Here is a 72,089-nt window from a genome sequence, read left to right on the forward strand (position 1 = left end):
TGGAGGGCTTTGGGGAAGAGGCCAAGATAGTCAGATAGGCAGCTCCAGACGGCCATGGCACAGGAGAGGGTTTGACACTTGCTGAGTTTTGTGTCCTTTAACAATAATATTTGTGTTTGAATCACTCAAGCTTGACAAATTTAGATCTGGAGTGAAAGCAAAACATAGTTTTGCTTCATTCTTGAAGGATGTGTGCACCTTCAAAAATACAAGAAATGGAAAACTTCCAAAACAGAAGGAATTATTTTTCCCCTCAGTTTTATCCTCCACACAGAGCAGGAAAACTAACATTCTCATAGCTTTTCCTCTGACTCTGAGGACCTCAATTCAAAAATCAGTGTGCTCTATTCAGTCATCTATTCTTCATGCTGATAGTAATCACTTACAATACCTGTTGTGATTTATGTTTCTGTCGAGCGATATACAAGAAGGATTTTTGTCAAATTGTTCAGGAAAAAAACAGATCTAGAATATTTACTATGAATTTTCTTTTTGAAAAATGTAGATATGTTTTTATCTGGACCTTTAAGCTTTCAGAAGATAAAGAGTGATACACTAACAAGCTAAAAAGCTACATGGTATCAGTTCTTCCAAATGAATATGAATCAGGATTTGTTTGTACTTCATTTGTGGCATACATTTCACAACAACAACACATGGTACTATAGACGTAGTGTGAGGTTAACCCAAGTTTGGACCCAAAAAGCAGGACTCAGACACACTCCTTGCAACAGTTCAAATGCAATTTTATTGGGAAGTTGCAGAAATTGAGGTTTGGTGAGCTGGCAGCTGGAAGGCAGGCTGGCTAGACACTGGGTGGGGAAGACAGACAAAGACCTCAAATGGGTAACTAACCTGAGGCAGGAAAACACAGGGTCAAGAAGAATTAAAGCAAAGACTGACTTTCAGACATACACTGACTAATAATTTCACCTTGGACATAATGTTAGCACCACACTGGCAAACTGAGCAATTTGGCAGAGACTAGAGTGAAGAGCCAAGGTACATACACTGCAGGAGCTTGATGAGGAGATGGGTCGCAGGTCTGCTGGTTGATTGGCAGCATGAGGGCAACAGAGTACCACACCCAAAGAGAGAGACAACAAACAGGGAACCAACAAGAAACACAGGGGAGGGGTATGAATGAGGGTGAGGTGCAGCCAGACCATGACTCATAAACCTTTTTTATTTTTCTAAAAGGGAGAAAATATTACTCCAGAAAACAAATGTGCAGTTTGTAATGCTTTGGGCAGATTCCAATTCATGGCCTTGGAGTATAGTTCAGGCTTTTTAAAATGGATGCTGAGGTAGTGAGTGACCAACAGAAAAATAAAATTATATTCACATATTTTTGCATTTTCAGTGACACTTTTGTCTGCTTTTTTGGAACTGAACAAACTCTGTTGTAGAGCAGAGTGACTCATTGTAGCAAAACTCTCAAGTCAGAAAGTGCTTTACTACATCAGCATCTTCATGTCATGAGACACTTTGCTAGAAGCTGTATTACAGTACTTGAGCGAAAAGGGTTGTGGTTGTTACCTCACTGCAGCGTTATTTGGATACAATTCACACCTTGCAGGAAATCAGAATCAATGACTTCTCATTGTCCCTTTTTTGTCCACATTAAAGGTCTAAGGATTGATTATGTATGGAAAGTCAAAATGAAACTGAAACTTTTAGGTTCCCGACCCAGAACAATAGGTAAGAGAACAAAAATCAAAATCACACTGACATTTGTAAGGATGCAAATGGTGGGGAAACAATCCATTATTGCAACATAACCTTATTCAACAGTATTTCTTTTAATATTGTTATATATAGTATTGTTACAAATAAGTCTGTTATAAGCCATCGCAAGTTAAATGTCACAGTAGAAGAGATGACACCATGGGCAAACTGAGTGACAACAGTGAGTTCAGACATGGCTGTAACAACAGAGAGGATCAAATGTAGGTATTTTTAGACAGTGGAGGTTACAGCTAAACAGCTGGAAAAATAACATTAGAAGAGAGTATTGGTGGAATATGCTCAATTTGTGGTTTGAGGCTATACAATGAACTAAATTAGAATGAATTATGTTCCAATGTAATATGAAGGCAATTTTCCTTTTACTTTGTCCAGTCTGCTAGGGGTGAACACTAAGCAGGTTTCACTGAAGAATAACTACATTTTATTATTTTTTCTCGTGGAGAGTGGAAGAAAAAAACGTAGAGAATGAAAAGAATATTGTTGGACATTCACAGCCGGTGAGGTAAATGATTTATTCTCTATGTATCCATTTATTTATTTGTTTGGTACAACCCCCCCATCTCCATTTCACCCCAAGCAGCACCTGAATTGAATGTCTTGGTGGTTTAAAGTCTTGAGTGTAGCTACTTACATCTACCAATTACTTTCTGGGAAACAACTTATTATCAGGTGTTTGGGTTCTTATAAACATTATTGAACAAAAAAAATGGTTTTGATACGACATTTCAAAACAGCTTATGACATGAGGTTAGTGGCACAGCACCTGAAGGAAAGGGTTTTATTTCATGTTGCTTATTATCATTCGATTGAGTTATTCTGTTATCTCCTTTCTTTTAAGATGAGAGACAAATTACTGACAGGATGAAAGTCCTTTGATCTTTCTGCATCTGATGTAGGAAGACAAGCTAAACTTAATATTCTCTAAGTGAATATGATTATTCAAAAAAAGCAGATCCATGGTAGATGTCTCTAAAGCTACATGAAGCCTTATGTAAATCAGGAAAAAACATGAACTTCTAAAGCAATAACAAAACAAGAAACAAAAAGAAACATACTTTAGCATTGATTATATAATCACTTCATCACTGTATATGATCATGATGATCATATACAGTAAATGCTGTTGGCATCACATGAACATATACAGTATGGCCAGTGATGGGGTCGTGCTGTCTGAGGGGGAAGGGGGGAAAAAGAGACAGGACGAGATGAGGGCTGGGTGAGGAGAAACTGAGGGCAGGCAGGTAGCAGGGCTGAAAAAAAGTTAGATGAAGCTTCAGAGCAAAACAGGGTACCACGTAACAGCTACTAATATTGGCCCTTCTGTTAATGGTTGATGACAAACTGGCAGCGAGTCAAGTGTGAAGCCAGTCTTTATACTGCAGCAGGAGAGGTAAGTGGCAATCAGGACAGATTACTGGCAGGTGTGAAGGTAAGAGAATGCAGGAGTCCAGGAGCCCCACCCAGCCCTGGGGAATGACAGGGAGACCAGACCATACACAGAACAAGAGGGAGGGGAAAACAAAATAAAAAACAGAGGGGAAGACAGGTGGCGGACCAGATCCTGACAAAACCTTTAAATATTTGTAGCCGTCTTTTACTTCAACAGCAAAAATATCACTAAACTTACATTTGATTAAAAGTTCCACAAAACTCCAAATATGAAACCACCTCCTGCGGTAAATGATATTACTCAGCAAGCCCATTTAGCACCGAGGTTTTGAACTGAGTCCTTGCTGAAATGTGCACTGCTTGTTGTTGTTGATGTTATAAAAGAATTGCATTTTCTAGTACTGCCAGCACTTGTATTACTTAAGCTATAGGCAAGTTTCAATTACTATAAGTCTAAACTAGCATGATAATGATAATGAATTCACTTGACAATCAAGCTTTAAAGGCAGAAGCACCCAGGAGAAACCATGGGCAAAAAAGAAAAACCTTCCTGCATAGTGATGCAGAGCTGACAGACAGCCCATTCCCTCAGTTATAGGAACATAAAATGAAAACCTGAGACTGAAAAGTATGCCAGGGAGTTGAAATTTCCATGAATGGCTTGCAAGGCCACAAACACAGCAAGCACCAGTTTCATGAAAAATACATGACTGCTATTAAACAGCATTTTCACATTTCTATTCACAAAACATATTTGCCATACAGTTTATAATGCCAAAAACTGCTCATGTTGGCAGAAAGGCTCCATCTAAAGCAGTTTTCTATTATAATTAAACTGGGAAGGGCAGATATCCACCCTGCAATGGGAATAAATTAGAATCAAACTGATTCACAACAGAGCGCTGATAACAGAGTAAGAGATTCAGCTACATTGATTTGGAACCAACCACAGAAATGCCTATTTTTTAAGTAACTCTCTCTTTGGCTCTCTCTCTCTCTCTCTCTCTCTCTCTCTCTCTTCTCTCTCTCTCTCTCTCTCTCTATCTCTCTCTCTCTCTCTCTCTCTCTCTCTCTCTCTCTCTCTCTCTCTCTCTCTCTCTCTCTCTCTCTCTCTCTCTCTCTCATTCTCTTTGTCTTTGTCTTTATCTTTCTCTTTCTCCCTCTGTGTGGTCCTGTTGGTCTATGTTGGTGTTAATGTTTGTGGCACCTTAAACTTCATTGCTCATTTAAGAAACTGTGCCCTGACAGTGAAATTAATGTACAAAGAGAATCACAATGCAAGCAAAGCTAGCATTAGCAGCCAGTGCCTCTGTCTAGCCTTCAAGTCACCACAGTATGCATAGATAAATAAAACAGCATGGGCTGTTTTATTTATCTATGCCTTTCAGAGTTACATAAAATGCTAAAATCAGAGGGATGATACTGCAGAAGAAACATTAAAACAAGTTGACAGAACATCCACAGCACCAGCCTATTTTATTATGTCCAATGAGTAACAAACAGTTATAGTATGTGGTCATCTGGAGGGTGCTGGATGGATGTGGGATTTTAATGGTAGTGTTATGTTTTTATGTGTGGACCCCAGGAAGAATAGTTTCTACCCTGGTAGCACTTAATGGGGATCCAAATAAATAAATAAACATTGAAAAATCTCAATGAGACTTTCCACTCATATGGACCTGTGCTAGGTAATAAAACAAAACCCCAAAGAATTGCAATCAAATAGTGTGTGTACTATGTCATGAACCTCTTTTTAAATACATTTGTGGATGAACATAGAAATAGTAAAAGAAAATGGATAGATGGTATTCAAATTGTAACTACACTGCTTGCCGTCCAATGTGTAATTCATCCAGATTACCTGATAGTTCAGTGCTAAATATAGATGTGGCTGCTGCTTCCTTGTCAGTAATGACTGTGATTTCTCCAAGACCTCCAAACTGCAATTATGGATGATGGTTTAACTCTTGAAACAAGCTGTGCCAGCAACATCTAAGCAAACTGTGAATTACGTCAAAAGCCCATTGCCAATAATCACACAATAGCATTGCCTTATTTCACATTTCCTCAGCAGATGATGGAGTTAGCATGTGACTGCAACCCCTTTAATCTCTGACCTCTCCAGGATCATGTGCAAGGATCCTGTTTGTGTAGCTCAGTGCATAGTTCAACATAATAATAACCAGAAATCCTGAACTTATCGAGCTCACTGTGCCTTCAACCACCTGTCACAGGAAAGCAGCAGATGAGGCTGTATAAAAGATACTCACATCCAGCACCCAGACTACCAACACGCCTGCCTCCTATGTGTTTGGGCTCTACTCGCTGCATTTTTCCCTTTACACCAATGACTGCACCTGAGGAGGATCCATCTGTCAAGCTCCTGTTTGAAGATGAAACACTAGTCACTGGCCTCATCTGCACATCAGCAGCCACCGAACAGGGCAGGAACACACTACAACAGAAAGACATGACTGCAGAGAGCATCATAATATTCTGTTCTGCCATCCTCTTTTTATTTTTCTATTTATACACATCAGTAATCACCTTTGACCAGGTATAATGAGATTGATCAATACAATTTTGAGAATATATACACTTTATCTATCAAGAATAAATCACATTGTCACAATCATTTCATGGAAAGAGGTAAAAAATATTTTATTCCAACTTTATTGGCGAAGGAGAAGAGCTGCTTGCAAAGATGGACACAGAGGTCAAGTGATGATGATGATGATGATGATGATGATGATGATGATGATGATGATGATGATGATGATGATGATGATGATGATGATGATGATGATGATGATGATTAGAGAGCAAAGAGTGGACTGTCTTTCCTTTGAGTTTTTGCAGTCATCACATGATTGTGATCTTAAAGCAAGCAGTAAAGACGTTTTTCTTTTGGGGACTTTGGGGACTACAATTTTTTCAGAATCCCTGAAGAAATTATTACATTAAAACCATTGCAGATGTGTTTATTATCACAGTGGATTTTAGCTTCTTCTTTTTCTTCTTCTGTTTTTTCATTCTTTTTTTTTTTTTACAATCATTTCTGCAGCTATACGGCTTACCTTTTCACCTCTCAAAACAAATGGTTTAAAAGAAAAATGATTATTGTGTAATTAAGCTACATGGTGCAGAATTTTGACAACGGCATCCTTCGAACCAGGTGATTCCACTGCGGTGTCATTGTGGTCCCTTTTTTTGTGTGTGCAGAATACAGCTACAATGACACAATAAATTAAACAGAGTGAGTGGTGAGGCACTAAGAAATGATGGCTATGCTGGGAGATAGTTTATTTCATCCCACTATCAAATAATGTAGAGGGAGACCGATAGAGAGCCCATATCTTATAACGTGCACTGCCAACTTAATGAGATTTTTCCAATTTCTTTCTTTTGTCATATGAAGTACAGCGAATAGTCTGAATTAAAAATATTACAGTGTATTACTTTCTCCAGTCACCATATCAGAGCTGACTTGTTAGAAATATGTTAAAATGTAATTATTTCAAACATGTTCAGCAAATAAAAAATGATGTTCTTGTGGTTCACAAGCCATTTTAGTGTCATGCACTCATTTTTTCATGAGTAAAACATTACCTGTTACCATTTGTGCAGTCACCAACATGTTCACATTCATTATCACCAATCTTGCCTCTACTTGCGCTCAGTCATTCACATATGGCAGGTCACACATTTGTGGGAATAACTGTTGACCTTGTGATTAAATAATTTATGGTTTGGTAATAGTACTGTGAGTATGGATCCACTGAGCTTTACAGATTGTGTGTGATGTCTTGATAAAGCAAGATTTGGCTTCAGAAAAAAGAAAGAAAATACACTTTGGCAAAGATGATAATTCAAGAGATGATGAATCATTTGAAAATAATACCAAAAGGGACAAAGCACAAAAACACCAAATTACATCTGTTAATTTAGAGTGCATCCTATCTCTAAAGAGCTTTGCATGTCTACAATGCCAGCACACTCATAAAAAAAGATACAATCAGAACCCATCATAAGGTTTGAGACAAAACAGTCCTAATTAATATGATGCCTAAAGAGTCTTACTGTGGTTCGTTATCATGGGGGAGTCCCTGTCAGTCAAAAATCCAACAACACTCATACAGTTAGCTATGTTCAATATAACGAGTTCCTCCTGTCCATATTGGTGGTGAGGTAATCTCCCCCTAACAAGACTCCACAGCTGAATAACAAGAAGGGAGCCTTCAAGGACCAACTCATGATTGTGCAGAGAGAACTGAGAGTGAGGCTGAGGGAGAGAAAGGATGTTTACAAGCTCCAGCAGAATGATTCTATCTTACTGTAATGTATAATTGTTGTTTTGTTGTGTATGGTGTGATGTCGCATATGCCAGTGCAAAAGACGAATTTCCATATTATGTCAATTTAATAGACAATTAAATAATATGAATCGGAATCTGAACGAGATGAATGTGCTCTTAAACAGCTCCACCATGGCACCATGGTCTCTGCCCTCCTCCTACCACTATCCTGGACTACATCACAGCCTTGCCAATGCCAACACCCCACCCCCCGTTTTCCAACCCTGCAAACAATACAGATGCCCCCTCCACTCAGACTTTGGTGCCTGGAACCTCTCAGTCCTCTGTCAGACATCCTCCCTTGTTCTAGTGCCAAAGGTGCCTGCATCTGGCTTCAATGATTTTTGCCCGATTTTCCTGACATTGAACATTTTGACGACCAAGAGAGGTCGTTCTTTCCCAAAGCCACCTCCGTGCTACAGCAAGTGTAATTTCATCTGGACAAAGCAGACATCACTGTGTGGATCATGTTCTTTGATTTCCCCAGTGCCTTTAACACAATTGAGCTCCTGCTGCTGAGAGAGAAGCTCCAAAGGATGCAGGTGTACGCTTCCTCTAACTTTCCAACAGACAGATCTCAGTTTGTGTTGCTGCAGGGCAGTGTGTCTGAACAAGTGCTGACCAGCACAGGAGCACCACAAGGGACCATCCGCTCACCTCTCCTCTTTACCTGTTCACATTTAACTTTCAGAACAATTCTGATCCTGGCAGCTGCAGAAATTATTGTATGATTGAAAATGCATTAAGGCTGTCTACAGCAGGAGACAAAGCAGACAGTTTCTTGAGAAAACTTTAATGCATGCAGCAAGCTGTTAGACATATTTTACCAGTCTGTTGTAGCATGTGCAATATTCTTTGCTGCAAGTTGCAGGTGCAGCAGACATAAACAAACTGATCAGAAAGGATTGCTCTCTTTCACAATGTGCTGATCAAACAGTAGATCACCTTCAGCAAGACAGTCATTCAGCTTCACTGTGACAAAGAGTGCTATAGGAAGTCATTCCTACCAGCTTCCTACCATCCCCCTATTTAACACATCTCCTCTGTGTTGGAAGAGTGGACTCTTCTCAATTCTTATTATAACACGGACATGGCTCACATGGACTTACACATTTATTCATTACATTTTGTCCCTTCTGCTTCATCTGCTGTTTCAATCTCAAGATATCCATCTGTAGTGTATATTATTTACTTTTTTATAGCCATTATGATGGAGGAGGAACCAGTAATCATTTTTAGTACATATGGCTTGTGAATACAGTGTACGATGGGCTTGAAACAGAATTAATTAATTTGAATTAATTGATACCTTTAATCTGTTCAACTCTCCACTAATTTGCAATAGTAAATACATTTTTAAGGTGATATAATGGATTACTGGATTTTATTTTGTATGAACATATTGAGGAAATATTTTTAATGAATGCAAAATGTTCAGTGAATGATAAACGTTATGGCAACTCAAGACATTTGGTTATTGTTAAAGAAAGATCATGGTCATGGTTAAATATTGAAAAACACATTATAAAATGGAACAATACATGTTTACTTTTTCAATTTCATTACCAAAACCACAATCTTTCCACAAAGTACTTTTGTTGCCTAAAACATGCACACATAATGCAAACCCACATTTCTCTGTATCTATTTCCTGCACTTGGTATTCCCACTCTTCACCCTTACCACCTCCATACGATTTATATGCAATACAAGAATATTGTACACCTTGTGGATTAGAAAAAAACATTGCCATTAAAAAATAATCAATGCATCAATATGTTTCATTCAAAACTTAATAGTCAAAACCCTTCACATTGACAACACTCATCTACTCCCAGACTCTCACATTCTCATACACACTATCTGTGCAGCATTAAGACAAAGCACTGCAGCCTCAGCACATTGATATGCAGCTCTTCTTACTCTTTCCCATTGAAACCCTTCTAGGATTCACAGACAAGATAAAAGAATTTGCCTTAAATCAACCACCCACTTGGTTTCTTGTGCTATTCTTTTTTTACACTTCTTATGCCTCACACAGCTCAACACCTCGTCCAACAACTCACCACACGTTCTTGCCTCCTTGTCTCCCCTCCCGGCTCACCCCTGGGCCCTGCCATGTCGTCAACCTCCTTCCTGACCTTCACCAGCTATGTCAAGCACAATCTGCACCACCGGCCCTGCTAAAAATGAAGATGGCAGAGAGTGAGAACAGCTCTCTTTTGCCTCGGTAGGGGAGACTGATGAGGTCAGCAAGCTCACCCAAAGGTTTTCTTTGCCCAGAAACAATGTAGACACAAGCACAGTTAAACATACTGACCAAACTGACAAGGTTGGAGCAAAAAACTAAGAAAACCCCACATCCCCCAACTTGAATTTTATGAATGAGCTTAGAGTAAATGAAAAGAACAGGTGGAGAAGCTGCTCTTGTTCTTTTACTTATATCATGCTGCATCTCATCTGTCTACAGGACATAAAAATATTGCGCTGACTTTTTTTGATGACTTTGCAGAACATCTATCATTTGGGTTGATTTTTACTCTCTTAAATTGTCATATTGATAACCCCACAAGACAACATAAAATGTCAATCATTCTGAATTGAACTCACTGACCCATGAATTAAATATTATCCAAGATTTTAATATCTCTGTAACTGAGATGATGGCTATCACTTGTTCATATTGTTCCTCTGTTTTCTTTGGGACACCTATACTCACAAAACAGGGAACACTTAATATTTATTCATGCTTTTTCTAACACATTTACACATCTACTCAAGGCTTATTCATACTGCTGCACCTGGAATGATTCCACAGGGAAAAGCCATGCTGGAAAAATTCTTCAAAGGAGGCAAAACAAAACAAAAACCTCTGGGAGCTTTATCATATTTACAAGACAACATCTAAAATTTAAAACTGGGAGGAGTCACACTTAAACATTTCTGATATGAACTAAAATAACTATAGATAATACACCACAGTTGACAGGCTGATAAACCCTATTGTATCAGCAGCCCTTGAACTCTTTTCCAGTGAGGCATGTAATGACTTTAGCTGCTTCTTCTGACAAAATTCATAAGATTAGTCATGCAATCAGCTCCTCCATATCTGTAAAAAACCTGCATTGCTCACACCTCCACATAAAACTACACATGATCCCATTAACCTTTAGCGACTTCTAAAATCCTCTACCTGCTGCATGTTTTTCATTGCGTGGCATCACCTTTAGAGAAGATTGCTAACAGTTTGATTCCCCAAAAGGTCTTGAAAACACCTGTTATTAAGCATCTTCAAACAGCAATTTAGATTCTGATCAACTCAATTAAAACCTACAAGTTCCAATAAAATCACTCAAAAAGCTATTTAACAGTCAAGTGTGTTTTCCCATCTGATCCATCAATCAATTCACCAATCATTGACTGGGGACCCTAATTTACTCCAGCTAAACATTAAACATTAACATACTAAATATTTTAGCTGCCAAGGAAAAAGGGATAATATCGACATGTATTTTTATTTTTATTTTTTTTAGTCAAACCTTTTACAGCATAAAACTGTTATCTTGAGTCAATCTGACCTGGTTCAACATTAAGATTTTTTTGATCAATAAGGAATTATTTTTTAAGATTTAAAAAAAATATTTAAAAATATTTACTTTTATTACTCTCACATCCCTCCCCTTAATTAATGCACAAGTTTAGAGTTGCATCAAACTAATATCATTCATCCATAATAGCCCGGAGGTAAAAGTTCTTTTAATTTTTCCTGTACATAATGTTACATGACTTACAGTTTGAGCACCTCTACGGCTTGGGTACTCTTACATTTTTTGGATTCATTCAGCAATGATAGTGCTCTCTTTTGCTCTCCAATTCAACAATGAAGCAATATGAATTTGCTACTGTTTGTGCCTTTGACTACATAAAAAAAAGCAGGGACCTCTCCTCTAGGGACCAACAGTGTCCCTAGAGAAGATGTCCTTCAGTTGCACTTGTGTACAATTATATCTCAGCAGTGTGTGCTGTGTTAGATTAGCACTATCTGAGCCACTGGGGTTTCTTCTGAATCAACACTGTGGGATTTCCACGAGGGCAATCTAAATTGGCAGCCCTGAGGCTTGAAATAATGGATGACATACTAGCATATAAATACATGGATTTTAAAGCTCTGTTTGATAAAGTTCTTAGTAGTAAAATTTAAATAGTATGTGTAAATATATATCTAACTGCTTAATGTTTTATTTTTGCTTGTGTTATAGTGTTGCATGGAAGTTGATGTGTTTTTTCCAGTTCATTAACTAAAAAACTGTCATCAAGCTGTTAAAGTAATGAGTTTTTGCCATTCAGATAATTTAATTCTATGTAAATGGTACTTACAGCTTCATTCAGAGATGATTTCATGGAAAGGGCACTTTGCCGCATGATATTGGCACCTGGTGAGCAGGCTGAGCAGGAAAACAGTGGTGAGATAAAATACTTACTGATGTAAAGGAAGAATGTTGTGTCAGTGATTGATTTATTTTGCTGCTGAACCCTTATCAATAAGCAGGAGACACTCACTCCGGCTTCTATTATGAATCTTCTCTTTCTACACCAGTGATTCCAGTACTTGAATGTTTGAGATGGATTGATTTTACTGCAGGAATCATATACTCAGATGGATTAGATCCAGGTTTTGCATGTTGCATTTTCAACATTGCCAAATTATCATAAGCGCATGACATACAAAAGTCGCTGTACATTATCTGCACTCCAACATTTATGGGTGAACTCATTGTTTAGATTGTAAATGCCATTGAGATGAATTTACAGCTCATTGTTACCTCCATTTAATTAAACTTGTTCCAACTTGATTAATTTACACTATAGAGGATTTTATAAATTAATATATAAGTCTGTATGCCACATATGATAAAGTTAATAAAGTTTTCACTGCCTGGTTTACATACATTTATTAACCATTGCATGAGGATCCCTCACAATCTCTCAAACACCCAGCATTGTGTTCATGTAGTTTAATAATAATAATATGTCAGGCATGACAATGGATAAATTGCAGATGCAAATGTAAAATGTCAAATCTGGCACAGACTAGGTTATGCCGTGAGTCATTGAGAACTTGCACTTTAAAACTAATTTAAAAAGGTGAAAAGGTTGTGAGGCGAGATGAGGAAATAGCACTTGGCTGCTCTACATGTTGTAATTTTCTATGCTGGTTATACTTTATTACATATGTTAAACAGCTTTCTTGTCTTTGTCAATTTTTTTAGCAAGGGAAGACTGAATGAGATATCAACAATCTTTTTGTGTTGACTATAAATTGTAAAATTGCGTTGTTTCATGTTTCATGTAATTGTTTTTATGTCAGTTCCAATTTGAATGAGTACAATTTTAAAAATGCAAGAACTGGGATTTTAATTATACATTACCATGTTGCAATTGTAAGTTTAAGCTGACCACCATTGATTTCGTCGTTGTAGTTATTGATTATGTGAGTTGACTGGTTGAATTATTTTTATATCACTAATTGAAATTGACAACATTTTAGATATAAAGTTTGCATTCAGGTACATACCTACTTTTAAACTATGTGTTTCACGACCAAACAGTATCTAAGATGAGCCAAGCTTATATTGTTTGATTGCTTTAACATTACAGAAGATTAACATATTCTGTGAAATATTTACCACCTGATGTACTGTACTACTGATGCTCATATGTAAAATCACATGAATGTGAACTTCTTTTTGGGCCTCGTAGTCATTATGCCAATGTATGTTAGAATATACAACTGAAACCTTTGACATATGGTGTCTTAGGGGGATGGGTGGTTAAGGAAAGAGCTAACATGTCAAACCTGTGTCCGTGTGGATGTCTTCCACAAATGTATATTTTCTTTGCGCAGTCCGGTCAGTTGCACTAGACACTCAAAATAGTATGAATGTCAGGAATTGGCAGAATCCACTTGTCTGCTCTACACACTTGCAGACTGAGCCTTCTGGTTATGCATAACATTATGTATTCACTGTCATGGCAAAGCTAAGAGGGCTGGGCTGTGAAGAGATCAACTATACTGAGGTGGGATTTAAAGTAGAGTAGGCTTAAAAGTTTCCTTTTTGATAAAGCTTATAATTAAGGACGGCCAGGCTTGTCCTGGACCAGCTCCTAGTTTATGCTGCTATAGGCTTAGACTGCCGGGGGACTCCTACTCCCATGATGCACTGAGCTCCTCTCTCCTCCTCGCTCTCTCTCTCTGTCCATCCATGTATATCCATTAACATTCATGTACCACTAATACATTTAATAACCTAAACTTCTTCCCCGGAGTTGTCTTTGCTTTCTCGTCTCACAGGTAATCTGGGCCTGTAGACGTACGGATGACAGATTCCAGTCCCCGACCTACTAGCTTCAATGTTTATTTTCTATGTGCTTCTCTCTCTCTCCTATTCTTGCTCTCTCTCCTCTCTACCCCAACCGGTCGAGGCAGATGGCCGCCCACTTTGAGCCTGGTTCTGCCTGAGGTTTCTTCCTGTTAAAAGGTTTTTTTTTCTTGCCACTGTCGCCAAGTGCTTGCTCATGTGGGAATGTTGGGTCTCTTTAAAATTAAAACCTGAAGAGTTCGGTTTAGAACCTCCTCTATGTGTAAAGTGCCTTGAGATGACTTTGTTGTGATTTGGCGCTATACAAATAAAGATTGATTGATTGATTGATTGATTGATTGATTAAAAAATATTCTCTGTGAATATGGAGTTCCTAACCTATAACCCATCTTATTGTATTCATCCAAAACGTTCTTAAAGACTCCCTCCAGTCATGGTTTAAGGACAGATCAAAATCCTCTGCTTGGAATAATGATCTGTGGCTGCAGTTTTTCCACAAAAGACATTCAAGTGCCCTGCTAAAAATACTTAAATTACGTCTTCTCCTTCTTCCTCATTGAAAAATCTCTAATGCAAATATTCTTCATTTCAACAGTTTAACTGCTGAATATTTCTCTTACTTCACTGCAAAGGCTATTATCAGTGTTTGTGCACTAGAGGATTCAAGTTTCTACATCACACTTGTGTAAGTTGAATATTGGACTATGAGGACTCCTAGCTAGATATGATGTCACAAATCCTGCTCATAAATACATGTATTTAAGTCAGATTTAAGGTGAGTGCACAGACACTTTTCCGTCTATCAGATGAATGTGAAAACATCTTCTAGTGTAAAACTCTGAATGAATGAGAAGAAAACACATTTTTGACCAGAGTATTGACATATCCGGTTAATGCCAAGCACATTCTTTTCATAGCAGAGAATGAGTATATGATAACAAAATCTTACTTTTTTTTTTTTTTTTTTTTTTTAAACCTGAGCATTAGTACTTTGAATACTATATTGTACTATATGAAAACCTAAGTTTGTGTAAGTCTGAATATTATTACATTTTAATCCAAATTATTGGGCCTATGGCTATTCTGTATGAATGTAATCAAACTTCATTACGCCAATAAGTGGCATTTACAGTGTTGCTTGAAAGTTGGTGAATCTTTTTGATCAGACTGCATATAAGTCCTAAAACTATATAAAGAGATATCAGTTAGGAGTGCACTGTTGGTCGAGTGTTTTTTTTTTTTTTTTTTTTTTTACATATTTGTATGTGGCAAAAGTATGTGAACCTTTAGGGTTATCAGTTCATTTGAAGGGGAAATTATAGTCCGGTATTTCAGTCAGTGCGATGGAAATCAGATGACTCTGGGAGGCCCTGCCTTATTTAAAAGAGAAAAATCAGGGTCTTCACTGTGAGAGTCTGAGCTTCACATCACAGGTTTGTGCAAGTGTGTTATGTCTGGAACCAAGGATATTTCTGAGGACCTTAGTTCATGTTTACTAGGCTGGAAAGTGTTACAAAAACCATTTTAACAAAACAATACAAGAGTTCAGTCACTGATAGAAATATGAATTCTGAGCTGTACCAGGAATTCTACAGAACAATGTCGAGGTATCTATCCGTGAACTGGTACAGCAAGATGACGACCTTAAACACACAAGTAATTCTACCAAAGAATGGTTAAAGAAGAAGAAAGTTAATTTTGTGGAACGGCTGAGTCAAAATCCTGACTTAATTCTATAGAAATGCTGTGAAAGGAGCTGAAGCAGGCAGTTCATGCAAGGAAGCTCACCAACATTCTTCTGTAAGCAGGAATGGGCTGAAACTCCTCCAAGCTGATGTTCAGGGCTTATCAACACTGACTGGAAACATTTAGTTGAAATCATTGCTGCAAAAGGGGCTCACACCAGTTACTGAAAGCAAGGGTTCACACATATGTTTGCCTCACATAAATATGTAATAAAGTAATAAGTTTAAAGTTTTTAACTTGTTTGATCGAGTTGGTTCCCTTTATCTAGTTTTAGGACTTGTGTGGAAATCTGATGATGTTTTAGGTAATTTATGCAGAAAATGTTCAAGGATTCACAAACTTTCAAGCACCACTGTATGTATTTCAACTTTTTTTACATCACTATGCTATCCATCCATTCCATCCATTTATCTTGCATAAGGTATTGGTCGTGTTTTTGCACAATCCTTGGCACTCGCCATGGAAATTTGAATTCAGCTTGTGTGGCTGTTTAGCTCTGCAGTTGATTGATGACATTTCCAGTGTTTAGAGGATCTCTATTTTTATGTGTTCGGTGACTCTTTTGTGATGCATTAATCTCAGCATTCATTAATTTTGATAGATATTGATTAAACATGTTTTTATAAACCACTTGCTCAACCATATACAGGATAAACTATAGATAAGATTTTACACAAAATGTCCTCTAAGTATACACAGGACTGTATCTGTTTTAAAGAGCCATTCCAGCTGATAATTAAAATTGGCAAATAGATGAGGAATACTGTGGGTCCTCCTGCATTGGCAGTAATTGTGGGAAGTCCACAGTGTTAGGCGTTGGATTTCAAATGTTCAATAAACAAGAATATACCAAATGTATGTAATAAAAAATAATAATATACATTTATGAATATCTCTTCAGTCTACTTGTTACAACTAAATAGTTTTTTTTAAATCAGGAAATAAACGAAAAATATTATTCGGCTTGTGCACTTACTATAGCTCTATAACAAACTCAAACTTCCTGGAATTACCACTCGTCATACTTAAACAACACTAAATCAATTTTTTATGCTCCTACACTCAAATGAAGTGTTCACTAATCTCCTCAAGAGGATGCAGGTTAAACATTCGTTTTAGGGCAATATCTGAGATCCTTAAGTACAAACAATGTTTTGCAGACAGTCAGGCACCAGTTTAACTCCAGCTTTTCATTACTCACTCTTTTTGTCACACAGGCACAGACACAAACATGTATACACACTTTATGTATGTAAAATATTATATATATATATTAATAGACCCTTTAAATTCATTTAGTATTGTCATAGCAGGAAAAGCACAGGTGTAAGTAATGACGTTAAGAACGAGTACTGTTAGTCTAGGCATGCCAGTAAGTCATGTTATTTTGTCCCTGCTACTGGATGACCAATATGGAATGAATGGATTATTTATATTATAAATTACACCTGTGTTTTGACAAGTCAAAATGTCTGGTGCAAGTCTAATATGTCCAGACACTCACACAACACACACTCCTCAAACTGGCCCATCCACTCAGCTCGGTTTTACTTGGAAAGTCCCAAAATTTTAAACATCTCAAGTCACACACATTTATCATGTTAATTCTTTCATTGGCCAGAGTTACAGGATGATGCAAGACCTACATATTGCTGTAAACATGTCCGATGTCCTGGACTTACTTACTGTAGCAAAAGATGATATTGCGTATGGTCCTGGTGTTCATTGAAATCCACTACATTAAAGTGTAAAAGTTTGTTAAAAGAAACAAATACCTGTCACAGTGAGCTCATCGCTTCATCCTTCACATCCCGATGATGACTGCACAATTAAAAATTGAGGCAGACATGATATGACATCATACCTCTGCCTTGACAGCAAGATCATGGTTTTGCAGCATGATTTTGAATATTGAAGTTTTTTTTTTAAACCTGGCAACCCAGTTCATACTGGAAGTGTTTTAAGAGTAGAAAATATTTCTCCTAGTATGTTAGCATATAGGTGTGTGTGTATTTAGATTTTAGGATAGATCTGATTCAGTGCGGCACCTCAAGTGTGACATTTTATATTAAATGGTTTTATCATGTACGTATAATTCATTCATTCATTTTACCACTTATCCCCTAGAGGTTTGTGGGGGAGCTGGAGCCAATCTCAGCTGACACTGGGCAAGGGACAGGGTACACCCTGGTTAAGTTGGCAGTCAATCACAAGGCTAACAAATATAGAGACAGACAACCATTCACACTCATATTCACACCTACAGGCAAGTTCGAGTCAGCAATTAACCTAAGCTAAATGTTTTTTGCCTGTGGGAGGAAGTTGGAGTATCTGGAGAGAATGTAATGCCCAACAAACACTGAAAGACTTTGAAACCGTAAAAGATTAAAGTCTGACACCCTGTCACATATATGGACTATGTGTCTTCAGATGTGAGCCACTGAGTTTTTAGTCACATACTATAAGATTTTGCAAAGCCTGGCGATCTTGCAAGGTCATTCTCCTGGTGAACAGTTACAAGAGGAAAAACTGTTGAACAATGGAGCAGAAACAGAAGCAGCTTTTGGCCACAGCTGTCCTTGTGTATGCAGTGGTATGCACTGAAAACCAGCCAAAAAGAAAAAGAGGTGCAGCAAATTCTGTCCACTCTTTTTCCTTCACTACTCTATCATGGTACCAATAGGAGGACGCGTCAAAGGGACACTCTTGTTAACTTCACAAGCCCACCAGTTTCTTCTCCTTTTCGACAGTCCAAGAACTGAGACTTGTTCATGTTCTTGCATCTCCCTGCCATGTTTACTATCTACTCGGTTTGCTGCTTCCTGTTTGGTGGTGGAGAGTGTTCATCTATTGGTTGTTAAAAATGTTCACATCATTGTTATTCACTATCCAGGACAAGGAAAAGACTGCCTTAAGATAGTTTGGACTGAGTTTTATGACCACCTTGAACCCAAAGACCCACAGCTGTCCTATTTCTCAGACCTGATAATGTGTGTCACCTCTCAGACAGGATGTTACCTTATGTGGGTATACTTGGGCTGTTTTTATGTATAGCATTTATTGATTATCTTTTATTTTATTTATTATTTTTTATTTATTTTATTTATGAATGATGCACTGACTGGTGAGCACTTTAAAAATGTTGCTGTACTGGTGACAATGACATTAAAGGATCTATTCTATTCTATTCAGAAGCGGCTTTGAGTGCTTTCCGCCTGATGAATTATTTGTGTTTTACAGGCAAAGACTGACATAAAATGACAAAGCTGTTGTCTGTTGCACTTGAGTCAATTGATACATGCAATGAGCTTTACAGTTGTATTATTTAAGTAGATACCAGCTGTCTTTTCTTAATAGTTGATGGTGAATCAGCATAACTGCTTACTGTATCTATATTTAATAAGAAGCTGACCCGGAAAACCACTTTACACTCCCATGCATACACTTACATAATATAATAATAAAAAATAATAATGAAACTTAATTCATACAGCACTTAACTTAATTCTTTTCATGTAAAAAGATGTAATAATGTGTCTTGACAAAACATTCAAAACATCAGAGTACTATTAAAAAAGAGACCCATGAAAAAGAAATAAAAATACAGTAAATAAGAAAAAATGAACAGTACATGCAATGACGATACTGTACATGATGTCAAAATATAGCAACATTTTACAGGTGAATGCAATAGATGTTGTAAGGCAGGTGCACACAGTCTGGTTGAGTATAAACTGAACGCAGCATCACTGTAGTCCTTACAGTCCAGAGAGAGGAACAGTTACCTGTTAGGGACATATACTGTGAGTTGGCCACTGATGTAGTCTGGAGCAACGTTAAGTGATTTGAAAACAATGAGAAGCACCTTAAAATCAGATTCTCGTATGGTTGTTGTATGTAAATGCATCCACGTTTTCCTAGAAATTACGTATATTTACTAAATTGTTTCCAGGAGACAGGATTGGTATATGCTCAATTTAATTAACTACTTTGTATCACACCATTATGTATGATATAATTTTACTCAATGTTAATGTGCAGTGGACCCTGGCTACATTCACAAAACATGATAATAAGTTTGAAGAAAAGAAAAAGATTGCTTTTAGTGGTGGTTTAGTGGTCTGTGCAGATTGGTGCTAAGAGGTAAGAAGAGAGCCAGGAGTGGCAGGACTATTATGTGGATTCACAGAAAGAGAACTTCACAATGACCACCTCTGTCAGTGGCAAAAGTCACAAGATAAATGTCACATGTCATGTACATTATGAATATAAGTCAAATGGGAAAATGTCAAATTCAGTTCAATTATCCAAGACTTAATACACCGGTGCTCACTCAGACAGGCATTGAATTAACTTCTCACTTTTTTTCAGTGACAATTAATAATTTCATGTGAAGCTAAGTGTTGTAGACCTCTAACACATTACTATTAAGTTTGCTTTATTGAATCTGACATGATATGCAAATTTAAACGTTTACAGGTTTTAATAAAAAGAATATGGTGATCACAGTGAATTACTTTGCTCTTTGAGTTTTGTTCAGTGTGTGGAAGATATACAAAAAGCAGATCTTGACAGGTCTTTCTCGTAATAGAAGAATTGTAAGTTTTTAGAGAGAACCAATATTAAGGGTGTCTCAGCACATTTTGTCTCCTCAGATTGAAGACGTGAAGAGGGTATATAGTGGCGAATCCTTTCAAAGTGGATAATGGTTTGAATTATTGGAAAGCTATGTGCAGATATGCGGAAGAGTGTAAATAAAATCATAATGTTCTTTCACTGGTAGCAGATAATAAGATGTAAATCGTTACAAATGGCTATGAGGACAATTGAAGAAATAGGACTGTTTTATCCACTGTTAGTGAATGTGTGAAGAAGCTGAAACAAAAAGGTTTTGATTAGTCTTTGCTGCCATTATGGGAATTTTCTAACAATACTTGCAATCACTGACACAGATCCATTCAGTGTAAAAATGTTTTAAAGGTCCTATATGTAATATCTGTGAAATAATTTTACATGTAATAATCATTTGTTATTACCAAAAATGAGACCTTCCCCAACTTCCACAGTTGTCTCTAACAGCCTGTGGTCTGATTTCTATGTGAAGGAGCCGGGCTGGATTCTCCGTAAAAATCAAAAGGATGTGACATTTTTGAACGTTTCATAGTGCTTTGCCTCTCTCCTGCTAATGTCAACGGACAACCAGTATAACACACAACAACATAACAAACTGTGCAATCCAAGTAGAAACACCCTGCAGATAATAGCCCTCCAGCTAATGAGACAGCTAGGCTGCTTCTGTTAACCACAACACATTTCACAACAAAACACCCCCGAAATGACAAGTTACTATCTCCTGAGAACACAAAGTTAAAACAACATTATTTCTTTAGCAAAGGAGCAGAAAACAAGCTTCAGCGCGATAGCAAAACATACCTTATCCGTTTTACTGTTCCTGTTGATTGTCCAGACGTGGTAATAAGCACACATATCACAACAAAACCACAGCCTGGTGCACCCCTACCACAGCACACAGAGCCGACTGGTGCTTATTAAACACGGATGGTAAAAAAACAGTTGCAGGTGTGTTGGTTGGCTCGGGTTTAAGATAGAGATTGTTGGAGATTCTTTATGTAATTATGAGAAATAGATTTCACCTGCATACGTACTTTGAAAAGAGCATGCAAGCTTGAGAAAAAAGACATCGACTGCAGCTACAACTCCCCTGCTGTAGTTCTGCTTCTAAAGTATTTGTTTCATACTTTACATAAAACAGAATCCTGTCAGTTTCTCCAGTTTTAGAGTTACTGTCATCAAACCTTTCTCTGTAGTGTACCTGACACCTTGTATTGTTAAAAGAATAGTTTGAGGAATAGCAGGGAGCTGAGGACTTAATTGTATATAGTGAATAAATTAATATGCTCTGGTCACTGAAGACCTGGGTGTTTAAGGGTTAATGTGAGAATATTTGAAACAGTAAATGAACCATCAGACATAGAGTGTGTATTTTGGTAGTGCTAAAGGAAATTGACAGCTTCATGCTATTTTCCTTCTCCGCCACTGTGTTGGATACTGTAAGAGGTTGTTCTAAAAATGACTGGCCTGCCAGGTGGTCCGACGCAGAACAGTAATGATTGCCTTATTTAGTGTTGTAGAGGCATGCGTGGTTAGAGAGTAAAATAACGCTTCATCTTTATAACCATGGCTATTTTGCAGGACATGTGCGTGGATTTATCAACAGGTAGATTGTGCATTTAACACACTGATTCAACCACTAACTACACTACATATTTCTTCATTTGCAATATCACTGCACTACAGGTAAACAGAAGATATGTTAGTGAAAACTGATTCATCTTTATACTGGTGATATAGAGTACCAGTCAAAAGTTTGGACACACATTCTCTTTCATTTGAATGGAAAAGTGTGTCCAAACTTTTGACTGGTACTGTACATTTGCATATATTAATGTTTATGTTTTCTTATTCTTCACATGCACACATATATATTTTAGTATTTGTAACATACTAATAACATGCCTGATATATGCAATGTCACAGACCAGCACACGGCACTCTAAAGCCATCTGTAGCTGAGATACGCTTCTGCATACATACTGCCTTATTTAGAGGAGCTCTCTGTAGAGTGAAAAAAAGTCTTTAATACAACCACAATGAATAATTGAACAACCTTTAGTTATATGTACTTGTGAAATTAATTCTCTAGCTCTATATGCTGAAGTATGCTATTAGTTTAACAAGTAGAAAGTGAAAATGTGAGGTCTGAACATTCACTCTTTCTCTGATTGATGATTTTACATTTACAATAGAAATGTAATGTTAGTTAGTAAGTTTTATTTCAGAACACTAAAAGATATAGCAGAATATATTTGTGTTGGCCCTTCATTTCATATTACTGTATTCTTAAAAAGTAAAAATACACCCTCAGATATTTACATGTGATGTCACAATCAGTCACTGATATTAAATATATTAAATTAATATTAAATGCATTCCAGTGTGTAAAGTGTACCTGCACCTACAACTGATTTGTTCATAGAAGCAACATCGCATTTCCGAAAACAAGCTTGACTGATGAGTGTAAGATCATAGCAGCATTTCTGCCTAGCAGAAATACTTAAATAAGAAAGAGGCAATCAAGTAAAGTAATCTCAAAGACTGTAGTTTGATGATAGCTGCCTGGTGAAATGCAAATCTCTTCATTTTGCATTTCTTCGCTATGAAGAAAAGGAGTCTAACAACTATTGCTAAGCAAACAATCTCCAAAGCAATTCTCATATTTGGCAAGTAATGCTCTCAAAATGTTTTGAGGAAGTTATGTGAGATGAAACATTATTGCAGTGTACCTAGTAATTTCAAAAGGGAGACATTTTGCCTACTCATATTACCCAATATTTAGTTTGTTTATTCTCAGAACAGGGGCAAAGACATGCCTGTAACTACCATTAAGGACAACAAGGTCATGTCCTCACTATTTTTCTTTGTCTTTTTTAATCTTCTAAAATATATATTTCTTAAAATGTTAAATTAAAGTGATGGATACATGCAACATTTACTATAAGATCAGCCAACACTATGTTTGAATACAAGTTACACCTTCATAGTACACATTACTGCAATGTGGTATTGGTAATAATGATGATCCCCAAAATCATCTTTGGCAATTTAAAAGCATTATAGAATGGCAATAAGAATGGCCGCTCTGGTTAAATAGCCTACCTCTCAAAGCATGACTGGCCAATGGCATGAATGATCGGCCTGGCTACAGCCATAGTCTGTATTCCACCTGACCTGCACACTCAAAATAAGTAACTACGAGTCACACCTATAGGAACAGAAGCAGCAAATGCATTCAAGATCTGAGCTCACAGACTATTAACCTATATGCTTTCAAATGTAATATGTCCAAACATACATGCACAGAATCAATTTTTGAATGGCAAAAATATTCATGGTGGTGTTGGGCCTTAATGCCATGGTGGACTGAACACATGGCTTTTTCTTTGTCTGCTGAAAGGCAAAGCATGAACTGTGGCCTAGAAGAAAGATCAAGGCCTGATTTGAGTGACCTGTGCCCCCCCCCCCCCCCCCTTAAGAAAGGGGACAAGCAACACCCTTTCCCCGATCCCTAACTGGTCTGGGGTCAAATCAAGCTGAACTCAGGATCCCACAATCCCTTTGGGGATTCTCTTCCCTGATTGGCTGTGTGACACCCGACTTCATTTCCAGCCGCCGATGCCCCCTGAGTTTACAAAAGTCAGCTGCACAGAGAAAACACCGCCTTTCATAGATTATCCCGCTAGAAGAGACTTTCGTCCCTCTGTCAAATCTGACCCACACACCCCTCTTTTGTTTTCTCCGGAGCATATCCACCCTCGCTGGCGAGACGAGATTTCAGCTGTTTTACCGAAAGGTAACAGTAAACGGATTCACAAGAGCCGCTGACTACTGACCAGCGCCTCACCTTATTCCTGCAGAAGAAACGCTGGGAGACATCCCTCGTTTCAACCCGTGGATGACCCGATGAATACCCACGGAGGATTGGCTGATTCTTCCACCCTGGAGAGCCGACATCAGTGCCGTTAGCCCGAAGGATCGAGGTGCTAAAGCGATGGTTCGGCGTAATTTCGACCTAGGGTCATATGCACCATGACGTCTATCTAACCACCCGCTCCGTTTTTTTTTCTTCCATTTTGTCGCTAACTGGTGGAGTTAAAGCCATCAGCCGAATGGTTTAGTACAGGCGCTAACGGACCCACCAGAGTATCTCGTAAATTACTCCACTAATAATGCTCTCTACATTTGCTGTGCCTGGATTTCGACGATGTATACAGCTTTAGCAGTAGCAGCAGAGTAAAAGCCATCAGGTAAGTGTTTATTTTAATAAACTCCTGGTGTACTTTCCAACTTTCCAATGCATCGATTTATGATTAAAGACCCTATTTGTACTACTGTAGAAGTTTGACAACAATCCAGGCATTATTAGTGGGGTAATTTATGAGATACTCTGGTGGGTCCGTTAGCGCCTGTACTAAACCATTCGGCTGATGGCTCTAACTCCACCAGTTTGCGACAAAATGGAAAAAAAACGGAGCTGGTGGTTAGATAGACGTCATGGTGCATATGATGCTAGGTCGAAATTACGCCGAACCGTCGCTTTAAGGACAGTGTTGGATTTCCACTCTGAGACCTTAAAACACACCGCTCGCCGTCTGGGCAGAGTTATTAGTGTGTGTGTATAATACTAGTTTAGTATTATTTTGCAACCTTTTTGGGACCTCTTGGCCCTCACTTGCTGGGGACTCCGATGGAGTCTTTGTTTACAGTTGTTGCCATAGTGATATGCTGAACTGTTTCTGTTAGCCTGCCAGGGCTTGTGTTAATGTGTTTGTAGAGGAATTAAGTCTCCCTGTTGAGTTGAGAGATCAGATAAAGCACCCATAGACCCCTCTGCGGCTCACGAATATCTGTGGACAGACCAACCGCTTAATTTCCTGTACAATCATGTCTCTATCTTTGTTGGCAATTTAACTTGTTTTTGGGTCAATGCCATCTTGAGCGAGAGAAACAACAGCATAGTTGGCCAGTATCAGGTAACACGTGTCCACTGCTTCCACGCTGTGTGCATGTTTATCTGTGTGCAAAAGCCACTCTCTCTCTTGATCGCTATCTTCTTTCCCCCTCTCTCTCTCTCTCTCTCTCTCTCTCTCCTACTAATCACGTACACACACCTACACATATCCACATCCCTTATCACACAGTCATGCGGTCCCCGTATCCGCATCCTGTTCTTGTGTAATGAGACCTGAGTCCGCCATCTAGAACCCCACGCTCTTGATTGAGGCTAATTTGACAGTTTTCCCGGTGGTGAATTTATTATTCTTAAATTTATTGATGATTATTAGTCATTATTAATAACCAAACGCATTCCCTTCTACTCTTACATGTATGGTTGCCTTGTAGTGAGGCTACCCACCAACAGTGGGAAATGGGAAATACATTACAATGAATTTATACAGCATGGCAGCTGCTTTCAATAAGCAATTAATCTACCTTGCTGCAGTCATGAGGTCTATAACTGCCTACTCTACCTTGCTGGGCCTTGCGTGAAGTTCATGGTGATGAAGGATTGCATCAGGGCATATAGCTGTCCAAAATGAAAATAACTGCATGTATGAGTGAGAAGTCAGAGTGAGAGATCAATATCATGTGATAAATCATAATTGCAATACAAAGACTATTTCTGGTGGTAAATGCCTGAACAAACCCCAGCACTGACAAAATATCCCAACAAAGACATTAGGTCGATCATTTCTGTTTATTTTTAAACTATATCTTCACTAAAAAGAACTTGAAGCACCATGTCAAGAAATCTATCCCAATCAGTGTGACCAAACCTGACCTGAACTTAGACACTGTTTCTATTTTTATTTTTTTGAGGACTAGGAACAGGACTCATGACCTCAGTATTTTTAAATATCCTGGCACTGGCCCTGTGCATTAGTGTTAATCTTGATATCCTCACTCAATATAACCTCGACTTTTTGTACTGTAAGTAAGGTGAAGCTGCTGCCTGTTACTTTTCCCCTTTGTTCATGCTCATACGGCCTTTAACCCACTGTCCACCGATTTAATCTGATGTGATCCCTTGTGTGATTGTGCAATAAAGACATGTTTAAATGCTTGCAGTTTTGGCATTTTTGAAAGATGACTTCCAACAGGCTTGTTCATCTTGCGCCTCTGCTGCTATAAGTTTATAGGCTAGGTAGGAGAAGAAAGTTATATTTGTTTAGTGTGGCTCTAAAACTTAAGACGACTCCCTTAAAATGCTAATAAAATAAATGACTCACTTGATGTCATGGGCAACAACACATAATCATCTGGTACTGTTCACACTCAGTGTTACAGTATTAATGGTTTATTAATCAATGTTATATAGCAAGACAAAGATAACAACAAATATTGACACTTTGATAAAGGTCAACTTAATGTTATAATCTGCAACTTTTGTTTTGACAAGAGGTCATTGCACTGCATTTTTCCAGCAATTTTGGTTCTGACAGTAGCTCCCAAACCACAAAGTAAATAAGTGTGAATGACTGTTTTACTGAATTGTGATATCTACAGAGGCAGTAACATATAAGATTATTATATCTCTATATCTATCTTTTGGTCTGTTTTTAAACTCTGAAATGCATTAGTAGATATAGATTCTAGTTTTGGCTCACGTCAGAGACATATCTTTTGTTTTTGTAACCCTAAAATCAATTATTTTCCTTAACTTGATCATAATCATGATAATGCTGATATAAATCCTGCAAGGAAGCAACATGATGTAAATGACCCGCAGCCAACTGTTAGATTGTCCTAAATGAACTTGTATTAAATCTAGAATAGATATAAAACAACACAGACTGTTTATAGTGTTGCCATTCACTGGTTTATCTGGGAAGTTGGGCAAATGCAGCCATGTGACTTCACAAACATCAAACATACTGAAGATCCCTTTTTGGTCTATTAATTTTAATAAGACTGGTTTGTCAAAAATGTATTTAGAGATAGAGTATATAAATCACTTATGTTGTGGTCGCCATTTACTGAAGCATCCGACTCTATAAAGGAATTGATGCAAAGTTTTGTAAATGGGTAACATCTGTTTTGTGGCTGTGACGGTCAAGGTGCTGGTCCCGCTATCAGTATGTTCAAAGTTCAGCCTGGGACCTCTTTGTATGTGGCTATCAGTGCTCATAGCAGTCATTCAGCCCTCAATATTGTTAGATATCCACCTGTTTGGCTTTCTGATTGCAACACATTGTATGTAGATTGTTTGCATTCCTGGAAAATGTCAGAGATCCTTACAACAATTACATTTGTACTTATTACAAAATCAAAATGCTCAGATGTAATTATGATATGTCATAATTACATATTTGAATGTACAGTGCTTCTTTAGGTTTAATCATTGCCATGAAGTTGAGATGTTGAAAAGTTGCAGATTATTACAAAAGCCTGCATTGTTTCTACAACTAACACAAAAATAAAACACTATTGCTCAGTTGTTTTACTTGTTTTTTTCTTCCTCATTAAAATGTAACTGCATTTGCAACAAGTCACAGATACATTTCATCATTGCAATGAAGCTACATCAAGCAAATACATCAGAACTGACCAATGGAGGGCAATAGAAAGATTTTTGGAGGTCTCACTGTAGGAATATTATAAATAATTGTAAAATCACTTAATACCTACTTCAACAAAGTATTTCTATCATTTCTAAATTCTCAGATGACCAAAATAATTGTCAATGCCATCAGTAATCATTCTATAATAATTTGTTTAAAAGATAAAACTGGTTATTTTCAACCTGATTCCTGCTTTTTTAATAAGAGTGTTGAAAGCTGAGCAAAGGGAGAAAAATATGTAGTGAAGTGATGACAACATTACAATTTTGAAAGATGGTAAGAACAAATAAATGAGGCTCAGGTTGAAATTAACAAATTATCCTTTACAGAAACAACAAAGAATAAAGTCACCACTTGACTGACAGAGGCACACATTGTACTGTACATTCATACAAAACATGTATATTAATACAGAGAGCACGGAAAATAGCTTAATTACTGCATACAAATATTAACCAAACTACATGTGGAAATAAAATGATTTGACAACATCTTAAAAATACAGAAAACATTAAACGCACTACATGTTTTTCTTCACATTCTTGAGTAAATACTTTCATGAAGTCATCTAACATTCAGAACTGTTGGTAAAAAAATATTTAAGCACTTTCACAATGTGTTTTTGAATGGTTGCTAATTCTAATCAATCTAGAAAATGTAAGCTTTCATTTTGTTTTTGAACCTTTTAACATTTGTTTGCAAATATGTAACAATGATGTGGAATCTGTAGAGGTTTTACTGCAACTACCAAGACACTCAATACATTATTTTAAAAGATATTTTGCAGTATCTTAAAATTTCCCAGTCCCCCTCCCCCACAAAATATGAACACAGCTAGAGTTATACTTAATTCCCAGTAGTGACAAATAGCACATATAGTAAAGGGTTTCCTCGCCCTCATTAGTTGACATGTTAGTGTGTTGCCAAAGGGGACACACTGTTCTTATATGGTTTATTTAAGCATATCTGACACTGTATGGTTCCAATTACTATGTTGTAAACCCGATGTGACGCAAGCTAGGGTTGCTCGATGCAGTCTCAACACTCATTGTGCACACAAGCAGAGAGTTAAATTTGGGTGCAACACATAATAACAGCATGCTGGAGGAAAGAGACACCAACAGTGGCATCACCCCAATCTGTTCTGCCTTCTGATTACACAGCATACAAAGGCATGTCATATAACATAAAGAAAATGTCTCACTTGCTGAAAAGTTTGAAAATGAAAAACACTGTCTCGCTAGCCTTAACCTGGAAAGCTCACATTGAATTTTAAGATTCACCAGCAGCCTGTTTGACTTGCTAGAAATGTATACTGATTTAGTCTGTGGCTCGTTACCATTTACCAGAACACATGTTCCTGGCCACAGTTACATAACCGAAAGCCAAACTCAAATTCAATTCTATTTAGAGCCAAACGTGTAGCATTGTGTATAGACAAACAGAGTTCAATCAACGGCTATTCCATTGGAAAACTCTAAGTGACATTACAGCCGTTCACTCATGCCTTCAGGGAAAAACAGATGTCAGTCCTCTGTGCCACATAAAGTCCACAGTTACATATTGAAACTTGACATACTTACATAATGACAATCACTCTGACACATTTTTCAGATTATCTCCTTGGTAACAGTAACGCCATTCTAATAGAGTATCTCCAAGCAGAATTGATTAATTTCATTATCAATCATTTGAACTATGGGAGTGTGACCTCACCAAAACATCAGTGCACTGACTGTGTTTACATGCTAATCTCAATCAGAGTTGAACGTTTGGTTGAAGTGGAAAGAATAGTTACTTAATTTATTAATATGGAGGAAACTTGATTTGATTAGGGGAAAACCTGACTGTATCACTCCGAGGGAAAGTGCCAGGAATATAGAGCTATCATACAAGATAAGAATTGTTCACCATTATGTGATTAGGGCTGCTCCCAAGTATTTTTTTCAATCAGTATTACCCGTAAAGGTAATGTATAGAATAATTTCCATAGCCATGCAGTTGATTTCTGCATGTTCAACTTTGATACAATGCTTCTGTGTTTAAATTCAGCAAACAACCCATGCACTGTTTGTGTGTACAGTGTATTATGCACGTGTTTAAAATTTCCTTGCATGCATATGTCTGCGTGTGTATTTCTGTATGTATGTCTGTGAAAAAGCCCTTCAAGAGAAATCCTCAGGTTGATCATTCGGGGTGTCTCCATTTTGCATTTTCACATTGCCACCGTTGCATCCAGTGATCTCTGTGTGGCGAGACGTGATGTAGCTTTTCTTTCTGGCAGACAGGGAGGGCTTCCTTCCAGAGCCACCACTGGCACCGCCATCGCCCTCAGCCGGGTCGTAAACCGCAACCACGGTGGTATCCATTCGTGACAGCGTGTACATGCTGCTCTGACGTGTTGGGTGCAGCCGCGTGGAACGGAGTTCTAACTCGTCATAGCTTGACACCTTGATAAATGGGCACCAACGAAATGCTCGTTTGAAGCCAGCACGAAACCTGGTGGCGTTTGGGTAGTGAAGAAAGAATTATATATAGAAGATAAATACAAGTACATCTGTGGGTATTTTATTAGTTGGCGGTCCTTAAAGGTGATGTATCATGCACATTTCCAGGTCTATAATTATATTCTTGGGTTCTACTGGAATATCTTTGCATGATTCACAGTTCAAAAAACTCCCCTTTTATCTTACACTAGCCGTTTATGTGGCCCCTCAGTTCCGCCTCTGTCTGAAACAGGCAGTTTTAGCTACTGTTCCATTGTGTTTAAATGCATTTGTTAAATGCAAACAGTGGTAGAATTCACTTCTTTTTCTTATTCTTTACTCAAAATGGAAACTTCTTAAATATATCATAACATGTTTGAGATCAAATCTGATCTGAAATATGTGACAAAATGAAGACCCCCATGGAACAACCATAGCAACAACCATAGTAACAACGACAACAGAATGGGCAATACAAACAATCTGACGTCATCACAAGGAAGAAGTACAGGTAACATTGCAAGTGGTGCTTCGTTTGAGCAGGCAGAGTTTCTGACCTTTTTGAATGTGTTTAACATGGAACATTATAACTGTAAAAATAGCAGGAAATCATAAAAATCACATGTCTCTTTTAAATAATTATGCATGTTGTGGTAAATGATTACTGAGTGATTCCTTCGTGTTTACAAGAAGTAGCATTGTATACACTGTTGTACCAACAGTTGGCTCTTTGGCAACTATAAGGACACCTTGTATCCAGGTGTCCCTGAAGCTTTTAAAAAAGCAGCCAGTTATGTATGTCTAAATGTTTGTGCAGTGATGAAAAAGAGGTCAATTGGTGTGTAATTGCAATATTTACAGTGGGAGCACTGAACAGTAAACAGACAGCACTTATCATACTGGCTGTGGACTATTTTTTAAATGGATGGAGGTCATTTTCATTGATGAACCAAATAGCTTAAGGTACGTGATAGATGCTATATCCTTTTTAAGAACCAAATCAATTTAACTGAGTGGACTGGGTGACGTCAGAGATGCACTACTAAGGATGTCTCTTTCTCAATAAACTGAAAAAAACCCCACATCATACCTACAAATTGTTCTCATCGTTTGAAATTCTACATTAAACAAAATTAGACCAAAATAGCCTGGACTACACACATAAAATATGAATTTATTCTAACAGTGAAACTTAGGGAAATTCAGAGAAAATGAAACACTAGAATGTGACAAAACATGCAACACATCCTGATAAACAGATCAGTTTTCCTTTGCCATGTCAAAAAACATTTTAATTATGTTTGGATTGAATGTCACTGGCCAAATATGATTAGCTAATTAATTTTTTTCTCTACCATCTGGAGATAATGCCTGAAACAATTTTTCATCCAGAGTCCATAACTAATGAAGCCATGCTTAACTTTCATCGTCCATTAAAACAACAAAACTATTGGTGTATATAATGGAGAGATATTTTCAGTTGTAACATTTTGTTTTATTTAGATTATCAACAGCACAGTGATTTTACCCACCTGCTGTTGAGGCAGCAGTAGATGATGGGGTTGTACATGGTGGAGCTCATGGCCAGCCACAGCACCGACAGGTAGACCTGCTGGATGTACTTCCACTTGCTCAGACGCTTGTTAAGGCCCGTCACAATGAAATAGATATGATAGGGCAGCCAGCAGAGGGCAAAGGTCACCACTACAATGATCATCATCTTCACCACCTGCAAAAAACCAAGTGTGTGACAAAAAGCATTCACAAGCTGTTACTGTATGATCATGTAAGCCGGAGATAATTATAGGCAAGAAAAACCCATTGTCTGTCTCTCTGAATCTGATTAATATTTGACAGGGAAACGTGGTTCATGTAATTTCAAGTCATTTTTGAATTACAGCATTTGGTAGCACCTGGCACTGCAGGTGACAGATGGTAGAGTGGGGAAAATTCTGAGTTTATGAAAAGTCTTCAATATTTTATTATTTTATATTTATGAATAATTGCCAAAATATAAAAAGTCATATTTTCTTTCTCATTTCATGACATTAGAATTAAAATAAGTCTATCAATCTATCTATCTGTCTTGCTTTCTTGCTTTTTCTCTTTCAAATTAATGAACTGCTGTGGATTGTCTCTAGGTGGTAACTGGAAACACAATCCATACTACTGTGTGGCTCCTTAGAGGCAGGATGGAGAGGAATTCTACCAGAGCCAAAACAGACATCATTGAGTTCCCCCTAAATCTAAACAGAAATCCTGGCACCCCTTTTTTTGAGTGTATGTTTCAAGACGTTTATTTCATAAAACACGCTGTGTAAACTAACTAGACGGCTGTTAAATAGGGCTGAAGAAGTTAGTATTTTGATGGCAGTGTGGATGTTAAGAAACAATGAAGAATCTCTGAAGATGACATGTCGGGCCTGAAAAAGATGCGAGAAGATTAAATGAAAGAGGAAGAATAGAAAGGGAATAGTACAATGTTGTGCTTGGCTTTATCTGGACTGTCAGTCAAATCTGTCTAAAATTTTGTAATAGTGAAACAAAATTTAATGTGCATAGGTATTAAAAGGTCAAATCTTTCCCACAACTAATTGCAGAAGACCTGTTCACTTGCATATTATTTAGGACACATCCACTAATTTATTTAATTTGAACTGAGCAAGCTTGGGTTATTGCTCATCATATGCTTCTTTTAGTTCACAATCCCCATGAAAGGAACAAATAACAATGTGTTATTGCCCATTTTCATTGTGATTATGGAGCATGTCACCCATTGCAACTGTGTGGCTCACTGAGGAGTTTTATGACAACAACGAAGGGCAATGGCACAAATTAATAAGTCAGGATTTATTGATAACAAGAAAAATATAGTATTTTAGTATCCATACTGGAATATTGTCAGTGCTATCCTAAAATAAGTATTATCCAAAATTTACCAATTGAGTGTTGGAAGTCTTCTTGCACAGTGTGCTTTGTCACTCTTATGTCATTAAAATATGAGTAAGCAGATCTAGTTTCTTTTAAAGATTTATTTGGGGCTTTTTTTGCCTTTATTCAGACAGCAATTGATAGAGAGGCTGACAGGAAACAGAGAGAGAGGGAGAGGGGAATGACCTGCAGTATAGGTCCCTGTCCGGATTTGAACCAGGGACACTGCAATTATGTGGTATGTGCTCCTACCATTTGACCACCAGGGCACCCTCTCTCTTGCTTAGTACTGTCAGCCAAACTCATAAATCAAATAAACTGGAGAAACAAACTTGCTCACTGCTCTTCAGTCTTGTTTAAATGGTCCATATATGGACTGCCAGAGAACACAATTCATATGACTTATACTTACATGTGTATACACACTGGATATTTTATGAGGTTGGCTTCTGAAACATTTAAAGTATACCTGCTTTAACACAGACTCTTCTGGAAACACATTGTGGCTTACAGATTTAGAACTATACATGCTGTAGAAGAAAATATGACATAGGCAAAATACTGTGGGGAAATAAACTCCCATAAACATGTAATTTCTCACTAAAGATGTTGGTGTCCCGGGGGGTATTCCAGAAAGCAGGGGCCTGTTTCAAAAAGCAGGTTTAGTGAAAACTCTGAGTAAGTTGACTCAGAGTTCAAGGAAACTACAATGATCATCATCTTCACCACCTGCAAAAAACCAAGTGTGTGACAAAAAGCGTTCACAAGCTGTCACTGTATGATCATGTAAGCCGGAGATAATTATAGGCAAGAAAAACCCACTGTCTGTCTCTCTGAATCAAGATTAATATTTGACAGGGAAACGTGGTTCATGTAATTTCAAGTAATTTTTGAATTACAGCATGGCAGGCAGGTTTTCTTCAACTAACCCAGAGTTTCTCTTCCTTTTTAGTTGAACCCTTCAGACTTGAGCTGTCAGACTTGGTGTGTCCTTTTCTCAAAGAGTCAGTTAATATTGAAGCACAAATAAGAAGCAGAAATCTTTGTCAGAGGATGATAAGGCCCCGCTGGGATGTTTTATCATTCTCTGATGATTTTCTGAGTGTTTACGTTTTTCTGTACAATCAATCATTTATCTGAACAATATACTCAGCCCTCGTATCGTCTGTACCTGTTGGGGTCTGCATGAATATTAAATGCGCCGCGCGCACACACACATACACAGAATATAAATGTTGAATAAGTGGAACACTCGAGACAAAACATTTCTTTTTTTTCCCCTTAATACTCACACATTGACTCGGTTGGTAATTTTCTGCCACACCAGCTCATGTTCTTTTGCTGCTGCTACTGCTTTTTTGCTTAAATATACATTCATTATCTGCATGTAGCTATTCATTAATATAACTAATCTAACTTCACTAGGGAGAAGTAGGAGGACTGAGCCCTTTGTTTCACCTGCTGCCATGGTCAATCACTTTATCTGTGTTCCATTGATGAGGGCTTGGTATTTCTTCATGCACAAGCTTCACTCAGGGTTACTTTAACTCAGAGTTGATTGAACTAACTGTTATCAGCTGTTCTGAAACCCAAAACTCAGAGTTTGACAGCTCAGAGTTTATCAACCTAGAGTTAAGGTGTTAAATCAGAGTTAGTTAAACCTGCTTCCTGAAACAGGCCCCTGAGCAATGAATTAAGTTGCTACCTCTGTATGTGTTTTTATCCAAGCTTCTATGTTCTTTGCCTCAGTGTCTTCCACATCCGTTTAAGATAGTGGCCATGTCACAAATTTCTCAAATTTCAGCTAAACAGTACGCTAAAATGTGCTTCTGAAAACTGAGGTGAAAATTAGGCAATGCAGTAACAGAATCTTGATCCATAATTGATCCATATTTGATTAGCACTGCCTGGTTTGACAGTTTCAGATCTGAGTTTCGGTTCAGGGTCCGCTTTCTTTTGGTCCGAAATGCTGGTGCTATAATGCAACATCTAGTGGCTGAATGTCATGTTTTGCAGCTTTAAAAAGTCTAAAATGTAGTATTAAGTAAATAAGTATTATTTCTTTATGACTTTTAAATGAACATTCAGTTGCAATGAAGATATTTTGAATGGGGCAACTACAATATTAGTGTTTCCCCAAAGTTTCTTGATAATTCAGTCAATGGGGGCCAATATTTTGTATGTGATACAGACAGAGTGGAAAAATCCACAGTCTGTTTCTGTTCCAGAAATAATATTGAGGAAGGTACCGGGGGTTTATGTGAGCTTATGTGGTGGTTCATATAAGCATTACTGGCTCTCTTCAGGGCTTTGAACAGAAGAAAACACTGAGCCTCACAACAAAGGCTACAGGGAATGCAAAGGGTTTGTTTTCCAGCTGTATTATTTGAGATAATGTAAGTCAGCGACATAGTGTTAACAACGATGAAAAAGAGAATGGGAGTAGGACCAAACTTTCAGACAACAGGTAAATACTAGTTGTAATGAGTAATTTAAAAGATAATACTGATTATGTGAGTCTGAAAGTTTACCAAGCTTGATATTTGCATGCTTAGTATGCTCATGCTGCACTGTAGCTCACATGGGGACTCATACATCTTAAAATCTTAAAAATCAATTATAAATCTGGGAGGACAAAACATTTAAGTAGTATGAGTTTGTTTGCCAAGGGTGGCAGACAAAAATAACTTACAAACAAGTGATAATCAGATAAATGAAGAACATTTTCACCACCCTTGTCACTTGGGTTTGAAATTAAAAGTTGCTGTCAAATATCATTGCTTTACTTTATAGCAGATGATTAACAATCAGTTAAAGTAGTCACTGAAGATCAGTGTTAGAGGAAGGGGGTGGGGGGCTATCATTAAGCTTATTGAGTTATCATTAAGACAGATGTGCATCACCATCAAATTAATGTTGTATTTAGGAGATATGTGGCCCAATGGAACCCTATTAATGTCAAATAAAAGTGGACCTAATATTATTCCGTAGGGAATACCAGAAGTAAAGTGGGTAGGCTTGGTTGACAATACTGAAGGCAGAGCTTGAATCAAATGAAACAGAAAATTGAGTCAGTTGTAAGAAGTAGATCATTTGGTCACCTTGATAAGAGAAGGATGAGTACTGCTACTAACCATAACGTCAAAAACAGCAGATGGCAGAAACATTTTTCCTGAAATCTCTCTCAAAAACAGACACGTTTAAATAGACCTTAAGTTAAAAGGGTAAGAGAAATTAAATGAAATTAAATGAAAATATGCAAGTGGACAAACATCTGAATATAGTGTGAAAGACTAGACTGTGTTTTTACATAAAGGTGAGAACACTGACTAATGAGTGGAAACCCTTTCATGGTTGACAGATTGATTTGATCATGCATAGACTGAGCATAGGTTTAGGAGATATGCACAGTTCTGCAGATGGAGGAGATATTTGAAACCTAATGTTCTCAGTTACCAGTGAAATGTTAATGGAATTATTAAGAAACTTATAATAGTACCACCTGGTAAAATATGTCTATTTCATAGTTTTTCAGTGACAAAACTACATACAAAAACCTGCACAAAGAACCAGTGAGATATTTAAATTGCAAAGGCAACCACACTTTCAGAACACAGTAGTTTGAAGAAAAAGAAACACACAACTAATGTTTATTGAATTGCATCTCTGGTGCAAGTGAAATTTAAGATTCATTATTACGTTGTTCCTTCTCAAATACAAACCTCTGAACGTTTTGGTACAATGAACTGTATTTATGACTAAGCATTCATTATGATCTGTTATGATTGACTTATCACTCAGGTCATCTGGTGCTGGCCTTTTAAAAATATCAAGAGTCTGCAAAACTTGCAAACTGCAAAACTTAGAAAAGCAGATTTTTCTTTTTTCTATGATCCCATGAGCTGGAACCACCTTCCAGAGAACAACAACTTTTGCTATTGGGTATGACATATGTCTATTCATAACAGGGTTGGTCAACTGTGGTAATTTCTGACTGTGTTGATTTAAAGTATTTTCTGTTTTAATCTTTTCACACATGTATTTATATATTTGACTGAAAAGGTGAAGGCCGAAGCCTTAGCTTATTACACCTACCCTTTTTACATTCATCAATTGTACAAATCCCTTTAGTTTTATATGAAAGAAAGAAGAAAGAGCGAAGAAGAAAAAGACTATTTTTATATATATGTATTTTATATGAACATTTTATATACCCAAAAGTCTGGTTCTGCCTGAGGTTTCTTCCTGTTAAAAGGGAGTTTTTTTCTTGCCATTGTCGCTAAGTGCTTGCTCATGTGGGAATGTTGGGTCTCTTTAAAATGAAAACCTGAAGAGTACGGTTTAGAACCTGCTCTATGTGTAAAGTGCCTTGAGATGACTTTGCTGTAATTTGGCGCTATACAAATAAAGATTGATTGAGATTGATTGATTGATTCCGACATAAAGCTCAAAGATTTCCTGATTTCCTTTATTTCTTCTTCCACCGTGGTGCTATTTTGTTGCTTCATCTTTGGTGGAATTTTTTCTTTTTTGCACTCTGTTCTTGTTCGTCATAATCTGTTCTCACACATTGAACTGCCTCAGTTTGTCCTGTACCAATAAAATTCACTATGAGGTCAAGGAAACTATCTTGATTGTAGATTACAGTATGAGCCAACAGTGAATAGAACCTCAATATTGTTAGTTTAATAAAAGGAGTAGAAGCACACCTAAATTATTCATGGGGTAAAGTCAACTGAAGGTCTTTGGGATAATACAACAATATGCGTGAGAACGCAGTGGTGTTTTCAGTCTGAATCTGTGTTTATGCATGAGCAGTGTGAAAATATGACTATTAAGATCACACTTGGCGTATGAATGGGAAGTGCAGAAATAGATTTTATAACAAGTTTTTGTGGCTTTTTCATAATGTTTTGGAAACTTGTCATTATTGGTATCCATTCGTAAGATGAATTTAACAAGACATGAATTTAAACTGAACACAGCATCTGTTTAGAGTATCAAGCCACTTTTACAACCACCTTTCAAGCCTGCAGAAGAGCGCTGTTTTATACTCAAAAGACAAAAACAATCCTGGGGGAGTAAATCTCAAGCATGACAAACCTTTGAGGCAAAACAGCAACAGTATTTGCAACCTCTGCTCGTTCTGTCAAAAATTAAAGAATTGGGGTTTTAAGTTTTTTAGTCTTCTACTATATCTACCAATGCTTTGACAGAATGGTTAATTTGTTTTGTGCTGTGGTCAAAATTTAGACTGGAGACGGTAAACAACTCCCTGTATGAATGTTTATGTTCCTAATAGGGAGGTCGCACTCCAGATAGCAAGGAAGAAAAGGTCCAGCTACTGAGGGAATGATTGCACATCACTTATCTCCAACATCCAGGAATGGTCTGCCTGTGAGAAGGAATGCAAGGGTGAACATTTTATTAAGGTTACCGTTAAATTACAAAATATTTTTTCTTAGGGATAAGGTCACTTTCTTGGTTGCTGGAGGAGAGAAATTGCATTGATTGCAAAGTTGGTGACTGCAAGATATAGGACTTCTGATTTTTCTCTTATTGTGTAGTACAGTTTATCCTTGGAAACATTTAAAAAGAGGCATTCATTCCAACATTTTATAAAAATCAGGCACAATGTAATCCCTGAAAGTTTCATTTAAAAAATATAAACACACATATAAACAGAGTCTGTGATGGTGGTCCTGTTGAGTTTGAATTTGAAAATTCAACACAAATGCGCTCAGACAGAGCGGAAAGAATAAGAGATGAGTGAAGAACAAGTATCAGACATTTGCATACAGTAGAGCAAACCTCAAAGAGAGCATGTCTTATCTCTTTTTGCCACTTTGATGTTTCATGATTGCTACACTACTGAGACCAGCAGGACAAAAATGCACAAAGAGAAAAAAGGTTGTATAATAAGAATAATATTGGTAATAGCAATACTGTACCAGAAAGTCCTGTAAAGCAGGATGACTGGTGTTATTGTGCTGAGACACGAGCTGTAACAGAACATGTCAAAGAACCATGATTATTTTTTAGTGTTTATTCTGAAACATGTGGAGACTGGTGGTGACATTACATATGTTCTTATAATGGCAGGTGATCCCGTAAAGGAAAGTCCCATAAAGGAACAGTGATATGTAGGCAATTCTGGACAACCTCATGCTGTATGCATTTAACTTGTCACAAACCTGTCTCCTAGAAATTAAGTTCAAATACTACTAAATTACAACAGCAAAAATGTTTTATAAGAAAATTAATGATAATAATTAATATATTTAAAACATGTTTATACTGAATGCATGACCAAAACATTCAGAGACAATATTGCGGTACAATATTGGCTGGTAAAAACATGTGTACTGTATGTTCATGCACAAACAGTCCTTGTTTAACCCTTATATGCATAAGTTGTGTCAAAAATGACCCCAGCGGTTGTTTTTTTGCAATATCTTTGTAATTTTAAATTTGTATCGTTTAATCTTCCATGTATTCCTCAAATAGGTTGTCTTTGACACAAGGCCATTTGGATTTGTATCTAATTGTTATATTTTTTAAGTAATTGCATTTTTTGTATCAGTACCACACTCTTCCATACGTGGGGTCAAAAATGACCCCAATCATTTTCTATGGAATTTCAAGGGTTAACCCTAGGAACCTTTGATTTGTATCAACTGTGACTGTCAGGTATATATTTACTGTCGATCCACACATCTAATGCCAGCAGTCTCACCACCCCTAAAGATTATTTTTTCACAGCAACATACATGTATTATTAGTACAAGTATTATCATCATTTTTATACCTCAGAATATATATGCTGTTATAAAATATGAACTTAATTTCCACATACATGATTTTTGTGTGATATAGTGGTGTGTTATCATCATCTAATTGTAAAGTGTCCTTGGATATGTGAAAGGTGCTATATAAATCACACCTATTTTTATTATTATTCTTATTATCAAATTACTTTCTAGTTAGCTAACACTAGCTAACTAAGAAAGCTAACATTACTGTACTTGTTGTGTAGAGAAGCAGACTCTCACTATGATGGTTAGGGTTATGACAGGGCCAACAGAAGAGAAAGAGGTGTAAGATGTGTGCAAAGCCACCAATAGTTGCTGGAAATGCAGTGACTCTGTGTACAGTGCTCACAGCCAGAAACAAGTAGTTTGTAACAGCTGCTCACAGTGAAAAGACGCGTGTGTGTACATGCATAGACAGATAGACGGATACACAAACAATGAATGTTGAAGTTGTGTTAGCATGGAAAACATGAAATCATTCTTGTGTTATAATATTGCATTAAATGCATTGATTCTAATTGGGATACTTTTTGGATGTTAACCGTTTTTGACCTTTTTGAAAGCTGGGATAAAAAGTGATAAATGAGCTTGTCAAACATGAAATCATTCTTTTGTTGACCAAAATATAATACAAATCATCATCTTTAACCAAAATGAAATACATTTCTTAAGTTTACAGCATAAAACGCATTCATTCTAATTGGGGTCATTTTTGACCCCACTCATGGAAGAGTGTAGGTATCAGTAGGTCATGCATCTAAGGGTTAAGGACACACTCTTTTGGGACCCAGAAAGTGAGCCAAAGTCTCTGATGTCCTGCTCCTCCTGGGTAATCCCAAGGCATTCCCAGATCAGGAATCTGGGTCTGCCCCGGGGTTTTCTCCCAGTTGGACATGCCCATTGGATTATAGGTGATAGCAAAAGCCTCATTCAAGAACTAGTACATCCATTACATTTTTCTAATGTAATGCACATCACCATCACAGCAGGTAAGGCATATGGGCAACTTTAATGCTATGTGACCTGGACTAGTTAGCTGGTCTGTCGCTGTGTTCAGGAAATGGTACTTTCCTCTTGCTAACTAAGTGTTTTACTTTTTGCTCTTGCAGGAAAACATATGTAAGGTTATGCTTCTCATGAAACACTTGCATTCATGCTAATGGTTCACAGCAATCTACTCACTAATGATAAATGCAAAGAAGAGCTTCTCAACAGCTAACAGCTGCTCCTTGCAGTGAATCCACAGCATGCTAAATGTGAATGATTAATGGTGTGGACAGACGAAAGTAAATTACTCTCCAATTCCATCACTTTTAACAAGATGACTTTTATGAAGACGTAACTTTTATCATAATCTATCAGGAAGGCAGCAGGTGCTGGCTAGGGTAGAATACCTCTCTGGAAAACTATAAAATAATTCAATCTATGTCTTATTATAGAACATGACATACATGCACAGGTGTTTCTTTCCTGTTAGAAGATGCAACCAAATGTTCCCTTACCAGGAGACATTATTGCAAGCAATTGGCCTGCTGCTACTATATAAGTCCTGTGATCAGAGCTGAGTGGGATCTCAAGTGTTTATATTCAGTCCCACTTCTCAGATAGAGATGGTCAGTCTACAGGAAACTGCCAGAAACATAATCTAAATGCTATTTCATATCAGTGGACAAGGAGGACAAGTAGGAACATGGTATTTTCTTACTAAATTTCAAGGTGCAGATGTGATTTCAATGATTCACCTGTTCCCTCATTGGTAGAAGTCTTGCTACAGGCAGAAAATGCTTTACTGACACATTTGGAGGCCAATCTGTAAGCAGAATATCACACATGAGGAGCATAGGTGGATATTAGTTTAGATTTTTAGTTTAGTTTAGTGTAGCTTATTTCGGTCACTGAACTCAAACACACATGTACAAACAAAGCAAATGATTATAGCCTATGCCCTTGTTCATTTTTTTCATTTCCACTGGAACTAATCACAAGCCAAAAGGGAAAAACAAAGATATAAATAAATAAATAAAATCAGATGATGTATCAAAGTCCATGAGCACTCAGTCTCAGCTGACAATGTGTTCATAACAAGACAATTCAACCCTTTCTGATATAAATTATGTGTATATTTTACAACAATAAAGTTTCAAGGGAAACATACATCCTGAGTTGATTATGTTCAGTGACGTGGTTGTTTTGTAAGTGATACATTTTTCAGGATTACACCATTTTAAAGTGTAGCTAATATTCTTTCAAAATAACATAATTACAAAGCCATATGGCCAGAGTGAAAACAGCTATTTAAAAACAGCTACAGTGGTGAGGACTTTATACCAGCTCACTGTACTGTTATCACAGTATTCCACATCTAAATTCAGATGAACAGTGGGAAATAAATGTCTGTCTGAGTAAAACATATTAGTTTGATGCTGATTTGCATTTGAGAAAAAAAAAGTAATGAAACTAAAATGTAAATGAGCTTTTTAATGCATAAAATTGATATTCTGAGTTAGACTGTAACCAACCAAAACAGTCTCAGGGTTTACGCCGCCACCAGATTTATATTCCTTCATTAATCCAGTAAATGACTATACACATTAGATAGCTTGAAGCCAGAGTGAGTCCCACCAACAATTTAGAGCATGATACAATAAGGATGAAAATCAGCAAGTTGCATTGCTGAATGTCACTGAGTTATTAAACAGGAGAGAAACTGGTCTGCTCCTTAAAATAATTTACTCAGTGCAACCCAACTTTCAAATGACCTTTATACACTCCTGATATTCAACAGAAAATATGTTTTGAAATAATTTTAAATCTGTTCATGTTTATCAAAACGATAAGGATTCTTACATTTAATTTCTTTTCAAAGTTAATATACAACCGTCCAACAATTCTTGGCAGTGGGACAGAGTCAACAATTTACAAACAAAATTAAAATCATAGTCCATGTCAGTTTACTTAAACATTTATAGCCTTGGGTACAATATCACAAATCCATCTTTGTTGTAACTACAATTATGCTGCCAAATGTTTCCACTGTGTAGAAGAAAGCATTTTTACTTGATGTATTTGCAAAGTTGTAAAATATAAAAAAATATGTGTTTTATCTGTTTTCCCTACAATATCCGCTTCTGGCAACTAAAGCATAATCAGATCTGACAAGGATCACAAGAAAGACTATATCTACTTTCTCAATATTTAACCAAAACCCCAATCACATTCATACATTTTTCCTGAACTTAACCAAAGTGCTTTTGTTACCTTGACCCATATCCACACGCGGGAAACATGATGTGTAACCTAGACTGTTGTCAAAGTGCTTACCCGACCAACACCAAGAATGTAACGCCTCCTCGACTGGAAAAAATGTTGCTGTAGAAATAATGTTTCCTTGAAGACATATCTGGGAAAAATATTAGTAGTACATTTATTTTTTTATAGACTTTATTTTGAGGTGACAGGATTGCCTATTGAGCAAAGATGGTCTTTGGGGTCAGAGGTTACAAGCTATTTAAGGTTACTAAAAAGTCTTTAAGGCCTGAATGTTTCAGGAGCCTTTGTCAAGATGTGAAAAAGATAGAGATTCAATTTTCATCTTAGACTCACTGGTGAGAAGAAAGAGTACAAGAGGTTACCAGGCTATAGCCTCAGTCGTTCAGACCTGCACTCTCAAGAGAAAGCAGCCAACTCCTATTATGTTAAAGCATGGCTTGGTGAGTGAGTGTGAATTTCATTATGTGACAAGCTGAGGCACTTTCCTGTGAACACCTACGCGTTATCTCTCTCAGGACAGACGGGCCTATATGCACCTGTCCAGTCGGGATTAGAATAGTCCCATTATCGCTGGAGGTTAGACGGAGCCAGCGTGAACCTCAGATACACTGCGGCTTAACATTGTTGTACCTCATTTTGGGAAAAAATTATCTTGTAGAGGTAATCCATCCCAATCCTTACTTCCACACACACAGAGATACACTCACACACTTTATCTTCAGACAAAAAGGCAGATGGACGATTGAATGCAGATTGACTTGAAGAGAACGTCATAATGTTGAAATGTCTGAAGTTCAACGTTAATGACCTGGTGATTAGTGGTGCACTTCAGATTGACATTTCGAATGCACAGGCCCCAGGCATGAGCTTAAAATGGAGCACCTGTGGCGTGGTGATTGCAGCGGAATGGATTAACTCAAAACAATGGAGTGGTGAATCTTTCTTTCAATGAAAAATGATAGAAAGACAGAGCATTTCATTGTTTCATATCCCTCCACAGACCTGTAATAGCTGCACAGGAAATCTGTCATTAAGGTGAAACACTACATAATACTTGAAAAAGATCTCTTGAGAAAATAATATCTCTCGTCATGGGTTATTTTTGTACACAATTGCCACTTTATGCTTCATTACTTCAGTTCATCTATTCATTACATGTGGGTGACCTTCAACACTTTATATAATCACACTGTCAACAGAAAATGAAATACTGCATCAGTCCCTTTAGTGGCTTACAATTGCTTCACTGGTACAGATGCAACTGTCACTCCTCAACACATCATAGAAAACCGAGAGGATACTGCAGGGCCATAATTTGGTCAAAAGGAGGGGAAGTCTAGGACAAACAAGCGGCAACCGCCACAGACGAGTGATATATAAGTCAGATCACTCAAATAATTTGCTGCTACTCCGATACAGGAGATGTGAATCATTTCAAAGCATCAACAGGGTAACATTTTATATCAAGTTCTCTTCTTACAAAATTATTGTACTCATTCAGATAGGGACACCACCCTCATTTAAGGGAAATATGTTTAATTGATCAGTGTCATGACCAAGAATTGGAATTCTTTCTGATACATTGACTACTGTCTCCTGCTTCCAAAGAGCACGACAAATGTGGAATACATTTTGTCTATGAGCGAATGAGGCCCTGACAGGACGATGTGTCGATGGCACTGTATGGCCTCTGTGATTTCTGATGATTCATGGTAAAAGTCGAATAGATCTATCTGGCTACACTATTTTCTTTAACTAATTTCATTGGGTAGTAGCTTTCAAGTTGACTGGACAACAAAAGGAAATACTATTAAAAGAAACGCAAGGCTTAATGTTAAAAAGACAAGTCCTCAGCTTGAAAAACGTTAAATTGTACCTGTGGGCAATTTTTTTTTTTTTAATTAGAGAAAAATGTCTAGAAAACTAAGACAAGATAAACTAAGTAAGACAAATAAGAACTAAGGTTTGAGGGCCAGCCAGGGGGGGGGGGACTTCTTTATAAGTTTGCAAAATTTTTTGGTGTGGATAAGGCACTTCCGGTTGAAACCTCTAATGAATATTAATCCCATTCTTTGGAACTTTTACTTTGCCTTCAGGGCCCAAAATGGCAGTGAATGTCTCCTCTGTGAGTGATTTTAATTCAAAATGTACACGCAGAAAGTGATATACTTATAGAAACTATGGTCAAATTGTTTTAACATTAAATTGTATTGTATAGTGAATACATAAAACACCATTAGACAACTCATAGTATATACTCAAGTTGATTGCACAATAAAATAAAAGACCGAATACAGTTTAAAATAAACTTACTACGAGTATTTAGATTTTGTTATCCATAGTCAATGGATGGCAGTGTTGCAGTGTGGTGAGGAATGTATTATAATTGGATTCTAATAGCATTTTATATCGTATTTACATTGTATAGACATAGGCACCTTACACCTTAGAAGAAAACATTTGTTGAGCACTATTAGATGCGTTCCTGGGTAGTTATACAGCTAATCCACATTAATTCAGACTTGGGTCAGACAAAAGGAGAATATTTTGAATTTACTTCAGGAACCTTTAGCACCCTCTAATTTATGTCAGAGATCTGAAGATAAGTGAAACCCAGAGTGAGGAAAGAAAAGAGGGAGTGTGTGTGTGTTAACACAGAAAGAGAAGAGAAGAGAATGAGCGCGACTGAGGATTGCTTCTTAATTTTGGTGAATTTTCTTTATCTTGATGGGAAAACTTGCATTCCAGTCTCTTAACTCAAGTCACTGTCTATGTGAACATGGAGCTCTCCTGACGTGTGTTCTTGAGTTCATAAGACCCAAGGGTCATTGAAAAGTCTTTGCGTTCTGTTGTTAATTTCGTTGTCTCTTCAGGCATCAGACTCTCAGGGTGCTTGGTCTGGCCAGACCAAGCACCTGGCCAGACCAAGCAGTTGAAAGGCCAGCCTTGCAGATCCTGGGAGACTCTGAAAAGGTCTATTCAACCCATCATTTTCTCCTAGGTGAACTTAAAAAAAAATGAGGGTTATACTCACTACTGTCTTTAACAAGGTCTGTGGGGAAATTAAGGACCTCTTATGGACAGTTACTGAAGCTGAGCAGAATCTAGAGCCTGATTCTGCTTACGGTTTCTTCCCATTAAAGGGAAGTTTTTCCTTGCAACTGTAGCTAAGCACTTGCTAATGGGGGAATGTCTGGGTAAATTAAAGAGTACATGCCCAACCTGCTCTATAACTTCTGCTGTGATTTGGTATTTGCTATAAAATTGACTTGACTTGATATCTCAGATCTTAATTGAGCATAAAAATAACGTTTGAGTTGCAGGTTAAGGGTGACATATAGCTTCATATTTACTGTATATACATGCTGTACACCCTGACTCACCATACATGTACTGTATCTGCTCTCTGTTTCTACATTCCCACAGCTCTTAAACAATGCATCCAAGTCAATCCACATTTACTTTAATCAGCAGGTGGCAAGCAGGATACAGGAACTTGACTTGGGTCTTGATTCTTGATAAGTTTTTGCATTTATTCACTGACAAAGTGCCTAGACTGCACTTTTACGTTCACAGCTGCTGACTTCATACTCTGTCACATACACACACTCTCTCTCTCTCTCTCTCTCTCTCTCTCTCTCTCTCTCTCTCTCTCTCTCTCTCTCTACCATCACGTCACCTAATGTTATCCCCACAAGAGGCAAATATCCGTAGAAAGAATATGTTTATTCTCAACCCAATTGAAAATTCCTTTTGACCAGGCCAGATTGGTCTAGCCTGTTCCAACTAAGGAGGTTATATGAGGTTATATTATTCTTATTCTGATTGGGCTTTTGATTATTAATGGAATATTAGGGTCCATGTTAATATAGCCTTTGTCTTTGCATGCTCTCACCCTTTCCTAAAATTCAGTATTGGTTTCACTACAGTGTGTATTTGAGTCTTCCCAACAGAAATGGGTGTATAGTGAGCCTTACCTGAGTAACTGCAGATCAATAAAAGAAAGGGAATATGTATTTAGGTTTAATCCATCTGTTTTCACTGTTATATTCTAGACAGACAACATTTTGTGGTTGATTTTGTGCCTAATTTAAAGGCAGTTTGCATTTGTGTTTCTGTATTTGAAGCTAAAGCATGTTCATCTTTCAACCTCTCTCCTGTCCTCATTGCTGGTCACATGGTACAGTGTCTTTTTCTTGGGGACAAATGTCATGCAGGTTGAGAGTTTTGTGCTTGCAGGCTCTGGTCAGAATAGGTTACAGAAAGGAGAGAACAGCCCTGGGCAACACCGTCTAGCGTCACAAAACTAGCTGGCTCAAAAGCTAATGCTTCTACTGTATTCCAGACTTCTGGCAATGACACTAAATAAATAAATAAATATTCAGCTCAGTGAGCTGAAACAGTAGGACAACAAAAAAGAAAGAAAAATCTGCTTAGTGACCTGCACAGAAAATTAAACGGCTGTGACAGAAACACTGTTGTTCAAACATAATACTGTAGCTGAATAATCACTATTATTCTTTTTTTGGTGCTCTCTTTCTGAAATGATTTGTGATATAACAAATAAATCCAAATCCTATCTCTTCTGTTGTTTTATAATACACTTGGTTAAAGCCATCCATTTTTTGTACTACATATCTTCATGGTTAACCAATTACCTTTTCTTAATATGGTGATGGGATGATAGTTTTGACTAACATCTACAATATTGTAATTTAGCTGCTGCCATTATCACTTTTTCCTTTTTATGACCTTATACAGTATATGTGTTTTTCCTCATATCTTTCATTCTTGGTGACAGCAGTAAACAATCTCCTTGTAAAAAGATATTTTAAATGACTTTCTGACTCCTGGCCTGGGACAACACATGTGTAATAGCCACATTGGTCCACAGCACAGAGTTTCACAATAATGTCCTAAAATGTGAGATGCCTATGTTTTTTTGCCTTAGTTTGTTTTTTAGTTTAGTTTAGTTTTTTTTGCTCATCCTTTTCTATTGGCCTATGACCACATCATGTGGAAAATTTCTGTATTCCAAAACAAAATGTCAGGTCCGACTGATTTAAACATTTGTATTCACACATTTAGCTCCTCCAGCGATTGTCCGGGAAATTTCAGGGCTGCAGTGCATGCACGTTTTTCGCCGTGAACCAATGTATAATTATTACACATTTTGATTTGAGGACTTGGTTTTGGATACCAAAGGCATGGCCAAACTTAATGCCTCAAGACACTGTTGGTTTTTAGAGCTTGTACCTGTCCAGATGCATAGAAAAACAGCTGATTGAGGACAAGTGACAACCACAGAGGTTGTGTTCTGAAATGCAGTGCAGTGCAGAGCAGTGTGTCTAATATCTTCACACACATACAGAAGATAAAAGTCACTGATCTTAATCAATTGCTGTGTGCTGTAGTTAATGTTCTCTAAGTGTTACATTTATCAGTGATGTTAATGACTTTCTGAAATAGAAAATCAAAACTGAAAGCAATACAAAAGCTGTCTACTTTACAGATCGTTGGGCTCGGTTGGCGTTATTTCTCTGTTTCACCAGTAGGAATTTGATTGTAATATTACTATTTACTATTATGGAGGAAAATGATGGTTTATGTGTAGTCCTACTTCTGCTACTGCTTGTCCATTACTTATCATCAAAGGAACCCATCATAACAACATAAATGTGAGTTCTGGTGGTTAAATGCACAATGGCAAGCATAGGGAAATGTTTTGTTTAATCTAAAAATATAAAATATAAAGATGTTTAGCATTAAAGGCTTAAAACTGTAAGAAATAGTTCGATAGGGAGTTGCTGTAATTTTAATTCTGCGAAGCATTAACTTGTTGCATTACTGTTTTATCTCTGCCAAGGATGTTATGTTTTCGCCAGTTTGTTTATCAGTGTGATACACTTAACAATAGATTATCATGAAATACATAGAACAGAAAACAGGCCAATGAACAATTAATTAGATTTGGCGGTGGTCTGGGATTTCCTCCCTTAGACAATAAATGTTTTAATCACAAATTAGAGGATTATATCCAAACCCCAAAGGTATATACAGTAACAGCAAGCTGGATAATTGTTCCAGACTGGCCAGTTAATTTTGAATGAATGCTTAAAGGAAATCAACAGCTTTGTCAAGTGGTGTGATAAAAAACACCTAATTTTAAACCTAAATAAGACAAAAGAACTTATCATTGATTTTAAGAAAGAAAAAGACACCAGTGACTCCTGTACTCATCAATGATGTGGCTGTTGAGGTGGTCCCCTACTACAAGTATCTTGGCGTCCTTGTGGATAACAGGCTGGACTGGAAAGAGAACACCTGAGCCATTTTTACAAAGGCCCAGTCCAGGCTTCGATCATTTAATATCAGCAGGTCACTTTTAAATGTGTTTTATTATTTTTGTTATTATTATTTTATTTTAGCTAGTGTGCTTTCTTATACTGTACACTACTATACACTGCCTGAGTCCGTATGTTTCCTTGCTGTATGTTGGCTGTTTTTGTGAGAAGGTGACATTCAATTTCCCCTCCAAGGGATAAATAAAGTAGTTCTTATCTGTTCTTATCTTATCTTATCTTATCGCAGTTGTAACAAAATGTGTCAAATTGGAAAATTGGACAAATTCCCCTCTTTCTCATAGAAAAAAAAGCGGAGTGTCTATTTGCACCCCTGGTACAAATAGCCTCGGCCACACAGCTGAGCTATTTGCACCCTAGACGTATAACAATGTGAAAACATGGCGGACATTCATCTTCCACGCCAACAGAAAAGGGCGAATTTAGAAAGGTTTCATCTCTAATGTTTGTTCTAAAGACATTTCTGGCGGGAAAGTTGTATTATATTTTCCTAATCTTTCCTCAGTGAATGCATACTGAAGTGTCAGTTTGTCAGTTAGAAATTATTTGTCGCCAATATCTATCTTCTGTATTAGCAAACATATTGGGCTGTCACACAATTTTGTAGGAACGAAGCAGTGGCGTAACGAGCATTCAACGTCCGTCATTAGTGCATAAGACTCTGGTTCGAGTCTTTGCAGCAGCATTTATTTATTGATAATGTTTTCAGCGGAAAAACTCTGCTACGTTCTCACGTTAAGTAAATGCATACAACCCGAAAATGTCTGAATTTACAACCTTCAGTTTGTTATATGATGGAAATCAAATTTTGACAGATTGCCATGGATACCAAATACATGTCAGACCTCTGAAGTCTCAGGCCGTGAGACATGCTGCTCTCACGCTCACACGCCACACCTGACATTTCTCACGCCGAGAAGTGATAGCTCTCACCGGACAGAAATTATTATATGATATACAGAAGAGAACAGCAACCCATATTTATCCCGCTGTCCCGGTGGGATACGGGAATCTTCCGCATATCTCCAGACGCTCCCCTCCGACAGCATGCAATCCTATACTGGGGTGCAAATAGCATACATTGATATTTGCACCAAGACGGGTGCAAATAGAACACTTTGCTATATATACCAGGGTACAAATAGCATCCACTTCTAATTGTACTGGGTGCAAATAGCATTCATTGATATTTGCACCAGGGGTGCAAATAGCCTTTGCCAAAAATAAGTGACACAAATGGTCTCAAACTGTATTTTTCATTTTCTGTTTCTGATTATAAACAGGATGTATGGTAATAATTACCTGTGGCCACAGGCTGCTCAGTGGCAAAAAAATAGCAAACTATTCCTGGTATTCCTTGGCTTTGAGCGTTAAAAGATCACTCTGTTTAGAGCTACAGAACTAATTGGACTGCCCCAGGTCATATCTGAATTATTGAATGAACACTGCTCTCTTTCCCCTTTGAGTATGCTTACCTTCCTTTTAGCCCGAAGCTGTCCGTGATAGTTATCAGATGAATCTCCCGGGATCTCCCCTCCCCACAGAGTCACGCCCACAATAGTGTAGGTCATGCCCATCACCACTAAAGGCAACACATAGACCAGAACCGTCACTATGATATGATACCTAGAGAGAAACAGGAGAAAAGGCTCAAGAGTTTATACATCTATAAAACATTCATACAAGTGTGAAATTTCAGAATTTCAAGTGTAAAGTCAGCACCACCTGCTCCTCTGTAACTAAAACTGCAGCCTTTAGGTAATATGAAAGAGAATGTCACTACTTATTAGTGTTGGAAACCTACAAAGAACAATATCCTGTATGTTTGTACATCTAACTTTATATCATTAATAATCAATAATAAAGTATCAATTTTAGTTCATCACTGTTGTGATTAAACTTTTTTGATGAAGGTGAGGGTCGCTTTAGAACACAATACAGTCATAAATCACCCACAGTTAATACTGTAACCAACTGGAATGCATGTACAACAGATATACAAAATGTGTGTGGCTTGTTCCTGACAAAGTAAGATGTTAACAGAAACCTCACTCTCTGCCTCAATATTATAGGCAGTCATAACACAAATGTAATAAGTGCAAGGCAACATATGCAGAGAGGCACAAAAGGACAAAAAAGGACAAAAACCTCACAAGTCAGGCCAGAGTATAAACACAGAGCCATGTGTTGTTCAAGATGTGGAAATGTAACAAAGCACCATAGGAAGGATTGCCCCAAATATGCAGAATGTGGCAAATGCAAACAAAAATGACATTTCACCCAGAACTGTTACAGTGGAAAGAGTTCCAGCTATTCCTAGCCATCGCTACTCCATGGACAGGCGTCGGACACTGCATCTGCCCAGAACATTCCTGTATGGTCAGGGCAGGCAGCTCCTAGATGTAACAGGATACTTCAAAGAAAGACTGGACAGGAAGTCTATATGGTGGTCAAATTGATGAGACGATAGGGTCATGGGGATCTCCTCAGCTCCAGAACATTTCCAGTGATGGATGACCGAAATATTGGAGGGCTGTGAAAGGATGGTATGCTACAACTATGACATTTTGGTGTATGGCAAAGGTCAGTCTTGACATGATACCAGACTACACCAAGTATTCAAGAGACTGAGAGATGAAGCGCTTTATCTAAATTAGGACAAATGAGAGTTTGCCAGGAGCAAGATTATGTTACTTGGACACTGCATCACCATTGAGGGAGTTAACACTGACCTAAGCAAGGTCAAAGGCATTCTTAAAACAGCCAACATCTGTTCCTGACATCAGAAGAGAGAACTCAGCTCACCCAGAGTTGTTGCTGTATACTCACCCAATGCAGAAATGCGTATATCAGCTGACGCATCATCCTTCAGTCTGAAGGAAACTTGGCATGAGGTTCACAATTGAGACAGATCACAAACCTCTGTGACCCCTACTAAATAGTAAGGTGCTGGACGAAGTTTCTGACTGGGACTGTGGAAATTCTCCTATGACATTTTATACAATCCCTGAAAGCTGCTCATGAATGCAGACATGCTGTCACAAGCACTATAGGAGCACACAGTCACTCAGGCAGAGGAAGAACAAAAATCAGACATCCTCATCTTTGTGGACTTAACCAGACAGTCTCTCCCAGCTACTGAATCTAGACTGCAGCAGTTTCAGAAAGAAAGAAAGAAGACCCCATATGCAGTACACTAATCCACTACTGTCAAACTGAGTAGCCTGACAACCTGCCACCTGATATGAGACCTTACTGGAAGGAGAGACAGAACCTGTACTTGGCTGAGGATCATCTCCTGAAAGGACAATGAATTGTCAAGTTAAGGGAGGAAATGCTTGACATCCTTCAACAGGGCTGAAAAGGGATAACCAGTTGGACTGGTTGACAAGGCTTTCAGCTAACATTAGCCAGAAAGTTCGAAACTGTCCCATATGCACAAAACACAGAACAAAGGGCAGCCCTGTTGACAACTCCTGTACCTTGAGATCATGGCAACGTGTGGGGTACACTGATACACTGACTTTGCCCATCTCCGTGTTGCATTAGTTTACACATTCATATAGGCACTGAAGAACATCCTTGTTTGGCATGGGTTCCTGGAGATGCTGATGTCAGACAATGGCCCACAGTATACCTGTATTCTCTGCAAGGACTTTGCCAGAGATTATGGATTCACTCACATAACCAGCGGCCCAAGATACCCAGAAGCCAATGGAGAGGCTGCGCAAGCTGTGATCACCATGAAATGCTTGTGAGAGGGAGTTATAGGAGTAGTTATGGATCAAAAGACTGCCTTGTTATCATAGATAACAATGTAACAATTACGTCAATTAAATAAAGGTCATGTAAACAAAAACATCAACAAAACTCTCTGGAAAACTTCCATCTTGGGAAAAAGATAATTGAAATAACAGTTAAGTTTCTTCTACAAGAAACTCCTGCCCTTATTTGTTTGACATAACAGTAACTGTACAGCACAAAACTGAGTGTGCATGTCACTGTTATCACACATTTAAAACAATATCACAGTCAATGTAAATATTGGTGTAAACACAGAAGAAAATACATTTTTTGGGTGCAAGTTGAAAAACATTTCTCACATGAAAGGGTCATCAGCCTTGCGGGGCCAGGCCACGTAGCAGAGGGTCCTACGAGGCAGAGTTCGAATTGTGGAGAAGTAGCAAAGAGGGAAGGCCAGAACCACAGCCAGACTCCAGATACACACGATGACCCCTGTGGTGGCCTTGGCTGACAGCCGAGGTTTCAGTGGGTGGATGATGGCCATGTACCTACAGGTCAGAGGTCAATAGATTAAAATAAATCATTATGTTCCAAAGCTATTGCTATTTCAGTACAATATGTCCAGAACATGGACTGGTCCAAGCATGTGGCTTGCTGGCTTATCTCAAAACACTGACACCTAAACACACTGAGTCCCAGCCTTTTCAGCAAGCTATGTCGCTGCAGATAACTTTCATCATGAAACTACACAAGTACAGGTGATGTTTATCATCCTTATACTGTTTAGTGCTTACAGATAGAAGTGTAAAAAAAACTCACAAGTTGTGTCAGTACTCTACTGACTTTCATGCCGTTGAAACATTTCAATTCACCTTCTTGGATTGTTTCATTTGAAGGATTTTCAGAAGAACAAGAAAAATGCAAAACATTCAACAAGTCAGAAACATACATATTTGTATGCCTTTATAAGACAGTTAAATTGGACAGGTGAGAGGACATGAAGATACAGGGAGAGAGAGACACTCAGAGAGAGAGAGAGAGAGAGAGAGAGAGAGAGAGAGAGAGAGAGAGAGAGAGAGAGAGAGAGAGAGAGAGAGAGAGAGAGAGAGAGAGAGAGAGAGAGAGAGAGAGAGAGAGGAGGATCAACATGCAACAAAGTCCCCAGCTGGAATCAAACAGAGATGATTCAGTTCATAGCCAGTGCCTGGGAACTCTGAGCTTCAAAGGTACCCCAAAATAAACAAAAATATTCTTTCTAATCATCTTAATCATTTCTGTGACTCCTCATATTTATCTTAGGATTCTTTAAGGGGTCAGAACCCCCATGTATGTGATAAAGTTTAAACAAATTCTCTGACCCCAAAATTCACTGACTAATTCAGATGCTTCAACTTAAAATGCAAATGTTTTCTTTATTAATATTCTGCTTTATTTTCTGCAAGAAAGCCTAAAAAGGTGCAATTACACTGCTGTTTGGAGTTTCAAAGTGATTGATTCATTCTTTCAAAAAATGTTGATGACATTTTATTTGACATTTAATGACACAGTAAAGCACTCAAAATCAGAATGAGATTAATAGCTGAACATGCTTCATGATTTTCTATTACTGATAACGCAGTCTTAGAGCTGCTAATTCAATCTTCCTAAGAAGGTAAAGAATGGGCCTTGTTCTGTTGCCTCAGTGACTGGAAATCTCTGAGGTACAACAACAAAGCTGCCCATCTATTCACCAGTAATTGCTTTGCATTTACTGAGTGTCTCACTGGTCCTTACTGGCAGCGTTTCAATAGCTTGTTAGATACCCAATCAAGTATGTGCCTGAGCAGTCCAAGTTATTTGGGATCCAACACGCTCACACAAAGATGATTGATCGAATAGAGTGGTAACCACTGAACAGTAATCATATAACATTTGTCTGAGCTAAACAGAATTACACACACTCCTTTTTGGTAGCCAACAACACACATCAAACTACATTCAAGTGTCAACATGAATTTGGCATCATCACAGAAACATTACGCCAGTAAAATATTAATTCATTTCTATTTGTTTTCCAACCTGCAAGTCTTGACTTAAGTTGCACAGATAAGCTTTCGGACAACGTATTGTTATGAAATCACAAAACTGTTGTGTGAGAGTACCAGCTAACACTCACTTGATCACAGCCTAGTGTTTGACTAGCAGAGATTACATCAGATGAAACTTCTAATGCAAGGAGCCGAACATTATGCACACCAGCTGAATGTCAAGTGTTGGCTTAAATGTCCTCAGAGGAGAGGATTAAGTTTAATGTTCACAGCATCACATAAAATACTTAAAGGGTCAGATTACCCAAATTGCTTTTGAAGTAACATTATCTACTGTTGTCATGCAGATAGTTTCAGTTGTATTTGTTTTTGATTTATCAGACAATTCCAATATAATGAAGGTGAATGGAAATCCATTTCAGTTTGCAGTACTCAAAGTCAATTACTTTTAGGAAATTTAACACAATCTCTATCCCCAAACAGTGTCTCTGTTACTCTGGATGATACACAGACATTACCGTCAACAGTTTTATTGGGGGCCATTTCTTCTGTTGACAAGTGAGGTCTGTAGATCATCTAGGCCGACAGACATTTTCTCTGGAAAGATATGTTGTTAAATTTAAGAAAAGTAAATGTTCAAGATTATTAGCAACACACAAACACACACACACACACACACACACACACACACACGCACACACACACACACACACACACACACACACACACACACACACACACACACACTCACACACACACACACACTCACACACACACACACACACACACACACACACACACACACCACAAGAACCTTAATCTTTGGTGGAGGCGGAAACATTAGAGATGGATATCTCAGACACTGTGTAAATTAAATCCAAACTATGTGCATGAGTTTACAACTGACCGTTTCAAGAAAGCAACAGTTATTATTCTCAGCGATGCCTGTCTTTCATCACCTTCTCTAGCTCCTCTGCACATTATAATAAACATTAAGAGGGCCTTCCTAACCATTACTACATGTTCTTTATACAAGCAATGCCATACATATCTCTAGGACCTATTGACAAAATGACCATAACCAACACATCCACAGCTTTACACAAAAAAATAATAAAAGTGTGAGGGATGTAAAAAGTCACTAGCCGTGTTAGCATAAAAAGGTTTTTAATGCTTTGCCAGTTGCCTTCCACACAGCAACCTGCATTTATTTTGCTGCAGTGCCCACAGAAACACACTTGGCAGCACAGCAAGGCAGCAGGAAGGACAAATTCACAGATGATCACGAACTGTGGCCTCATGCCATTTCAAGACATCAGTGCAAAGACAGCACCATACTGGGGTTAGGAAAAGCATGACCGGAGGTTACATCTACATCATGTAGGTCATGCCGATGTTCTCTTTCTCAGTACACAGTTGACGGAATCAAACGGACACTGCAGACCAAAAATACAAATGCATGGGAGTTGCTGTAGAGGAGCCAAAATGAGCACGGCCTGAGGAAATGCATTGTTCCTTCTTGTGTGTCAAGGAGAAGTACAAGAGGAAGAAAGCACCTCGCACAATATAACAACAAACTGTGACACATGAACACTGGCTGGAGACACACAATGTGCCTGCATGCAGCATAGGCGCTTTTTGTTTTATACGCTCGACCTGTATAGCTGCTTCCTTCAGTCTCATCCCCTCATTGAAACATTATGACGGATGATGCTCCACTGATCAGTATCAAAGCCTGACTGATAGTGGTGACTGCTTCACCACATTACTTGAAACCACAGGGGCAAGAGAAGAGAACGAAAAACAAAGAAAGAAAATGTGTGCGAGAACTGAGGCTAAATAATGTAAGTGCATGTGACAGAGAGCAAGAGAGTCAGGGAGCGTGAAAGTGTGGAGGAAAGGGTGATCTTTTCTAGGGTGTTGGCACAGATAGGATCATTTACTGCAGTGCAGACTCTTTGCAAAACAATAGCTTCAGTCTATGATTCACTGGCTGTGAAACGTAAAACTAAATGTGTGGAATAGGCCCGTTGTGTGTGAGATGGCAGCCACCCTGCTGGGTACCCGCCTTTCCAGAATAATAATGCAAATCACATGCAAGTGATTACTCACTCTAACAATGAGAATTTAAATCAGTGGGAAGTATGCACTGATGAAATAATGTGGTGAAATAGCCTCTATAAGATGCCATCAGTGGAATTGAACTTGGACCAAATTTTTACTCGTTTGAATATGAGAGGGAGTCAGTACAGTCTGCATCAAATAGGCCGGATTATCTCCAAAGGCGGAGACACTCAAATCAGTGTTCGAGGACAACACTGATTTGAGCTTTTTTTTTCAGTACAAGATTCAATTTTCCGCTGCTGCTGATGAAAGGCGGAAAAACCGAGTGGAATAATCAGAAACAAGATGTTCAAAAATCAGACTAAAAACTGTTGAAATGGAAGTGTGTGAAGGACCAGGATATTTTTTACATCCTGTAGGCTATAGCTTAAAATATTCATTTTTATGGTTTCTTTGATGATTGTAAGTGTGTTTTGAAGGTAGGCTATGGATATAGGCCACCCCTCCCCCCCCCCTTTTTCATGACTAGGTTCTATATGGAGACAAGAGGTACGTACACAAGTGACAAGAAACAAAATCTAAATAATTAGTTTTGATAGCTTTTTATTTAATTTAAAAAAGATATATGGTAAGGGCCGTGGGGAGGATTTAGCATCGTCAGTCAATCCTTACATGTTGTTTTCGCACCATTTTATTGGCTCACCTGTCCACAGCGATTGCAGTCATGGAATAGATGCTCGCAAAGACCGATGTAACCGGGAAGAAGTTGTGGAATTTGCAGTAAGCTTCTCCGAAGTACCACTCCCCGTGGGCAGCGTAGATAAAGTTTATTAAAGTATTGAGCGCGGCCATTGACGCGTCCGAAAACGCCAAGTTTAACAGAAAGTAGTTTGTCACAGTCCTCATACGCTTGTGCGCAAGAATGATCCATATCACGATGAGGTTTCCAAACACCGCCACCGCCAGAACCGAGCTGTAGGCAACGGACCAGAGAGCGATGCGCCACGGCGGCTGAACAAACTGGTTGGTGTAGTTCGCGGTTATGTTGGATCCGTTATGTGGAGCTGCCATTCTCGTCTCCTTTTCTCCGAATATAGTTGATGCTTTTGTTGTTTAACGAGTCTGATCTACCTACTGAGGTGTAAACCTAGAGTGCTGGGAGAGGAAGGCACCATAGCGCGCAACTTAAACGCATCACCACCTCAAAATATACGCATCTCCTGCCATTTAGTATTGTCTCCAACAGTTCGACTCTGTTTAGTACAAAGTACTACTTATAAAAACTTGAAGAAACTAAACATGTAACAAGTATCCTCCAGTGCCTGTTGAATGTGGGTGTGAGCGCACAGCCTCTCCTCCGGCAGCAGCAGCAGCAACAGGGCAGGACGATGTGCGCACCTAGTGACGCACAAGTGGCAGAGATGGTGAAAGAGAATGATTGATACTTGTGGCTGCTGTGTAAAACTTCATGAATAACAAATGTACAGCGCTGTCCCTGTAAGGGAAGCAACATAATCAGACCATAGACTGTATATAAAAGAATCAGACAGCGCACATTGTGTGCCTTTATCTGTTTTTGACCCTTCATATGATCTCGTGTCAGCATCATTTCAGAGGAGCCACCAACCGGATATTGAAACATTGCATGCACCGTGTTTATAATGAGACATCATGTTTAACCCTTAGCTGTGATATAAGATAACTTTTCCCAGTTCTGTCAAATTTCAAGGTGTATCACCCACCGTCTTAATTCCTCTCGTATTACTGTCCTAAATCATCGTAACTGTGCAGCAGAGAGTACTTTAATGTTCATCGCCTATCACTCTGCTGGTAGAGATGCTATGACTCTCTCCTTTTGTTTCAGACCAACATTCACAACTAACAGTGTAAAGTCCACCCCCAGATATCCATCTATTCACATCCAATAAAACTCCATCATCTTCTTATATAGCTTTAAGTGATAAGGTAACCTCTACGCGGCTACGTTTACATGTCTTATATGGCTGATCAAATCCAACCAATCTAGTAAAAACCTTTTGACCGAAGAAAGTGTTATTAATGTATACAGTCATCATTTATTTTTGAAAACAACACAAACAACACCTGATTATAATATTATTTAATGATCAAATCAGTCTATAGGAAGGCTACAGTTCACAGGCGGGTGTATTTTACCCAATACTTAATTTTTAAATTGTAATAGTTTTATATCAGCACTATAAAATTAAAGGAGTTCAGAATTAGCAGAATATGTAATTCATATATGACCGGACATTTAAAGCACGTTTGCACTATACTGCACCAGACACTGAAGTATGTAACTGCAGTCTATTGTAGATATTGTAGATGTGGTGTCATGCAGATCCATTAACAACATATTGACACCACTATGTTTTCAAAGCAGAAAAAAAGAATGATACCTTTCCTTTCTTCCTTTACAATCTTAAATAATTCACAAAGTTAGAACAGAGATACAACAATACAAACATTAAAGGTATCCCTGTGTTGTTTGTATCATTTGTTTTGTTTGTCAACAATTGGCAATAACATGCCAACAAATGAACAAATGTGGCAACAAAGGTAGTGATGATAAACACTGCTAGCAAGTAAACATGAACACAAACTATAAGGTATGTATAACATTTTAGAAATCTGCTTTTCAAATGTTTCATGAAATTGCTGCATTTATGAGGAATGAAATGGAGATTAGTGTAAATTCAAGCAGGAAGCTCCATTACTATCTATCAATCATTAATTCATTCTCTTTCCCCTCTATTTCTCTTTCCCTGTGTGTCCTGTTTTAGTATCAGCTGATTAGGGGTGATAGATTAGTTAACAAATCAGATTCCACAATGATTTATATCAGCCTATCATGTCTTAGCTGCCAAACTTTAACTATGTTCTTATCGCTGTGGCTCTCAGTTGTCATTTCAGTGTGAATCATCACTACCTCCCACCACTGTATTCACCTCCACCTCGTCATGTCAGCGTCAGATCTGAGATCACAGAGGCCTGCTTCTCTTCCCATCATCCAGATCTCTACCTCATTCACCTCATCATGTCAGCGCAGGTCTGTGATGACCAGAAACCTTCTGTTCCTCTTTTCTTCCACATCCCAATATTCCTTTATTCCTCATCACCACCAGTGTCTAGACTCCATCAGGGAATATCCTATTCTACTCTCACCTTCACCTCCCCCTTATAAATATGATGATTTGGTCTAATCACCAAAGACTTTAACATTTATTATGCAAGTTCAATAAAATTATTGTCACCTGAAAATTGAAGTCTCTCCTAATTTAAATGCTTTAATACTGTTAGACTGGACCCCCCCCCCCCCCCCCACAAATTATGAAATAACTAAAAATAAATCAAATAAATGTAAATAAAAAAGATGTTTGTAAAATGACTGACACAGTACAGTAGCCATTCAAGTGAGAAGTTGTATGTGTGAGGCCTAGCCTACAGTACGTATATCAAATTAGTTTTTCTTCTGTTTCTATGCAATCCTGCAAGTAAATGCTGATTGAAATTCATACAAGATGCTCACATTTTTGTAGTTTGGTCCCCCTGGACGTGCAAATGCTGCCTAAGGTAACATGATAGAGACTTTAATAATAAACGTGTGTGTGTAGTATGAAAATAGAGCATACATATTCAGTAATATAATTAATATGAATTAATGGGTATTTATATGAATTCTGATACTATGTCAGCAGCCAGATTTTGATTGGACTCCAGTGTGAAGTGTAATGTAGGTTTTTCTTCTTTGAACTGTAAAAGGTCACAATAACAGAAGAAAACCAACATCAGTATGGTGCAGAGAATTTTAAGGTAATCACTTACAAAAGACACTGACCTCATCTGTGTGGCTTTCTCTTTGATCACTGTTTAAACACTCAGGGGGGCTCTCCAGTTGTCTACTGTATGATCTTAGCGACCCTCATTAAAGAGCAGTAGAACTGGGGCTATTATGTTGTAATTAAAGGGATGAATATAACCAGGGATGAACCAGTGAGAAGGCAGATCTGCCTAAATGGGAAATCTTCTTTGCAAAAACACTGTGGGGAGCTGGCCTGAATGTGCTCCAGGAATACGTTTAGGTGCATACAAATTATGCTTTGACAAGTAATTTCTTTTTCCATAATTCATGGTCTTGCAGGTTCTGTGTGACAACAGTAATTCTTGTTCATTCCCAAATTCAGTAGTTCAGGACCACATGATAGATTAATGACATAAGCAATGGTGTGCTGTCTGTGCTGCTGTTGAAATATGAAGTTCAGTTCTCTGAGGAATACTGTGGGAATATATTTGTTTGAAGTTTGACAAGCATTGTATAAAATCAAAGGATGAAGAATGTTCTTGTGATTGACAGATCTGCCACTGTTTACAATTTGACCCTGACAAGTTGAGACCCAGTGAATTTTGAAAAGCTGTCAGAAAGGTTTATGTTTAAATTGCTGCTCTTTTTCCATATTCCTGTAGGATAAAAACAAATGCTCTGGAAATTACATTTTATATTCACCAACTCATTATAGAAACTTCAGTGATGTATGTCATTTATGGAAGAAATTAAATTCAGGGTATTTCTTCTGGCATTATTAGGTTTTATTGACAGACAGTAGGGACAGACTGGAAAAAGAAACAAGGATGACATGCAGCATGCATCTTATCAACCAGGCTAAAATATTGCCTCCGAAATTCAAATTTAGAAAGGGAGGCATATTTGAAATAAAAAATAATGTTATTTTTTAAAATAGTTTTTTATTTTTTTATTAAAAGGAATAAAAAGGTATTTGGAAATACAAGAAATGCACCTTTTGTGCAGTGGCTGGGTGTTGGTTTTCCGTGTTTAATTGACAACAGTTAGCATTCAGTGTGTTGTTAGTAGTGGTGTTGAGGGACCATACAAGCATTTAAATGGACCAATGTAGAATTTGCATTTACATGCTGTTTAATGTTCAGCTAATTAGCTATCCAGCCCACTTACATTAGAAGTGTGCTTTTTCCCAGTGAATGTTCACTGGCTTGATCAACAAGATAAGGTGCATGACAAGACTTTAATTCATCTTTTTAAGTCATATAGAGAGATTTTTAGAAAGAAAGCTAATGTGGTGTTGTTGTTCAGATTTTGTGGCTATGTGTTGTGTAACCGGCTGCTGTGTGACTGTCATTCAGTGTGACTGTCTGCTCTGCCTGTGAATGATGGTGCTAGTACGTTATGCAAAGATATGATTGGCTGTATAGAAACAAGATATCCATCTAATGTAGATGGAGAGCCAACATTTTTCAGTTGAATTAATCAAAAAATGGGGGCAGCATCTCCAGTTTGGTTTCTCAAAGGAGAACACATCATGTGATTTACAGAGCAGATATTTATGCAGTAGCAGACAAAAGCAATTTGAGTTCAGTTGGAGTTCAAAGTTTGAAGGTAAAAATAAAAGTTGTTAAATGACACAAAAATTCTTGGAGCTGCATTAAGCACATTGGGTATGTTATTAAAGCAGCATATGGTTTACAGTAGTAGCTTTTAAGAAGCACACTGATCAAGACAAAAGCTAAGATCCAAGTAAAAAATGCCTCATTTGCATGTGATGCATATTTTCACAGAGTCAGGTCTTGACCCTGGTCTGTTCTCCGCTCTGATCATTTTGAGACTGGCTGCCTAATGAGGTGCTGTGGGCTTTGTTATGTGTGTGCTGCATGGCAGAGACTTGATTGTCGTTAGGTAATTACATTTTTTGACATGAAATGTCATTTATGCTCGTGTCTTACTGGAACATTTCTTGAGGAAATATCAGGGCAGCAGTTGCGTAGCTTGAGCTGCAGCGTTTTCGTCAGCTCTTTTCACAGCTGCCTCTGTGGTGTGTCATAACTCGTGTCACAGCTCGGGGCTATTCACTTTTATCAATTCAAAATGTAACCAGGGACAGCCATTTATTTGCTAATGAAAGAACATTGCTTCTTAATTATCTTTATTAATCCTTACCTTAGACATTAACAGCTGAACATTACATTCCTAATAAGGATTTCTTGCTAAAGCTTTACTTTGTTGCTCTGCTTTCTGTAGTGTCTGAGTGCAAAGTGAGCGTCAATACTGACCATTAACAGGATGTCAAATACTAATCAATTGAAGGTTATCATAGGGTGTGTTTGTGCTGCTAAAATATTTTGACTCAAATTCAGAGTCACATAGTTAATACAACCTCCACTAAAATGGGCAGTGACAAGGCAGCTTACATGTCAAGGTACACCGGACATTAACCCCCTGCCCCTTTACTTTGCCCTCCACCCTGCAGGGCACACATACTTTAAGGCTGTGACACCAATCAGCAGGTGTCATTTCACCACCCTACTTGTATTCCCAACACGCAACATTAGTGTTTTATAACCTGTGAGACCTGGGGGGATAGGGCCTGTCAGTGTATTGGCAGTTTCTGTCGATACAACTCCATTAAATGAGAATTTTTCTGGGTTTTGAAGACCTGTATTCTTTTGAGTCTTTGTGCCCTCTGAGATTTAAACTGTTTACTTAAGTAAAGGTAGCTATAATGAAAAAAAAGCTAATTGCTGCATTACAACCACTTTTTCAGAGTGCTATTGCAACACACATACTATCTGGATTATTCTTCCTGATTCATTAATATATCATCATCATTTTAATATTGTGATGCACAATCCCGTTACACAGGGAAGGTGACCAGTAGTGGCCCGGAGAAAAACCAGGTGATGCGGTTGTGCTTAATGTGATAGATGGACTGAGGGGGGGACAATCCCGCGTGTGACAATTTCTTCACTTCTAATGAACTCAGCCAGCAGCTATTGAAGAATCAGCATGGTTGGCACAGTTAGAAATAACAAGCCTGAGATCCCCCTGCACTCCTCACAACGAGATTCTAGTTTTTTATCTTCTTAAGAGGAACCAGAATGTGGTCCTCCAGATCGCACTGCACAAAACAGCTAAAATCAGTGATTGTGAGGACAGGAAGCCAGCCATCATCCTGGACTACAACCACAATAAAAGAGATGTGGACAATCTGGACAAGGTGAATGGAACTAACAGCTGCAGGAGGGTGCTGGTCCGCTGGTCCTGTGTCATCTTCCATAACATCATTGATGTGTCCTAATACAATGCCTTCATGATATGGCACAAGATCAACCCTACCTGGATGCCTGAGAGTGGAACAAGAGGATGGTGTTCCTGAAGCAGCTGGGAAAGACACACATTCAAAGAAGGGAGCTCCTCCCTGACACCGCAGTCTCTGCAGCTGGTCAGGGGGCTGAATCCTGTCATGATCCACATGAGGCTTCAGCTGGGGCAGGCAAGAGGAGGAGATGCACACAAACTTGCACTGTCCTGCATTTACAAATTAGAGTTGACTGATTTATCTTCCTTATGTTTTCATAGTAATAAGAATATGGTGCCAAAAAAGCTCATGACTATTGTTGTTTCTCTTTAATAGAAGGCATTAAATACTATGTTTTGCACATTTCTGCCATCCTCTTAGATGGAGTGTTATACAATTGCTTTTTCTTGGTAATATTTACGCCTATGCAAATCCTTTACAATAATCATAATAACAAACCTCTACTTTAACAAAGGAAACACCTATGACATGTGTGTTGTAATTAAACAAATGGTGTTCACTGAATAAGTGCTGTTTTTCTGCACTGTGAAAAGGGAAAACCCAGTTAGGTTTGTGATGAGTGATGGGTTGTTTCTTCATGCAAAATAGATTTGAAATTCAATTAAGCTACTTCATTATAAGTGTTTAGTAAAGGCAGGTCAGTGTTGACTCTCTTATGACTAGGATTATACAGAATATTAAGACTACACAAAGGTCAAAGTTGTGTCAAACCCTTAAATGTGCAGTGTCTGCTAAATAGCACACTTAAATAGATTGCATTGTTTTGTTTTACTTATTAATCCTTTTATATTTGCACCTTGACTACTGTTATTGAATCATTGTCCTTCATGATGGGATTTTTTTGGAGAGGTCGATGGTATCTTTTACCTTGTCTGCCTCTTCAAAAAATGATGGTGTGGATTTAAAATGTTTTACTCATTTCTTTGCAGCATTTCTTTGGTCAAACGTCTCACTCTGTCTCTCAATGATGGACACAACTCCAGGATTTTGTATCTCATAATCTATTATAATACATTATTATATAATATATTATATAACTATAGCTGTCAAACTGATGTTGATGGATAACCAATTAGGTCCAGGAAGCACACAGAATGCAGATACACACAATGCTGCATAAACAAAGTCTTCAAGATCAACACCAAAAGACGATGTGTTACATCCCAGCACAGATAACAACAAGCTCATTAACTGATGCAAACAGCTTCTCAGGCTGGATACAACAACACACACTAATAGGAGATTAGCCGCTGCAAGGCCACATCTTACCCCTGCTGCTGGTCCGTCTGGCCCCCATTAAGTTCCACAGAGGTTACATGCCTGTTGAAGCTATACAATGTCCAATTGTACAGATGCCTGTACTGTATAATGATTTAGCATTTCAGTACACATTCTCAGTCTATTTCTACCTCAGATATAATAACAGTGTAGTGGAAATGTTTAAATGTGGTGGATTAGAAGAATGAAATAGTATAAAATGGGAATATTTGGGTCAAAGTGTATCAGATTTGTAATTAATTAGAATTTCAGTGGAGTTTTGTTGAGCCAAGTGGTGAAAGAATAAGTCTGATGATATTCTGTACCTTTCTTATTGAAAGTAAATCCCATGAAAAGTCCAAAAATAACAATACATTGATCTTACTCACAAGTACTGTCTGTTTCCAAAGCCTGATATGTAGCTATTTTCCACTACTAGTGAAAGATGTAGTCAGGTAGCTGAAGGAATTTATGACTGTCACTAATTAATAAATTCACTAGTTATCAGATGTTCTAATTATTTGCATTATAATCAGCAATTTGATGAGTTAATTGGAAAGTGAGCATTACTGCTATCACATTCAAATGATTGAGATGACAAGCAAGTAAAGTAAGCAAAGTAAACATCTTTAATGCTCAGCTAAGGGTCTTTAACTGCAGCAAATATAAAATCTAGCCCTTTTAACTCCAGTTTTGATGATTGCAGTGGTGCTAATACTGTTCAATACATTGAAACCCCTAAGGCACTGAATCCCACAGAGACATATCTCCACTGGGAAATCAGCCTTATAGGCATCAATTTCCTCAGAATGAATGACATGTGCTCCATCGCTCCACAGAGCCCAGTCTGCCAAAACATTTTCATTGGCTACTACTATTGAGTTCATGACAACACAGAGTCTGTGACATTAATATTTATACAACGTAGGGTATGCTGCACTGTTCCAGATAAAAGCATGGAATTTAAAGGAGACCTAGCTGTGTAAAAAAGATTCTAACTGTAGCAAAGACATAAACAATGTCTACAGTTTAAAATCATTTTATATTAACATACATTTACATAATAACACCTTGTACATATTTATGACACAAAGAGAAAATTACAACAATAACAACTGCTGATGAAAGCTGAGAGATGGAGTTAAAGGCTCCAGAAAACAGCTAGTAAGTGGACCTTGGATTAAGATTATAATCATGGATGGATTAAGCAGCCAGGTGAAATATGGGTAACTGGTTAAAGCCCATTTGTAATACAGTATTATGTAATATTATGACACAGGAAATTGAGTCTTAATGCATTTTGAATGCGTGAAGTGGATCTATTCAAGCTAAATAGTGTGTGTTATATTGCTCTTTATACTTCAGCTGATATTCTGCTAGTGTCAAATATTTGCAGTTAATCATATTAACATTGACTATTTTGATAATTGATTAAAACCAAATGCCAAACACTGTATGCTTCCAGCTTATCCAATGAGTGGATTTGCTGCTTTCCTCTGTTTTACATTATTGTTAATCAAATATTTTGATATTTTGAATACAGATGAAACAACTAACAATAAAATTGATTAATTGAAAAAAACAAAAAACATCTATCAATCATTAATAAGAATAATGTATGGTTTCTGTCTGACCACAAACCACTGAAAGTGAAGGGCCTGTGGGGCCCTTGAGATTTTGGGGCTTCCAAAGGTAAATTTGCTATGGGTATGATAAACAATTTACTGTCATTGTATTTTCACTAATTAAAATAAAGATGTGGTTTCTTTCCATGAATGTACCTACAATTAATGACAATTATGAAGTCAGAAAAAATTCCTGAGAGGGTGACACATGTAGCGCCTACAGAGTCATCAATTCACTGACACCTCCTTCTTACTCTTTCCACCGTGTTAATTAACACAAATTGCTTTATTTTCTTCTTGGTTTGGTTTTTTATCAATGACTTCAATAATGGATTAGAACTTGAATGTGGCTGTGTTGGTGCCACCTAGACATCAGTGCTAAGAGACGAATACAAAGGATGATCAATAGTCACATGTTCACTGGCTTACTTAAAAGAGAGAAGGTGAGTGTATAGCAATTGTTTTTGTTCCTTCAGATGTCTGGTGGCTTTGAGCGTAAGTGTTTTGTTCTGTTCATAGGTTAAGTGCGGCGGAGATGAACACTCTGTACATATGGTGAGAGAAGAAGATTTGTGAGCTTTTGAAGTGGAAATTGATTTTTTCTTTGGTTTACGTCTTTCTGAGTTAAGTCCAACATGGTCACTGATATGCCATACACATACATACATACATGCACACACACACACACACGCACACGCACACACACACACACACACACACACACACACACACACACACACACACACACACACACACACACACACACACACACACACACAGTCACACATTTAATGTAAATTCTAACATGTCCAGTAATCGTTTCCAGTGTCTTTCTGCTGAATAAAGGCCTTTACCTTCAAGTGGAAATGCTTTTCAGTTTAAAAATCCTGATGTTTTATTTTCATGGTTCAGAGCACCGTAGCTCAAAAGCATAAACTAGAAAATGTGATCTTCCAACTGCTGTCTTAACTGGAAATGAGCTTGTTTTAACCTTCATCCTATGTTCAGTAAAGTGTACAAATATTTTACGACTGAAGAACAAATTTGCTTTGACATAAAAAAATAATTGCAACATTACAAAGGAAAAAGGTGGAAAAAGAAACCCTTACTGGCATTTGGTCAGTGTTCTGTAGAGCAATTGTTCACTGTGGCTTCCATCACACATGACTAAACCACATATGAGGTGGGTTTATGTGGCGTGATGATACAGATTTTGTGGAAAAGAAGAATAGGTCATGTGTAGTTGATGTGTTTCTCTGTTGATAAAAAAACATGTGTGCAGTTTTCAAGACATCATACAGCAATTTTTGAAACAAAAAGAAATGTACCGGCTAGCCCCCAATGACCAAATTGAAATAAATGAATCCATGGATTCATCTTGAGCCCTTTTACTCAGGTCTACCAAGAACAGCTCTTATGCAATCCAAGCAGATCTCTCAGGTGACAAGGTGGCAATCTTTTCCATGTGCCTATTATTATTTATAATAATTATTTATTATTATTGCCATTAAGTCTGGTGAGATAGCATTTAGCATTTATGCACCTTAAAAATGGAAGTTTGCCTGCTGATTTTAGACTGTGTGCTCTGAAACCAAATTAAAGACCTTTTTATTCACTTAAGCTTTTCTTATGTATGTTGTAAATTATTGATCTATCTCAATTTCACACTTACTCCTCAGAGATGAATTAAATAATGAGCATCGCCAACCAAGTTTGAATTCAAGTGCTCCAGAAAGCCTGCCAGGAGGAGATTTAATTGTCTAAACAATAAATAAATGGATACAATATAATTTAGCTGTGTTATCATGCCTATAATTGAACTTTTGTACCTGCTTTGTTTTTATCATTTACTTGTATCTACTGCAATAAGAATTAGTTCAACGCTTTAATTCTATCTTGTTTTAATATGCAACTGGTGAACTGCCACTGTGTATGAGATCTGCAACAGAAATAAATAGCATTTCTTTGCCATAAACCTTCCATCTGCTTTAATGACCTTTATTATTTATTATTGATTGGTATAACAGTTGTGCAGGGAGCGCTTCAGTCCCAGAGCTTCACAAACTGCATGCCATGCCATGTGGTTACCTGCAAATCCTTGCTTTTTACTATCCTCATGTGGACAACAGTGTATACTGCAGGCTTGAGTGTTTTCCAGTATAAAATGTATGAATCTGTGTATACAGTCAACAGTAAATTATATTGGAAGTCACAATAAATAAGACAACTGAAGCCAGTATTTTATTTGAATATTTCAATTGGCCTTGTCCATTGAATTACTTTAGTTTGATTATAAATATACAATAGAAATACTTGTTTAAGTTCCAGTAGGTATTTCAGCCAGTCTCTAGTGTTTCTTATTTTTAGTCTTTTGCAGTTTTAATAATCTGTTAATAATTTAAGAAGCAAGTCCAGTACGAAATATGTCCTTGTGTAGACTCTAGGGCTACATAGAAAAGTGCTCTGTGATTTGTAGAAGCTATATGGATTTACTTTTTGTCTTCCTCTGTAGTTTCCTTGTCTTTTTCCTCTTCTTCCTTTTTCTCCCCATCTCCTTCATCCTCTCCTGCTTTTTCATCTTCCTTTTTCTCCCCTTCAATCTCCTTTTTCACCTCCTCATCTTCTTCCTCTACCTCCTCTCCTGTCATCAGCTCCAGATCAGCGATGCGATGTCTGAGAGCCTTGTCGGTGGTTGTGTAATTTCCCAGAATCTTCCTCAACTTAGTCTGCATCAGTTCCATTGAGCTGTACAATCTGTTGACCTTCTCTTCTAGCTCTTTGACCTCAGGCACAATGTTGGCTGGGTCCAAGTCTATCAGGCCATCTTTCAACAGGATCTGTCGGCCCTTCTCCTCAAGCATGCCTTTAGCATCTGGGTACTCTGTCAGTGACTCCATCAGGTCATCCTTTGACAGGCAGAAAAGATCTGAGTATCCAATGCTGCGGATGTTGGCTGTCCGCCTGTTGCCCGCTTTGCTGCCTTTAATATTAAGGATACTAATCTCACCAAAATAGCTGCCGCTTCCCAGGACAACAAACTGTGTGACACCATCGTCAGCAACTACTGCAAGTTTTCCATCTTTGATGATATACATCTCACGGCCAATATCACCCTTTTTGCAGATGTAGTCTCCGGGGCTGAACACCTGTGGCCGGAGCTTGAGCACCAATTCAATCAGCAGGCCGGCCTCACAGTCTGCAAAAATGCGAACTTTCTTGAGCGTGTCCATATGAACTTGGATGGCGATCTCAGCTTTTAGCTTGTCTGGAAGATACCTCAGCACCTCCCGTTCATCCTGTGCCTTGCCGTTATTCCACAGATAGTCAAACCACTTGATGACTCGCAACTCAAGATCCTTGCTGACCTTTCGAACCTAAGAAGGAAAACAAATCGAGAACATTTAAAATATAATGAAAGAACAGCTAATTGTGCTCATTTTTGTCAGCCTATTTTATCAGTGGAAAAAGGAATGGTTATCTACCTGCATGTACTGCTTGATATTGTCAATTCGAGCCTGAAATTGGGCTTGGGCAGCGTTCATGTTGGAGATCATGGTAGCAATGTTTCCTACAATGGTGGCAAAGACGAGGACCCCAACTAAGAAGTCCACCACATGGAAGAGAAATTCTGAGTCCAGGGCTGGAGGTGGCATTTCTCCGATAGTTGTTAGGGTCAGTGTGGACCAGTAAAGGCTGAATGCATATTTCCTCATGGGCTTCCCAAAATCAGGCTGTTCAGGGTCATCCAGAGCCGGGTAAACCCAATCATCATGGCCAAAACCAATAAACTTGGAGAAGGAGAAGTATAAGCAGGCATTCCAGTGGATGATGATGAGGATGTACATGATCAAGTTTCCAATGCGAAAGATATTGGGGTAGTTAGTTTTAGTCTCAGTCTTCGTGAAGAACTCTATCAAGCGGCCAATTCTCAGCAGCTTGTTGATGCGAATCTCTGGGTAGTCAAAACCCAGGACGAAATAGAAGATGTCAGTGGGCAACATGGAAATGAAATCCAGACGAAACTGGAAGCTGCTGATGTAGCGATCCCTTAGCAGCTTTTTATCTTTCACCATCAGGCCTTGTTCAAGGTAACCTGCATTGAAAGAGAAAGTAGTATGTAAATTATGTTGTTCATGCATAAAACACAAATGTTTTAATGTTTAATGTTTTCAAATTTTGAAGTAAAATGCTATTCAGAAGTATTTACTATAAGCTCTACAAGCATTCCTGTCACTCCTTGCACGAATGATCTCCTTTCAAATTCAAAATTTTAATCAGCTTCTAAAGACCGTTGACTTGAATGATGATTGGGCATGTCATAGAAAAAACTCATGCCATTTCATATGAGCTCATAATTTGGATTAAAAAAGTCCCAAAAAATGATAATTATATAGATATGAATTCAAATTCGTAAAACACTAAAACATTAGAAGTCCAAAATGGGTAAATACTTTTCATCAGCACAGTAAAACATTGAGTTTAAAATAATTAAAGAAAAAGTTGACATGTTTTCAAATCCATCATAATACACCAAAACAAAAC

At 37.9% G+C, this 72,089-nt stretch overlaps 2 protein-coding genes across 2 annotated transcripts in view; both read right to left on the minus strand.

Moving 5' to 3' along the window:
* Positions 1-29,811: 29,811 nt before the first annotated feature.
* On the minus strand, positions 29,812-58,808 carry tacr3a (tachykinin receptor 3a). The gene is made up of 5 exons (XM_062437121.1): positions 58,221-58,808; positions 53,786-53,974; positions 51,158-51,308; positions 31,840-32,036; positions 29,812-30,320 (listed from the first exon to the last, which is right to left on the minus strand). The coding sequence occupies exons 1-5, from the start codon at positions 58,586-58,588 to the stop codon at positions 29,987-29,989; spliced, it is 1,239 nt and encodes a 412-aa protein (XP_062293105.1). The 5' UTR covers positions 58,589-58,808; the 3' UTR covers positions 29,812-29,986.
* An 11,228-nt stretch (positions 58,809-70,036) lies between these two features.
* cnga1a (cyclic nucleotide gated channel subunit alpha 1a) overlaps positions 70,037-72,089 on the minus strand; it is a 3,858-nt gene continuing 1,805 nt past the window's right edge. The window contains exons 7-8 of the mRNA XM_062425932.1: positions 71,030-71,640; positions 70,037-70,921 (exon numbers count right to left, since the gene is read on the minus strand). Of these exons, the coding sequence (XP_062281916.1) occupies positions 70,037-70,921; positions 71,030-71,640 (1,496 nt within the window). The remainder of the gene's footprint in view (positions 70,922-71,029; positions 71,641-72,089) is intronic.

The sequence above is a fragment of the Scomber scombrus genome, chromosome 2 (genome assembly GCF_963691925.1).
Source record: "Scomber scombrus chromosome 2, fScoSco1.1, whole genome shotgun sequence".
Lineage (NCBI taxonomy): Eukaryota > Metazoa > Chordata > Actinopteri > Scombriformes > Scombridae > Scomber > Scomber scombrus.

Coding starts and splice junctions, on each gene's coding strand:
- tacr3a (XM_062437121.1), bottom strand. CDS start 58,588: ATGGCAGCTCCACATAACGGATCCAACATAACCGCGAACTACACCAAC. Junction 51,309..53,785: donor AAGGCTGATGACCCTTTCAT/GTGAGAAATGTT, acceptor GTTTCTCTCTAG/GTATCATATCATAGTGACGG. Junction 30,321..31,839: donor TACTGCTGCCTCAACAGCAG/GTGGGTAAAATC, acceptor AAACGCCACCAG/GTTTCGTGCTGGCTTCAAAC.